The sequence below is a fragment of the Peromyscus eremicus genome, chromosome 4 (assembly GCF_949786415.1).
Source record: "Peromyscus eremicus chromosome 4, PerEre_H2_v1, whole genome shotgun sequence".
Lineage (NCBI taxonomy): Eukaryota > Metazoa > Chordata > Mammalia > Rodentia > Cricetidae > Peromyscus > Peromyscus eremicus.
Window position 1 is genome coordinate 98,390,260 of NC_081419.1, and position 72,089 is coordinate 98,462,348.

The window sequence follows — 72,089 nt, forward strand, 5'->3', positions numbered from 1 at the left end:
CAGAATCCAGACAAGTGAATGCGGAATAAACCCCTCTCCCATAACTGACCTTCAGATTCTGTCCCATATCGTGTTAGGTTCCAAGAAGTAGCAATTAACTTGCTTCTCTTTGCTTTCTTTCAGTTTTCCCAAACCCGTTGTTCCTTATCCGTCCTGCCATGCAAGGTTGTCAGGCAGTAGACCTATAATTTCTGTAACTCTGGGGGCCATCACACTTATCAACTGCACACTCCAGAGTGGGTGGCATTCTTTAGTTCCACATCCTTCTCCTCTCCTTTAATCCACAGCATTCTCGGTGAAGTCAATGCTCCTTGAAAGTGGAGCCCCAGATACCTGTCCTCTTGCAGTCTGCTACCTTCTGTGGCTGTTTAATAGTTTGATATAAATCTAAGTTAAATTGGAGTCCAAAAGGCTCCCATTGCCCAGAGTCTGCAGGGCTGTGGCAATTCAGGACTCTTGATTAGTCCCTTCGTTTACTCCTTTATCCACAGTTCCTTGGAACTTGCCTCCAGCATTGATAACCTAGCCAGACATCCCTCCAGGACAGGAGAAGCTTTTGGGGGGCTCTAAAATCTTGCAATTGAGGAAGCCAAGAACAGAAGTATCCAAGAACCTGTATCCAAGTTGGTCATGGTGGTGTGTATATGTAATCCCAACACTCAGCAAGCACAGGCAGGAGGGATGATGGAAGTTCCTAGCATAGGCTACATAGTGGGTTCGAGGCCAGCCTGGGATACATAGCAAGACTCTCTCTAAAAAAGAAAAAAAAAATGGAGGAGGAAAAGGTGAATGGGACTGAGAGGAAGGGAGAAGGTCCCAACAGAAGATAAGTAGGAGAATTCTCCTTGTCGATGCCAGTGGCTTATACCATAGTCCAGTGCCCAACACCATGCCAAGGTGGCAGAAACCCCAGTTAGGAGGGATAGAGACTTCTTAACATACAGCTGAAGAGGGGAGGACTCAGGATGAGAACAGTCCAGAGGGCCACGTTCAAAGCACTGAGGTTTTAATAGGAAGTTTTGGGAGGGCTGTGCAGTCGCATGCCAAGGTGTATATCTTGGAAAGGTAATTCTTGTTGCAGCTAGAAAATGAATGGAAGATCCAGGCATGGTGGCACATGCCTGTAATCCTAGGGCTGCAGAGGAGGAAGCAGGGGGACCCTCAAGTTTGAAGGCAACTTGGTGAGACTCTGTCTGAAGAGGAAAAAAATTAAAAAGGAGACAAACGAGAGGGTGGATAAATGTCAGAAGAATGGGACAGAAGACAGCGCACAGAGAGGTAGGGTTTTCATGTGCTTTGGGAGCCAAATGTGGGGGTGGGTTCAAGTCTGGAGTCACAGCATGAGGAGGCCACGCAAGAGGAATTGGAGAGTCCAAGGCCAGTCTGGACTTGAACTTCCAGAACAACCTGGGCTAGAGTGTTAGACCTTGTCTTGGTTGGAGTGGGGACTTCTGTAACAGACAGATATGACTAAAGGACCTTGGGCCGAGTGTGAGCCAGGGCTGTAAATGTCTGTTGTATTCAGTGTCTTCCCATAGAGGCCTCATTTAGAAAGAGTAGGAGCACAGGATGTGGACAGCTGAGGAGTGGCTGTGGAAATGATGACAGTGAGAATCAACAACGTGAAGCTCTGTGAAGGGAAGGGAAGAAGAGGAGGCCAGTGCAGGACCCGCAGTATGGGAGTTTCTGTTCTTTTAATGAAATGAGGGTTGAGACACCTATGAACACCCACACATTAACGAGAGACAGGGAGAGTGAGAGTGTGGGAGACTATGGTCTTCCTGTTTAGGAAAAGACTGTAAGTGAAGGGTCTGAGGAAAAAACTCAGTGAATGAACTGCTTACTGCACAGACTTGAGTTAGGATCCCGAGCACCTGTGTAAAAGCTGGGCGTGACAACATACATCTCTAGCCCCGTGGTGCTAAGGTGGCCGGGGGTGGGATGGGGATGGGGACTGTAGGCTTATCATCACCAGCAAATGAGCTCCAGGTTCAGTAAGAGACCCTGGGGAACAAGGAAAACACATAATACTAGCCTCTGGCCTCATGCAGATTGGCACACTCCACTCATACATACATGCCCAGATGAACACATACCATGTGTGCATGTGCACGCTCACATGCGCGCGCACACACACACATACACACACACCCACACCATGTGAAGAAAAGACTTCAGAAGCTGATTAAAGAACACAGGGAAGAGTCAGTGTATCTTGGTATAAGGCAAGGTACCCGAAGACGCGTCCTTGTCAGGCTTGGTTATTTTGCTGAAGGTAGAAAGGAGGGTCGTGTGGGCTGTCCGTTGTTACTAGAAAGCATGCCGCCTACTTGAGGCAGGTCAAAAAGTTTGAATTTGTTAGAGAATAGTCAAGTTTCAAAAACAAACCAGGATCTCCTTGGGGTCTCAAACTGCCATCTGTAGTTGGTGGTCAAGAACTCTGTTCACTGTGCCTGAATCAAAGCAAATGTTCTATGCTGTAGGGTAGATATGGATATTAATGGCTAGTTTGTCCAGGATAGGGCCCTTGCAAGAAGGTTCTTGCAGGCAGGGGAGTCTGGAGCATCTATAGACATATTCAAGAAATGCATGACCTTTAATTATGGTGTCTGAGAGGAATGCTGAGATTGGAGACGAAAGAGCAGTTAGTGTGCTAAAGGTTCCCATAAGAAGAGTGAGCAGTGAGAATGAAATCAGGGGAGCAAGCAGGCTGGGAAGGCAGAGGATTAGGATCCCACTGAACCAAGCTTGACTTTTGACTTAATAGTTTCTGAGGAGGAATCGCAGGGTGGACTCATGAGGGAAGGAACCACTAAAATCTTTGGAAAGCTCTAGAAACTAAGGTATTATCAGACAAAATGGAAGGGAAGGAGGAGGTGAACCTTGGTAAGCAAGCCAAGGCTCAAGGGCCAGAACAGTCATAAGGAAGCCAGAAGAAAGCAGTGTAGCTTCTAGATCCTGGGTGGGAAGACTCCCAGGTGCTGAAGTGCACCTCACTGAGCCATGGCGGCTATGGTACACAGGAAGGCAATGTACTGGAAACCAGTGGGGAAGGCCTGGGTGGTTGTTGCTTTCTTTCTGTCTTGGATGTCAAGGGGTTTTCAGAGGCCAGAGACTAGGTGCTAGCATCTTTAGAGTCCTAGATTTCAAATCTGACCATCATACTAGAAATGTAAAAAGGGATCACTTTGACTTCTGGGTAAACTCTTGCGCCTAAATCCTCCCTTTTAGTTTGGGTCTGCTAACAGCTAATTTCTTAAGATTTTGTTTGTATAAAACATTTTTTTGTGTTTTTTAAAAACAAACAAACAAAAAAACTACCTCACTGCTCACAGAATTCTATGCTGGGAATTTATTTTCTTTCAACAGTTTTAAAAATCTCATTCTATGGTCTACTGCCTTCCATCATTTCTATTGATAAGTCCTCTGTCACGACCATTCTTGTGCTTTTGAAGGTAATACATCTTTTTTAGCTTTTAATGGTTTTTTATAAGTTTTCTTTGTTTTCGGTATCTACAGTATAATATGTCTAAGTATGATTTTTCTTTCTATTTGGAAGTTCTTAGAGTTCTTATTAATGGGTAACTTATAATCTTTTGTCAATTTTGGAAAAAATACTGACATTACTTTGTTAGATATTCCTTCTGTTATTTTTCTCTCTAAATAAACATAATGTGGTTTGTGGGGTTTTTTGGTTTTGTCTTTACTTTTCTGATTTGTTTTTTTCCAGTGTTTTCGCTCTCCATGTTTCTGTCTGTTAGCTTTTTATACTTACTTTCCACTTCACTAATATTCTCTTCAGTGACAACCAATCCTTTACTGACCACAGTTATTAAGAAGTTTTAGGTGCATGTGGATTTTACTGTAAGATTTCCACTTAATTCTGCCTTATGGATTCTGGTTCTTTGGTGAAATTCTCTTTGTCATCTTTATCCTTTAGATAAAATCTGGGCAGGTTTGATTTGTTTGTTTGTTTTTGAGACAGGCTCTCACATGTTTCTCTGGCTAGCTTGTAACTCTCTAAGTAGACCAGGCTAGCCTCAGATCATAGAGATCCACCTATCTCTGTCTCTCAAGCGGTGGGATTAAAGAGGTGCACCCACATACACCATTGTTTTTTGAACATATGCTTGATAACTCTAATGTATAGTTTATCTGTAGACCTAGTTCTGTTATTTTGTCTCCACAAAGGATTGGAATGTCCAGTAATGGGTGTTTAATACTGAACACTGTGTAAGAAGTTATCTCTGGGTGGCTGGGTGATGTTACTTTTCTCAGGAGTGATATTATCTGCTGTGTGACAAAATTTTTCCTGGGGAGATGAAATATATTTATTTCTCTTCTCACCCCAGATGGGGAACCCCCAATAGACCAAAGTATGGTTACCACCAAAGTCCAAATTGGTGAACCAATGAATTGTATTGTGCTTACCTCCAGGAATGTGGGTGGGGGGTTGGTTACTTACAGGAACATAAATGACTCAGAAGGCTGCAGCAGCAGAGCCCACCCCAGCGTGGATAACAGCCTCCGAAAGCCAGGAACCTGGAGCACACTTCACAGCCTGCAGGCAGCTTAACTGGTTGGAGAGGGTCTTTCCCAGGTAGCTGGGTTGATCGAAATCTCTTCCAGGCAGCCATTCCTGTCAGAGCGCCTCCTGTGCCACTTCCCACCTCTCAGTCTTCCTTGCAGCTTGCACTCTGCGTCCTCTGGCCGGCCCGGAGCGGGCTAGCGAATCTGGCCAGTTTCAGGGACTTCTGGAAGCTATTTAGTTGTTATTGTTCACCCCTCTGCTGAAGGAGTTTCCGGAATGGTTTCGTCTTGGAGGAGACTAGCACAAGATCCCCTTCTCTTTTCTTGAAAACAGGTAGGATGGAAGAACTCTACAGCCGTCAGTCTGGAGGTTGGGTTGCTGAAGGCTGGGTGGGATGGACTGAAGTGTTGGTCTCCCGTTTCTCTCCTTTCTTATGATGCCGCTTTTCCGGGCTATACATGATGGCTTTTTGATAGTTACTGGTTGCGATCTTTGATATATATTACCCTTCAGACTGCCAAAAATACTGTTTTTCTTTCTAGTTGTGTTCTCATTTGTATAGACCTTAAAAATTAGCTATCCCGTAGGGTAAAATGAGGTGTGACTGTGGAGCTCAGTCCTGGAACCTATCTCCTCATGTGGATACTGCCGCGTGGGCACTGGCAGCTTGGAGCTCCCCTTAAGAGCTTGCTTTGTTTTTTGACAAAATATGACAAAATATGCTCATCCACTGCTCTTGGACTTGACAGAGTAGCCCCACTGAGGATGCTCTCTATATAAGCTTACTCTGGAGAAGTGGTCCCTCCTCCTCAGTGGAGGCATCTGCATTTGTGGACTGGACCTTGTCCTGCAGGAAAAACCCCATCCTTGTGGTGATGGCAAACAGGAAGTTTTGCAAGTGGTTCTACCTGATGGCAGTGGGGGGTGGCTGTGTGTGTGTGTGTGTGTGTGTGTGTGTGTGTGTGTGTGTGGAAGGAAGAGATGTTCCTTCACATCTCTGTTGCCTAATGAGATGAAACAGTAAATCATATTTACTAAAAAGCTACTAGAATTTTGATGTCAGTCAGGTAGATGTTTTCTATGGATCATTTCATCTAATCCCCAGAAGGGCCAATGAGATGGTAAAGACAATTGCTCTTGTGTTACATTTGATAAACTGAGTCAAATCCAGACACACGGAGTAAATGTCACAGGCAAATTTTAGCTTTTTCTAGCCTCCAGTCTACATCCTTTCCAGTGGTTTGTCTGACTCTGGACTTGCCCGCATCACCTAACCAGTGTCCTGATTTGAGCCCTAGAATCCCAGACATGGTGGAGCACATCTCTAATTCCAGCACTTAGGAGGCTGAGCTGTGAAGCTATCCAGCCTGGACAACCTAGTGAGCTCAAAGCTAGCCTGGGATACATAGTGACACCGTGTCTCAAAAACCTTAATAACTTGGAGGTTTTCTATGCAGCTCATTCCTCTATTTGGTACATTTCTCAAATGGACTTCCAGATTCTTTCTGCGCGCGCACGCGCACACACACACACACACACACACACAGCCACCCCCCACTGCCACCGCCCTTCTTTGCTACTTGTATAACAACAAATACTTCCATGTATAGCATCAACAGTAAAATTGTATTTTTTTTTTTTAAATAAAGCTTTCTTCGTGGGCAGAAAGTCATTGATGGTGGACTTGATTTTTGAAGGATTAGGTTGACTGCGGGCAGGGTTTGGGAAGAAGAGCTCTGTGTGTCAGATGAGGTGTTAAGGATGTGACAGCTCAGCCATAGCTAGGGGCTAGCTATGAGTCAGCATGACCTGGCTTAAGGTCTTGTGGATGGGGGCCTCTTCCGGTGCTGGGAAACACAGATGCTGCCTGGCTGACGTGAGGCATGGAAGAGAGCCTCACAGAACTTTCTGTTTCTATACACGTCTTTCCACATTTCTTTAGGAGCAGTGAGTGTTTGAGATCCTTTTTCAGGATTCTGGGCAGAAAGAGCCAAGTGACTTTCCATCCGGAAGATGCAGTTTGGGACTGGAGCCACAGCCAAACTTGGTGCTGAGAGCATCATTAGTCTTTTTAGGCTGCTGGAATTGTCTGGAGTCTTGACAAACAGAAAGCATTAGGAACAAGCCAGGCCAGGCTGCTTCAGGAGATGTGGCAAAGGGAGTCAGGTTATGTTGTTACAACTGAAATGTGAGACAGAAATACGAGGACAGTTACTACCATCATGGGTTTGGGTTGGTGAAATTCTCAAGGGAAGGTTTCGTCATAAGTAGATATCAGCTGCAAAATTTATTCTAAACATAGTCTTTTATGTTAAGTAGCCTTTTATTTGTAAGAGAAATTGGACGAATTATCATCAGTTTTTAGCATAGCTTTTCATCAGACCTTGTTCAGACTCTTGAGGTAAACCTGGCCATACACAGTGCGAACTCTGCTCAGACTCTACTGTCCAATAGGCATTTATTCCTTTTTATGATGAAGAGATGCTATTTCCATATTTTATAGATAAGGAGACCAATTCTCCTAGAGACTGAGGGTCCATTCTCCGGGGTCAGTTAGCCAGCAATGATAGAGTTCCATCCAGTCCCAGGCTTGAGTACAGAATGATGTTGTCATCATTTCCATTTGCCCTTATATTTTGTGAAGCATTTTTATTTATTAACTCACTGCTGGATGCATTGTCTATTAACAGATTTTATCGAAACACTCTCTCCATATAAAACTAGGCCTGTTTTTAAAATTACAGTTTTACTCATTTGTATTTGGCTTACACTTTTGTTCAAATTATAGTGTGTGCTGTACATATTCACATTTTTTAATTACTGAATTGTTGTATACTCTGGAATTTGAGATAGCTACTTATAATTTGTCCCATGGTTATTAGGTATACAGAGGGAGGCCATTTTTTGGTCATCGAAAGTGACAGCTTTGGTTGGGAAAAGATGGCATTACTGAAAAGCAACACCCTTGGAATCTCACAGAGGTCCCTCTCCCATTGGCCCAGAAAACCCAGTTCATTTCATCAATGAGTTGCTAACATTTACAGATCTTTTAATTCTGTTCTGTTTTCATGGTTTTATTGGGGTATTGATGAACAGTAACTGTACATATTTAATGTGTGATTTAATATCTGTGAAACATAACTTCAATAAAAATGATGAATATAGCCATTCCTCTCAAAAGTCTCTTTGTAATGCCATCTGTTTGAAGGAAAAAACACCCATTTATTTCCTCAGTCTAGTTTGGAGTGGAGAGTCTGGGCAGAGACTCAGGTGACTGCTCTGGACTCCAGCCTTGCCCTGGAGGCACCGTGAAAGTCAGAGTGAATTCGGTTTTTTGTCAGCCTTTAGTTTTCCCATCTAACAAAGGGAGGGTGTTAGGACTAAGGCCCCCTACAGCTCACATCCCAGTAAAGGGAAGAGGACAGTGTACTTAGGACAGTGGTTTGTGTCTGAATGGTTTTATGTTAGAACATCCTCCTTGTCCCTAGAGGCTGGGTACCAGCTGGCCTACTCTGTCACTTCCTGCTTTACCGATTAGTTTTCACGAAATCGTCTTTATTTCTTTTCAGTCCCTTTCACCCTAATGCAAGGTCACTGATCCCTTTTTGCAAGTTGGTCTTCAAAACACCTGTTTGAGAATGTAGGACCGTGGCTCCTGCGATGCTAGATGCTGGATGCTCCGCAGCACTTATGCAAAAAGCCCGTGGCTGAGGGCAAGGATATCAGCTCTGGCTTTTCAAGGCAGTTTGGGCCTTTCATGGGAGGAAGAGACATGTTGTATCTATGTGTTTCAGGACTGGGGGAAGGGATACAGATTGGAGTTTAATTAAAATTCTGATTCCTACTTTGATTCCACTTCCTTGCCAAGTCAGCAGCCAACACTTCTGTTTGTGGTTCTGGTGATTTTGCTGCAATGACACCGAGTTGCCTCCAAAATGCTGGCAAATGAACCCGAAGCATCAATATGCTCACCAGGTGCTTCAGCAGGGCCTGGCTTGGTGCTGCCTTCTGTCTGTTCTTGGAGATACCTGTCTGCCACTGCCAGGTGTCTTGGTTGATAGGGAGCTATGGAAAGAGGTGGGCAAAAAAAAATAGGATCGTCTACGAGTGAGAAGGTAATTTCACCACAGCGTAAAGGTCTTCCCATAATGCTTTTGTCTTCCAGGTAGCTAGGTGGGACTTCTGAGGAGGGGTCGCTCAGATTTCTTCTTGGCCAACCATGAGGTTCTTGCTGCTTTGCTTCCACGTGCTGTTCCTTCTGGTCTCCAGGTTACGGGCAGTCAGCTTCCCGGAAGACGACGAGCCCCTTAACACTGTTGATTATCACTGTAAGTCACCCAAAGCCCTGTCGTCCTTTCCAGAGGAAGCTTCGTGTTTGCCTCGTTCTCTGCAGATTCATTCTCAGCGCCAGAGACAGATTTTAATATGTCTGTACGGTGTTTTGCCCATTAAATCACCTGCGTTCTTTTCCCCGGCTGTGCAGAGACTGGGCCAGGTCTGTTGGACGCTGCCCTGCAGCAGCCCATACGTAGAAATTATGTATTTTCAGTAAAAAAGAAAAAGACCGTGTGCTGACATTCTCCATCTTTTACTAATTTATATTCAAGACCTTAAGAGAGGAATTTAGTTAAAACCCTTCCTACAAGTACTATATACAGCTAATCAATGCTGGCTATTGATTCTTCAGCTCTGTAATCCTGACTGATGGTGTAGCCCATTTTTACTTGCAGATTCAAGGCAATATCCGGTTTTTAGAGGACGCCCTTCAGGCAACGAGTCGCAGCATAGGCTGGACTTTCAGCTGATGCTGAAAATTCGAGACACACTTTATATTGCTGGCAGGTAATTTTCCTTTCGTTGGTTTATTAGATTAAAATTCTTTTCTCTTGTGGTGCTTGCATTAATGTGTCTAGTTCATGAAAAACTAATATGTGATTGTGATCAAGAATTGCAAGTAGCCAAAAATACTCTCCATGAAGAGCATGCTGGGTACCAGTTACAGAATACAGAACTACAGACCTCTGTGACACATCCAGGAATCACACATCATTCTTTTGTCTTAAAGGAACAGGAGAGGGAAAAAAAAAACATTCTTCATTTTTTTCTAACTTAGAATTATTCAAGCAGATATCAGAAACATGCCCATGCTAGTGCCCAGTCAGTGTGCCCCAAGCCTGGAGGGAAGTGCCTCCTTTGCTCCTTGACTTCAGTGATTCATGGAAGCATGTCACTAATGAAAAAGTACTCCTTGTTAACTCTGTGCAAGTCACGGAAAAGCCTGATGATCTTCAAAGAACAAGAGTGGCAGATCTGTAAAGATGAAATAAGAGACAGCTTGGCGTTCATGCATTCACGTGATATGACTTACTGCCTTGTTTCCAACAGAGATCAAGTCTATACAGTGAACTTAAATGAAATCCCCAAAACAGAGGTCATACCAAGCAAGGTGAGCCACCAGCTACAGAGAGTAAATGTGTTCACACTCCCTCTGAGCTTCAGTAATGCCCCCGCCAAAAGTGCATCCTTTTAAAACTGAACTTTGATTTTACTTGATTCATCCAGAAGCTGACATGGAGGTCCAGGCAACAGGATCGAGAAAACTGTGCTATGAAAGGCAAGCATAAAGTGAGTACAGTGGATGGGTGCCTGCTCCATTCCCTCTTTGTGGACTCGCCACCATAGTGTCAGCATAGGAGATGTCTGATCATCAGGTCATTATTTTTCCTTTAGGACGAGTGCCACAACTTCATCAAAGTATTTGTTCCAAGAAACGATGAGATGGTTTTTGTTTGTGGTACCAATGCTTTCAACCCGATGTGTAGATACTATAGGGTAAGTATGTTTTATATGATGAATATTTTTCCCCTTCAACTATATATTCCTTCACCGGTTTGCTATTAGAAATGAATCTTCTCTGCTATAACCCAGTGATTTGTTTTATCTCTAATGTTATAAGAGAATACAAAACAGAATCCCTCAAATAAAATTTCAATATAAATAAAGCAATATTGCCTTCAAACAAGTACATTGAACAGATGTGACACCAGCTATTTTTTTTTCTCTCTTGCAGTTGAATACCTTAGAGTATGATGGGGAAGAAATTAGCGGCCTGGCACGATGCCCATTTGATGCCAGACAAACCAATGTTGCCCTCTTCGCTGGTAAGAAGCTGTGGTGTATTGAATATCAATGATTAATGACATTGAAGGTACAAAAGAATTTAAAGGGAGAAAAAAGATCATACTTTGACATAAGCATTTCAAAGGCTAAAGCCAGTGAACAAATTGTTAGGAAGAATACGTGAAAAAAAAATGAGGATCTCAGTGACTGAGACAAGTATTCTCACACGTGGCTCTGCCATTAACTAAGCCACTGACCCTGAATACGTTGCTTAATTTTTGGTGCTGAGATCCCTCATCTGCAAAATTAGGTAATGTCATATGACAGCCAGTCAGAGGTTGAGGGTGAGCACAGGTGTAGTTTATTGCATAGATAATGGTGGCAGGTGGAACGTGCAGAAGGTAGCCGTGCTAACATACCGTAGGTAACTATGGTTATTTTACCAAATTATAACTTTGGTTTCAGATGGGAAACTGTATTCTGCCACAGTGGCCGACTTCCTGGCCAGTGATGCTGTCATTTATAGAAGCATGGGTGACGGATCTGCCCTTAGAACAATAAAATATGATTCCAAATGGATCAAAGGTACCTATGAGGAGCAACGCCATTGGGTTATTGGGGAGGGTGAGAAGGCTTAAGCGGGAGCAGCAGCCAAGTTCGGAGCATGACTTTGAATCGTTCGTCTAGAATAAGCACATGATGTTTTGCTTATGAACGGGGCATTGACAGGGAATAATCAGACAAGTAGCTGTGTCAGGGAGTAAGTTTATCCAGGCAGTTATGCCAAGTGGCCAAAGCAAAACCAACAACTAAAGAGAGACCTTGTCTTCACGGATCAATTTGTCTAACTCCACATGCACACAATACTACCCTTCCATGCCCGTCCACCCATCTTGGAACATTAATAATGAGAACTGATGAGTTAATATTTATAGAGACCTTTTGTTCTTTAGATTCTGAAAATCGGGGTTCTTTTTTTTTTTTAAATCTCAATATGAGGTTTTCTTCCCTAGTTAAATAGGTTAATGAATAAATCTGTTGAAACATAGACCTTTGCTGTAGACCAGTTCCCTGTAGGCCTCTTTTCACAGTCCATTAGCTGACTTTAAAGACATAAGCTCCCTGAAGCTTGAACACACCCATATTGGGACTCCTTGAAGTCATTGCTCCAAGGGTAGTTATGCAACATACCTGGCAGGTGGGGTCTTACACTAATTGAATTATCCTTTAAGAATGGTTTGTTTTCAATTTTCTTTCAGAACCACACTTTCTTCATGCCATAGAATATGGAAACTATGTCTATTTCTTCTTCAGAGAAATCGCTGTGGAACATAATAACTTAGGCAAGGCAAGTGTGTATGCTTGATGTGCGCTCTGGACATAACCAGCACCGAGTCCCACCCACTTGGGTAGAGTGACGGGTGCTCTCCTGTCTTGTTTCAGAGCACTCACTTCCGTGCCTGTGAGGCCAAGTCAGGGAACCGGGTTGCTGATGGTACAGCTGACGGTTGGGAAACACCTCACAATGCCCAGGGTGGGAACAGCTGCCTCCTTTGGGCTTTTAAAAGCTTTCATATTTTTATTGCTATCACCATAGAAAGTGGAGGCTTCTTTTCTACTCTCTAGAAAGCCGCCGATGATCTCATCGTTTCCAATGTCAAAGGCAGAATGGAGAACAGGAACCTCTCCTGTTCAATTTAGAGTGTTACTGTAAAAATTCCTGTGTTCCTTAAGTATTGCAACTTCTTCTGTGATGGCGTTTAAGGACTGCGCGTTCTATTAATAATACGAGAAGCAATAGAAAAAGTTAGAGGCAGAAGTACAGGCATGGTTTTCATTCAGCCAGGAAGATAGATGGCTCATGTCTCGGGGAGCCTGTTTGGCAACGTGGGAAAAACTCTGCATTGCGTTCTCACTGCGGAAGCACAGTGAGGGGCAGCTTGTTTTGAGCCAGACATCTATTTTGTTTGTTTTTCTTTTTGTCCCTCCCCTAAGCAGCAACATTTTGCTGTGTTCCTCTTCCGTGCTCATAACCTCATCCGTCCCTCGCCTTTTGTCTCCCGGCAGGCTGTGTATTCCCGCGTGGCTCGCATTTGTAAAAACGACATGGGTGGCTCACAGCGGGTCCTGGAGAAGCACTGGACTTCCTTCCTGAAGGCCCGGCTTAACTGCTCTGTCCCCGGAGATTCCTTTTTCTACTTTGATGTTCTGCAATCCATCACAGACATAATCCAAATCAACGGCGTCCCCACCGTGATTGGGGTCTTCACCACGCAGCTCAACAGGTGGGAACAAGCGGAACCCTGGTCCTCCCGGAGGTGCTTTGTGCTCCTCCTCGTCGGGACCTGGCACAGCCCCCAGCGTCAGTCTCTTCCTCACCATTTTCTCATCTTTCAGCATCCCTGGTTCTGCAGTCTGTGCCTTTAGCATGGACGACATTGAGAAAGTGTTCAAAGGGCGATTCAAAGAACAGAAAACTCCAGACTCTGTTTGGACGGCAGTTCCCGAAGACAAAGTACCAAAACCAAGGTAAGAAAACCATTGTGAACATTGGCACCATCTCTCCATCCGTTCTTCCTCCCCAGCAGAGTGTCTCTCTGTGGCAGCCCCCACAAAGCCAATAAATGGTGTCTGTTACCCCCCTGTGCATGTGGATGTGAAGGGCCCGTGGAATTCTGGGAAATGATACTACTCCTCTGGCTTCTCTGTCGCTTCTTCCTCTCTTGGCCTCTTTTGTACAGAATATGTGCTTACTCCTTAAATTCAGTTACGTGAGCAAGACTGACTGAAGATCGCTGTTTTCCTTTCAGGCCTGGCTGCTGTGCCAAGCATGGCCTTGCAGAAGCTTACAAAACCTCCATCGACTTCCCAGATGAGACCCTGTCTTTCATCAAATCCCATCCTCTGATGGACTCTGCTGTTCCCCCCATTGCTGATGAGCCCTGGTTCACCAAGACACGGGTCAGGTGAGACTCCAGGCAGCCTGCTTCCACCTCACGGTTCTCCCGCCACTGGCCTCCTGGGCTGACTTGCCTCTCTCCTCTGCCAGGTACAGGTTGACGGCCATCGAAGTGGACCGTTCGGCGGGGCCCTACCAAAACTACACAGTCATCTTTGTCGGCTCTGAAGCTGGCGTGGTGCTGAAAGTGTTGGCAAAGACCAGCCCTTTCTCTTTGAATGACAGTGTATTGCTTGAGGAGATTGAAGCTTACAACCAAGCCAAGTGAGTACGTTTGAGGAGAAACCTCTTCAACTCTGCTCAGAAGTGTCTGGTGTGTATCTCCTCTGGCCATCTCCTTTCAGACTTTTGAACTAGTGACACTTTGTAGCGGTTCTGTTTGGGTTTTATGTCTTCCTTTATTATTTATCTCCCCCCCCCCACCCAGATGCCTTTTAGGCTTGTTTGTTTTCGTAAGCCCGCTAGGGCAAGGAGGGTGAACAGCTGATGAGTTTAAAAATAACGTCAGCCCTTCTTTCTCACCTGTGAAAAAATGAGAACATCTTAGCACCATCTTACCTTGCAGATCTATTTTGGGATGCTGCATGTGGCACAGTTGGTAGTGAGCATGCGCAGAGAGAGTTTAGCATTTTGTTCTAACCAGGGAACTGAGATTGTTCGGACAATTAAAACACGTAAGAAATCAGTGACGGAAGTAGAGCACGGGAGACAGACACCCAGAGGCCTCCAGCATGGGAGGATTCCAACACTCCTTTAGAATATCATCCTCCTCATTTGCTAGCGTCCTACACAGTCTTCACAGCTGCAGTTCCCTTCAACCAGGACAGCAATTTTAAAGACCCTTTATCCAGCTTGATTTGTAACCAGTTAGACAAAAGTAGAGAGCTGTATCCTGTGATGATTATTTCTCAAATTAGGCACTTAGCTTGCTTGGCTGTCAGGTCATACCTCTGGTATGGGTGGTGCCGGTTTGACTTCAATGTGTGTCTTCATAATGTCCCCACAAAATAGGTGTAGCGCCGAGAGCGAGGAGGACAGAAAGGTCGTCTCGTTACAGTTGGACAAAGATCACCATGCTTTGTACGTGGCCTTCTCTAGCTGTGTTGTCCGCATCCCCCTCAGTCGCTGTGAGCGCTATGGATCCTGTAAAAAGTAAGCTTGGGTTTCTTTCCCCACTCCAGCTGTTGTGATGGCATACCCCGTGCTGATAAGAAAGTCTACATCACAGTTTGTTTGGTCTTCAACAGGTCTTGTATCGCGTCGCGTGACCCGTACTGCGGTTGGTTAAGCCAGGGAGTTTGTGAGAGAGTGACCCTAGGGATGCTGTAAGTACACTGGACCACCACCTAACTGTCTTCTCTCAGAGTATCAACAACACCTGAAAAAAAAAATTAAATTTCCAGATACACTGCCTTTCGTTTCCTTCATTTCTTTTTCCGGTATGGGGAAAGTTTTAAAAAAAGAAAATCTGAAACTTGAAAGGGAAACGAGATTTAGACACAGCAACCCTTAGGACAACAGATTCTGGAGAGAGACTGTTTCACTCTCTCAGACGTCCTAGATGAACTAACAAGTGGTCTCTTTGGCAAGTGTGTTGAGTCGTCAGTGTATTCTTTCTGCTTCCTGTCACTAACCAGTCTGTGTTCTCGGCTCTGTCCTGGTTGTCCCTTGTGTCCCTATGAAGGCTGTTAACCGAAGACTTGTTTGCTTCCCATAACCACAGCGCTGGAGGATTTGAGCAAGACACAGAGTACGGCAACACGGCCCACCTAGGGGACTGCCACGGTAAGACAGACACCTCCCTTCCCTCCGGCTGCTGCCTTTGACTATGTTTGCACGCCCACATGATTTTACAACCAGTCTTTATAACGACTTGGGACACATACCACCTAGCATTTAACTTAAACTTCGCAAAAGCTGAGCTGTTTGGTCATGGGGGTCCATTAGGAAAGATTCTGAAATTTTCTTTTCCTTCACCATTGGAACTTTTGTTAAAAAAAAAAAAAAAAAGAAAAAAAGAAAAAAAAAAAAGAAAACAGTCTAACGAGAGAGGGAGTCTAACCAGTAGACTTTTAATTTGTAGTCTTTTCTTTTGACTTTTTCCTATTACTTGGAATTCATAAACTTTTTGCTTTCTTTCAGTTACTTTCCACTGATTACTTGTTCCTTTAATCCCTTTAGAAAGTTTGCCTACTTCAACTACACCAGATTACAAAATATTTGGCGGTCCAACATCTGGTTAGTTTTTTTTAATTTTTTTGAATTAACAGTCTTTTCTTTCCTTCAGTTCGGCATTTTCAGCCCCTCTCCCCCTCCTTTTGCGCAGTTTGGCAGCCCCTTCATTTTTCTGCTTTGACTCATAACCCTCTGAAGGTCCTGAGAGTTGTTTTCTTACTCAACCCTCCACCCGTGTGTAGCATGTTAATGATTCATCATTGACAGGGGCACATCCGTAGAACAGTCCAGTGGGTTGACATGTACCGCATTTCAACTGCACGCCGGCCGCCCAGCTTCCTTCTCTCTCAGCCCTTTGCATTGTGAATGCTCCTTCTGGCCATCTGTACTCCATGGATGACAGAATCGCATAATTTCCCCCTTCTCTCCCCACCTTTCATAAGACCAAGGAATGAACAATACACATTTTTTTAAAAATGTGTATTTCTAAGTTTTAAAGATCTTTTTTGAATGTTTTGTGGTGATCCCAGGAATCTCTGAATGTTGTGTTCTCAGTGGTGTGAAAGTAGCTTCAGTTGAATGAAGCTGGAATTCGATGTACAAAGATGTACAGTGGGGTCTCCATGCACATCTCTCTGTGTTTGTTTAGAAGTCTCTACCTGTAACTGTTGGATCAGTCTAAACCGTGTCTAAAAGCATATGCTTATATATTCATGGGAATCTACTAGGTTAACGCTGGTAATAGATACAGAAAGGTTCAGTTGCTCTTCGGTCTATGCTGCTTCTAGGGTTCACATCAGTTTCATCCCTCATGGGGGAGAAAAGGATGGCTGATCTCATGTATCCCAGCATCCTTATTCAGTGTGTAAATGCCATTGCTTGTGCATGAGTTACTGCTAACTCTTTGGAAGAAACTCCCCAGGCATTTCAGAGAACACAGCAAGGTTTGTGCTGCACTGTGGATGGAGGTTCTCAGTGCAGTGAGAAATCTGCAAATGGACAGGAGGCCCTGGAGAAGCAGAATAGCCTCTTAGGCAGAACTGGTTTATCAGGTCCAAAATCAACTGTTTACTTGGACTTGACCAGGTATTTTCTAAATGTAATTCCATTATAGCTTCACCAGTGAAGAGAAGGGTATAAAGACCCCCCAACCATTCACAATAGTTTTCTGTACAATACATATTACAAATAAATTAAATGACCCCCAAGAGCTAGAGAGAAGCAGAGGCAGCCTGAGTTGGGACTTATGTTACATTTCCACGAGGAGGCTTCAGTAGGAATGTTTGAGGATCTTTACTGTTAAAAATCTGCATACTGTGTCTTCATTGTCAACTTCTAGTTTTCATGCTTCTCTTACAAGGAAAGGATTGGGTCTAGTGTGCTTTTACAAAATTCTAGGACAGGATCTCTCAGAACATTTACTTGACTTTAAAATGCAACAAAGCAATCAGAAAGCTCTTCTGACGCTAGCCATGTTAATGGACATCTGTTTGCCACCACAGACATGGAGGTCTCTTCATCTTCTGTTGCCACTGTGGCAAGTAGCCCAGAAATTACATCTAAAGTGGTTGATACCTGGAGACCTAAACTGACGAGCTCCCGGAAATTTGTAGTTCAAGATGACCCATACACTTCTGATTTTACTGATACTTTATCAGGTATCCCAAAGGGTAAGGCCTGGCCAGGCACCTCATCTCCAACTGCATGGAAACCTGACTCCTGGCATGGCTCTCAGAGGGGAAACTCAGTAGACCTAACTGCAGGTGCCCTTCCTCTAGCACCTGTGGCCACAGTGACTTTGCTGTCCTGTGGTTAAGTCTGAGTTCATTCCTGCCCAGGACATTGCTCCTGAAACATTGCCACTCAGACAATCTAATCTGCGTTGGTCTCTGCCTGGAGACACTGAGAGCCTGCTGTATATCAGAGAACTTTGAGGGTCACCCTCAAAATATCAAAACAAAAAAAAAAACAAAAAAACAAAAAAACAACCTCACAGATGACAAATATCCTGTTACCAAAATTCTATCGAGGAGACTCTCTCCGCCCCTTACTTAGCTTCAACTGCAAATGTAATGTGGAAAGGATATGTGGGGGTGACGAGTCACTCAGATGCCACAAGCAGTAAAGCATGACATAGTACTTGTCTGTAATTACTACTTTCAGCACATAGTAGATGAAGTTTAAAAGCTGCCTGATCAATTTGCTTATTAGATCTAATACTTCAGGAAAACCCAAAAAGTCTGTCTCTTTGTGTATACGCTGTGGTCTCAGGTTTCCAATCAGTTCTTACAGCATTGCCTTGTCATTTATGATTTACTTCTTTTGATTTTTATTTCCTGTATTTTCATTGAAAACAATTTTATAATCATTATTTCTGTTTTGATTTCTTCAGTAATACCATTTCTTTGTTCTTTTCTTTCCTGGTCTTTCACAGTGCCATTACATTCCATAACTTTGACAGCTGATTAAAAGCAACTAACAGTCAGCCTTACTACTCTCCTAATGCCGGAGAGCCCTCCCAGTCGCTCTGACTCAGTCACTCTGGGATAGCTGTATGAGTAACATATAATGGACTTGAATACCTCTCAATCTAACGTTTCCTTAATCGCTTCTTAGATGTCTGTGGTTGCATTAAAATTTCCAATAATTACAAACTAACTCACTCTTCACTCCCTAGGTCTAATTTAAGTATTCCTCAAATACCTCCAGATAATTTAATGGTATTCTTAAACTAATATATAGATTTTCTTACCCTGTCCCGTTTTCTTACATAGTAGATACTTCACGAATATTTCATCCCAAGATGAAATTTCGAAACAGAATGTGAAGACAAATGCATAAGTGTAGATTTGTACGTAACACTGACCAAGTAGCTGCTTTTTAGTTTGTGACCAGTTCCGCTTTTGTTCTAGTTAACACAGCTGTATTAGCATAGCTATTTTAGCGTGATGTGTGTGTTTGCTAATTCAGACACTTCCTTAACTCCAGCTGCAACTCTTTAATTCTTATTTAGGAATTAGGTGAGAATCCTAAGGTAAATGTTTCCTGAAATATTCTAACTCCGCTCTTTAGATAGAAATTTTTAAAATTCCTAACAACTGCTTAAAAGAGATTGGGGGAAAGGAAGGAGAAACATATGCTAACGGAAGATGAGAGTTATGTTGACTTTTGCAGCAAGCATGTATGTTTCTGGAGATTGTAGTGTGATTTCGGGGAGGGGAGGCAGGAATACATGTGAAATTTTGTGATCTACTTGATCCTATAAGCTAGGCATATGGAGCCTTTGAAGGCGGTATTGGTTCAGTGTAAGCTCTTTTGTATTTAATGTTTTGGTTTTTTTTTAAAGCACCTCCTTCAAAGTCTTCACATGTCTGTTGCAGGTGTACGGTGGGAAGTGCAATCTGGAGACTCCAACCAGATGGTCCATATGAATGTCCTCATCACCTGTGTGTTTGCGGCTTTCGTCTTGGGCGCATTCATTGCAGGCGTGGCTGTATACTGCTACCGCGACATGTTTGTTCGCAAGAACAGAAAGATCCATAAAGATGCGGAATCAGCCCAGTCATGCACAGACTCCAGTGGGAGCTTCGCCAAGCTGAATGGTCTCTTTGACAGTCCCGTCAAGGAATACCAACAGAACATTGATTCTCCTAAACTCTATAGCAACCTGCTGACCAGTCGGAAGGAGCTGCCACCCAACACGGATACAAAATCCATGGTTATGGACCATCGAGGCCAGCCTCCAGAGCTGGCTGCTCTCCCCACACCAGAGTCCACACCTGTACTCCACCAGAAGACCCTGCAGGCCATGAAGAGCCACTCTGACAAGGCCCACGGCCATGGTGCTTCAAGGAAAGAACATCCCCAGTTTTTTCCTTCTAGTCCTCCACCCCATTCCCCATTAAGTCACGGGCATATCCCCAGTGCCATTGTTCTTCCAAACGCCACCCACGACTACAATACGTCATTTTCAAACTCTAATGCTCATAAAGCTGAAAAGAAACTTCAGAACATCGACCACCCTCTTACAAAGTCGTCCAGTAAGAGAGAGCACCGGCGCTCTGTGGATTCCAGAAACACCCTTAACGATCTCCTGAAGCATCTAAATGACCCAAACAGTAACCCCAAAGCCATCATGGGAGAAATCCATATGGCCCATCAAACCCTCATGCTGGACCCAGTAGGACCTATGTCTGAGGTCCCACCCAAGGTCCCTAACCGGGAGGCATCTCTATACTCCCCTCCCTCAACACTCCCCAGAAATAGCCCAACCAAGAGAGTAGATGTCCCCACCACTCCTGGGGTCCCAATGACATCTCTGGAAAGACAAAGGGGTTATCATAAAAATTCCTCCCAGAGGCACTCTATATCAGCTGTGCCTAAAAACTTAAACTCACCAAATGGTGTTTTGTTATCCAGACAGCCAAGTATGAACCGTGGAGGATATATGCCCACTCCCACCGGGGCGAAGGTGGACTATATTCAGGGGACACCTGTGAGTGTCCATCTGCAGCCTTCCCTCTCCAGACAGAGCAGCTACACCAGTAATGGCACCCTCCCCAGGACGGGACTAAAGAGGACACCATCCTTAAAACCTGATGTGCCGCCAAAGCCTTCCTTTGTTCCTCAAACCACGTCTGTCAGGCCACTGAACAAATACACTTACTAGGCCTCCAACGTGCTATTCCTGTGTGGCTTTATCCTGTCCCTGTTGTTGAGAGGTCGCTGTGAGGGTACCTTAAGACAAGTTACCTGCTTGTATTTTAAGAGAAACAAGTAGCCAAAGAAACTCTGTAACTTTGGTAACACCAGAACTTGCCACATGTAGCTACTACAGCAAGGCTTCTGTGTACTTGCCTGAAACAAAGGGAGGTACTGGTCATTCCATTTCTCTTGTTTGGAGCTGCAGGGGCTTTGTAGCCTGCAAGGGCTCCCTTCACCAGTATAAAGAGCTGATACAGTACTCAGAAGACTGAACAAATACTTGAAAATGGGTTCAATTGAGACTGCCATTCTGTGTGGTCTTCCCATTAAATGTGAACATTTTAATATTGTATGCATTCACCTTGCCTCTTGCACAAATGTCAAAATGAAAAGATGGGAATGTCTCAAAAACAAAATGAGCTTGTAGCTTACCAAGCAGTTTGCTAAAAAAATTCAATCTTTGACCCAAACTGTAGCATTTTTTTTTTCATGTGTGGCACTGGTTTTTCATTTGATGCCACCAACAAAATTGTGTTAGAGAGGTGTGTGTGTGTGTGTGTGTGTGTGTGTGTGTGTGTGTGTGTGTGTGTGTGTAGTGAGACAGTTGTGTACCCATTAGGATTTATTTAGGTGCCCATTGCATCTTTTTGTACTATGGAGTTGTTTACACTGAGCATGATTGAAGACAACTAGCTTCCTCCCACACCAGTCCATTGTGTTCAGCTCTGAGAAAGGAAGTTGAAGCTCCTTTGACTGTCAGATGATTAACTTAACCTATGTGGTACCCAATGTCAGAACATTTAAGAGTTCTAAATAATTTTGTGCTGCTATTCATCAAAACTTCTATTCCAGCCTTGCCAGCTTAAGAAGTTAGCGATATTAAGAGGTATCCTTGATGTATCTACCAGTATTCAGTAGTAACATTTACCTGTCCACTGTGAATTAAAGCCTGAGGCACGCTACTTAACCCCGGACACACTCATAAGTGTTTATTTTGATTGTGTTGTTTTATTTTCCGTATAGCAAAACATTTTCTTCTGTTAACTCTTCCCTCCCCCGAGACAAAAAGAGAGAACCCAAACAGAGGACAAAAGAAAGAGACAGAAAAGGAGTGACAGACAGTTGGCTTGCCAGGGAGGGTCTGAAAAGCCACCGGTGGTGCCATCCTGTCCTCTGTGTTGCGTTCTGAGGATCTTCTCCTGAGTCATGCAGGCAATGACAGTCAACTGTAAATACCACATGTGAGTTTACCTGGATCTGTGCATTTTGTGCCTTATTCACGAGAGTGGTAGAAGTTCTGCACTGTATTGAGTGTTTCCACTATAGCGCATCCTTTCCCATGCGCCGGTTGTAGATGTTTGTCAGCCAGCACCTGAAGACTTCTTACAAAGTCATACAGCAGCCTAGAGCAATTTGTTGTTGACCCCCCTCCCACACGCACCAGAATCAGAAGCAGCACCCCCTCCCCTTGCCATGATAAACATTCCAGCCCTGCTCTTCTGATAATGTGAAGGCAGATGAGGGTTCCCAGGGAACGTGGCACCTGAGGAAACCATGTCTGAAGTCATTTCTATGTAGCTTGGCAGGGCCCACTGACGGCTGACCATGTGCAGCCTACTGACGACTTTGGTTAACTCACTGCACATGGCCCAGTCATTTACCCAACCTAATCTAGAAATTACCGCAGCTGAGCAAGGCTCCTGACCCAGCCAGGTAAAGTTAACCAATATCTTGGGACAGTGACGATGGTATGCATTACTTGTGCGGGAGGAATGGGTACAGAACACTAGATCATTTTTATACAGAATGTTGAATACTGATGGAGTTGGTCTTTTCCTTCAAGAACATTCTTTTCTAGAGAAAAATGATTCCCTGTGATTTCTTGGGAGTTCAAAAGCTGAAACACCTGTCCTCAAACTACTTCAGCTTTGCAACTAAAATATTACAGTTTAATCAATTAAACCAACCAACAATAAGCACTACGCAGTCTGCCACCAACAACGTGTTTGCATTTACCTTACCGATATTAATCCCAGCGTGGTAACTCTGTGTGACCCTGATAACATTTTGTAACATTGTGCTGCCTTAGAGTGTACTGTGAGTTCTATCAGTATTTATGTTGAAATTTCTAACATGGATTCTAGTCTCTATTCTGTTAATTTAATTTTAAATGCTTTATCCATTTGTGCAAAGGTAAACACAGATTGTATCTTTTTTAATGGTACGGCATAAAAAATAACCCTAAAGTGAAGTGGCTCTATACTGTTTTATAGAGTACTTTAACATGTATAGAAATCTTGTAAACTTGTATTGTGGATGTGTAAATAATATGTACTTTGGGTTTTTAACACCGCATGTAAAGTCAAAATAAAATATCCAAGTCATTACATCCTGCCTTTTGACATTTAAGAGGTTTATACTGCATCTTTTTTTTTTATGATAGTCATGCTGTATTTATTTCAAAAATCTAGTAACTTCTTCTTATCAGAAATATCTGTTACCTGGTCACATTGTGTTCCCATTTTCTTTCTCCTTGGAAGACTCGTTAAAGGCTAGAGTCTGAAATTAGACAAGTGGTTCAGAAAAATCACGTGACCGATGGTCCTGCATCCACAGCCCAGTGCTGATCTTGTGCCTTGATCTAGCTCCAAGAGCATTTTAGAATTTATACCCTGTGGGCTAGATGGGTAGAGTGCTTGGTTCGTAACCGTGAGGACCAGGGACTGAACCCCCAGCCCTTTGAGCTTGGCACAGCAGCACTTCATAAGACCAGTGCTCCTAACAGATGGGAGACAGAGACAGGAGAGCCCTCCAAACAGGCCGGCTAGTCTAGTGTAAGCTGGGGTGAACAAGAGACCCTGTCCCAGGCATGGTGGAAGGTAGACCACTTATACCCATGGTTGTCCTCTGATCTCCACACATGCACCATGGCATGCATGCATCTACACACAAATATGTACACATACATACATACATAAACACATGGAGAAATATTACACAAAGAATTCATGATTTATATTATCACATGAAAATGTAAACATACTTTTTGTTCAGAATCATAACTGGTGAACTGTTCTTACACTTGGGTGCATGGAAGTCCTCCACACATTGTACAATAGATGAATTGACCAGATACTAAAGTGGGAAGTAAAAGTAGGATTCTGTGGCATTTCCCTTAGCATGTGACTAGCTGGGAGTAGCTGACACTGGCCCTTATGGATGGGCACAAAGCCATCTCTGTTGCAGTGAGGTTGTGCCCATGCTCTGCCTATTTGGGTTTAGCATTTTCTCCCAGCCAAAGCCTACCTGCAGCTTTTCTGAGGTCTTTGTCAGAAGACCTCAGTAGCATCTTAGAACAGCAGACACTGTCATATCCCATCTAGGGTCTCACCCCTTTCATGGTATCCTTTAACCAGGGGTTAGAGGCATCTGGATCCAAGCATCAGTTCAGTGGTCTGAGCCCCCTTTCACTCCCTTTATAACAGGCAGCAGTCCAGAGAGATGAGGAATCGTGGAAATCGTGGCTAAGGCTGTAGCTCAGTCAGTCAAATGCTTTTAGTATGCAGGTGGTTTAGTTTCCATTCCCAGCAATGCATAAACCAAGTTTGGCTACATGCCGGCAACTTTGGTTCTTGGCAGGTTTAAGCAGGATGATCAGGGTTTAAGACAATCCTTAAGGTCAAGTCTAGCCTAGGCAACTGAGACAGTCTCCAAAAACAAAAACAAATAAACAAACAAAAAAACATTTTTTGGGGGGGTTGGTTTTGTTTATTCTTTTTCAGGAATTCTTTTAAAATAAGTTGGTGAAAAGCATATTTATTCATTTTTGTAGGTAGCTCTGCGGCTGCACATGGCATTCTGAAAGCCCCTGTCCAGCACTGAGAGTGAGTCAGAAAGGCATTGTGTTTCCAGGAAGGACCAGCATGAGTCAGTTTGTAGCTGCATTTGGGCAGACTGATGGAGTGACATAAGAGAAATGCGTCATTGGCCTAATCCTAGCATTACATTGCTTCCTCTGACTGCACGTTCCTACGATACTGCTACTTCTTACGTTATGGACAGCAGTTTTTCTAGGTCCATTGGGGTTTTCTTTCTTTCAGAAAGTGCATCTTTTTTCTCCTCTTTTCATAGATATGCCTAGCTGTTACTATCATGGGCATCGCTTGGTGGTTTAGCACAGGCTATGGACTGAAAAGTAAACTTCGCTTTTCTCTTCAGGGGATTTATAGTACCCTAAAAACCACATCTATGAACCCTTGAGGTGGATACTCAGCTCCTACTGGAGAGCAGGACAGGAGGGGAATTTGGGGATTTTCAGAGAATGCATGGCTAAGCTGCAGAGTAAAGGTGCAAATATGACAAAGCACCCAAGACAAACCGCCCATGCTCCTGTTCCAGCAGTGCGTTGACTTAGATTGCTCTAGGAAGTGGCAGCATTGGACCCTGACCGAACACTGTATGCTGACACAGCTCAGGAGAGAGAGAGAGAGCAGCTCTCAAGTCAGACAGTGACATGGTGGCCTAAATACTGCTCTGGCACCAGAGGGACTTACCTTCCATTCTCCCCTTCTGCATTCTCTTCCTAATTCTCCTCAGACTGTGTCAAAGAACACGATTTCCCGACAGCCCTCCCTCCATGGCTGAAGAGCTATGGGTCTGACTCTCTGACTCTTACCGCTTGAGTGACTAGGCTACTCCACCTCTCTCAACTTAAGCTATCTCATTTTTGAGCAGAGACGGTTTGGCATTTATTTCTCTGACAGTTCTATGGTCTCTGTCAACTCTAATTCTATTCCTTATTTTATGAATGCTGAGCTTAAATATTACTCATTCAGTAGCTTGGTTTGTAGGCCATTTATGGATGCGTGAGGCCTTTTCCCTGTTAGATGAGCAATATATGTGAGATTAGCAATAAAGTAAGACATGATAAACAATGCTCTTTATGCTATTTAACTTGGATCTATATTTGAAGTTTACTCCTTTTGCATATAGAATACGATAAACACTTAAATCTCTGTCAGTGTTTCAATCTTTATCAAATAGTTTTAATACCATAAAGAACAAGGAATGAACCTATAGTAATATAAATCTAACTCGTGGAGGATTCATGGAGGGGATGAAGGGAGGGGGTAGGTAATGTCCTAGACATTTAGGCCATGAGTCAACTAGAATTCACATACAAAGGAAAATGGCATATTTCTAGCCCCTGTCTTTTGATATAATTCTTTTCGAAATTAGGTATTGATTATGGAGTGATTAATCTCTGGAACACTTTCAGACTCTCTATTCTGGGTTTGGATAGTGAAGGGAAACATAAAATACAGTGCCATCATATGTATACACTATTTCCTGGGGCTTTCTGGCTCTATTCAGTTAATCCTCAACATTTTTTTAGGAGTAAGATTTAGCATTCTCATTTTTAAAGTATAGGAATTAAATTCAGTGGGGCTCTGACAGCTATGGAGGTATAAAGGATAGTCAATTCACAAATCAAGTCCCATCCACATATACTCATGCCCAGTCCACAAACTCACACCTTCTGTTTAAGGTTGAAAAGGGGCTGTGGGTCTGGAAGGATGATGGTCTTTCTCCAGTACTTCATTGCAGAGAGGAGAAGCCATAGAGGCAGAATGGTCATAGTGTTCAGGATTACATGCCAGCTTGCCACTGAGAAATGAGACAGTCACTGATTGCAGTTACATGCTTAGTCACCATAATAAACATTTCACATCAATTGCTAGAAAAGAAAATCCGTGGACTGAGTTCACTTTGGGTAGGTGGAACACAACCAAACAGAATGGAAACCATGATGCTGTAAGGAGCTGACTTAATATGTGAAATTGCACCCATCTAAGGTTCTGGGCATCCTGCCAGATTTACACCTTGAACTGACGGAGGGGCTCTAGGGTGGGAGGCATTGATTTCTTATTTGGGAAATGTTTATCTGTCTGTTTGTTTTCCATACTGAGCTGAGGTTGCATATTAGTAGTTGAACAAGGTTGTTTTCTGATCATGTGGACTGCTTAGCCTTTCTGGGAGGCAGGAACCAGATATGGTGACAGCCCAAGAGTCACACTCTCATTTAGGTGGCAAGGCCTGGCCAAAGAGTTGTACCTTCTGATGCTAATAAACATTGTAGAAGTATATGCCCCAGAGTGGGAGAGGAAAGACGAAAGCATACAGCATCTTAGCATTTGCAAAACAGTTTCCCAAATAAGAGGATTAGTGTATTCTTCAGCCTCTCTCAAAGGAGCTTTCCACAGATGTTGAGGATGGCTTGAGGAAGTTGGAAAGAGAATGTGGTGCTCCTGGAATATTCATGCAAATTTACAATTGTTGAGTATTACCTAGCATTTGGATATAGTGAGGTCCTGAAGTCCATGACATATCAGGTTGAAAGACTTGTCATTCACTGGATCCAGTAACCTGGATTTTGGTTGGTCAGTCCGTTACTGGGATGAGCCATAAAATTAAGACGCCAAATGAACTGATAGCAGCTTCTTCCAGCTGTACAGGTTAAGGCTACTCTTGAATTAGTCCAGCAGATTTCAAGATTTGGTAAGTGATTATTTCTGATTACCTTTGGAGCTCACCTCCAAAGAGGTCATAATGTTTGCTGACCTTAGATGAGTATGTATCACAAAGCAATGAAAATGGGCAAATACTAAAATCAAAGAATGCAATAGAATTCAAATTTATTTTATATGTCATATATATGTATGTGTGTCTATATCTGTCTAGAAAGAAACATGCAAAAATACTAAAACTAGTTATAATCATTAAAACGGAGATGCTTTTTAAAAAGGGCTTCCTTCAAATATATTTTTAATTTTCTGCGAGTTTTTATTCTAAGTTTGCTTTATAAAAGGAAAACAGACATTCTGGAGAAATCTGACTTTGCTTAGTTAATTGGCCTCAAGAAAGGATGAACTCTGTGTCCACTGAAAACAAACTCCCCAAAGATTGGATGTGGTAACAAAGGAGAGGACAGAGCGATGCTCAGGTTCAATGCCGTCTGATTGCTAAAGCGTCTAAACAGAGCATCTCTGTCCCCTGAAGATGCAGGGACTCTGAATACCTGAAGACGCCAAAAGGCAGACAAGGCCTTTGTGAGCTGGGCACTGGCTCCCATCTGTAACCTGTAATCCGGACCCTGGGGAGTCTGAGGCAGGAGGATGACTGCAATTCAACACCTGTCTACAAAGTAAGTCCCAGGATGGCCAGCCAGACTGTCTCTAAAAATAAAATGTTGTGGGACCCCAGGAGGGCTGAGAAGTCTTCACAAAGGGGGAAGAAGCTGTGCAGGCTTTATCCATCTTCCTGTCTGGAAGGGCACCAATTGCAGTCCCTGGCTTCCCCTTTGTCTCCTCCTCTCCTCTGATTCAAGGCAGCTGAGGAACAGACAGCAGGTAGCTTGGAAGACAATGAGGTGATTATGGTAATGAGAGCTTGAGAAAATACAAAGTAATTAGCAGCTAAATCCTCTCAGCATGCCAGTTGAGGATGTCAGAAGAGCCACGCCCCTTTGCCAAATTCCCTGAGGCTTCCCGCCCCCCTCCCCACTTTTAGAGAGGCAATTTCCTACACTTTGCAAGGCCTCCCTAGAAAGAAGAGATCTTCCTCCTCCTCCTCTTCCTCTTCTTCCTCCTCCTCCTTCTCCTCTTCCTCTCCCTCCTTTCCCTCCTTCAGAGACATTTCTGGGATTCTTAACTTACATAGCCAGCAAGGAATTAGAATTTTAGGGGCTAGCTCTGCCATACTCTCTCTCTCTCTCTCTCTCTCTCTCTCTCTCTCTCTCTCTCTCTCTCTCTCTCTCTCCTTATATATATATTAAACTAGCAGCAAAAAGGAAAAAATAGACAAGTTCTCTTTTAATGAATATTTTTGCAAGTAAGTTATCTTCCTAGCATACATACATACACATGTGCTCTCTCTCCATATATATATATATATATATATATATATATATATATATATATATATATATATCCCATGCAAAGCCCTCTAGCCCTTGTCAGCTTTATACAACCGCTAAACTAACTTGGAAGACCCTCACGTATCAAGTTTCTATGGATGAAAAGAATAATGTCTCTCTTATTCCATCGTTTATCAAAACCTTTCTTCCAGCTCAGAGCGCCCTAAGTAACAGAATGCTCACAGTGGATGAACTAATGGGAACAGACAGGGTGGAACTCTCCCGTCTCTGCTGTGTGGCTATCTATCTTCCTATATAGTCATTTGTATTATATTAGTGATTTTTCAAACCTGGTTAGATATTAAAATCACTTGGGGAGCTTTTAAAAATCTCAATGTCTGGGCTAGATCCCAGAACAATTAAATAAAATAAATTATTATAGCTACTATGGACCCAGACATTAGTAATTTCAAGTGCTCTTCACAAGATTCTGAGAAACAAATAGTTGTGAAGGAAAAAAAAATTCTAAATGCTTTGGCCAAAGGGTACATGAAGGTGTGAAAACCACTACCAGCCACTCACAAAGTGCATGCAAACCCACAATCTACTTCAAGCTGAACTTTTCAAGTCTTATTCGGCTATAAAATCATACAATTTTGATGTCACTTTGAAGACCGTTGAAGAGCATTCTATTTCCCAGAAGGATGTTAAAAGAGAGAAACCACAGTGTCTCCCTTTCATGGTTACCATTAAGGATCTGGATGTTTCTTGTGACTTTGTTCTTTATTGAAATGATAAATAATAGAGCATGCTGCTGTGTACCTGTCTCATGGGGATACGCTGTCTTCTGAAACTATACCCTGCATTAGCCTATGGAGGGTGGATAAAGTATATTTATCCCCATTAGTAAGCTGTAGAATTAAGATAGCAGCGCCTGGACTTGAGTTCCAAAACCTTTTATTCAGTAAAAGTTTCCATTGTCAATTTAAGAAACAACAAAAGCTCAGACATGCATCAAATATATCACCACAGCAATCTATCTTCTATACAACCATCGAAATGGTCTTCTTAAAAAAGCCTTGATCACGAAATCACCACACACACACACACACACACACACACACACACACACACACACACACACACACGCCCCCAGTTGCTTCAAAACTTTCAGTTCTTTCCACAGCAAAACCAGTTAAGTAATCATAAAAACTGGGTCTGCGACTAGGCCCTTCCCACCCTGGCCTCAGTAAAGAGACCTAATTTATCTCAGATATGTCTAAATCATGCTTACAAGACAGGCTCATTTATTTAATGAAAACCTTCATTTCATCAAGCAAGGGTGTATCAGAGGCCTTTTATGGGCCATATATAGTATACTAGCAACTGGGGATTTGAAGATGATTAACACAAGTCTCTCACAGTAAGAGCCCAAGTTGGAGCACCAGGAGTCCAAGTGGGAGCATCTAGACTCTGGGCTTAGAGCACAATGGCACAGATTATCTTAAGAAAATGGCAGGCAAGTTGAAAATGAAGAAAGTCTCCAGATGTGATAGGGCCCAGTTGAAGGAAATGGAGAAGCAGGAGTGTCCATCTGACCATAGAGACAGATGATCAGAGAAAGTGGCAGGAAGTGTCCTCAGCATCTAGAAGACACACATATCACACATTGTCATGTCTGTACCCCTAGCTGTGGCGTAGAGAAAGAGCTTCTCACCACATGGACATAATCCACAGCGGCACTGTAAACTGGGTACCCTGCACCAGCCTAGCATTCTCTCAGGGGCTCCAATCTGAGAACCAAGTTCTCCTCCTCTTTGTCCTAGTATATTAATGAAGGTTGTTTACATGATTAATGAAAATATAGCATGGCCCTGGGGAAAAATGATCCAAGTATTATTTCTCCTTGTAGTGAAGCTAGGCCTGTGGGAGAGAAGAAACACATACCTGGGAACTGGAGTCCATTTAATGCAGACGCTCTTGCCAACCAAATGGTTCATTCATCACATGGGCCTATGTTGAGCATCTACTGCTGAGCCTATGAGAACACCTACCAAAGCCAGTGAGAGCACACTGAGCTTAAGTTATCCACTTCAACTGAGATTCCATGGTGAGCAAAGAACCAAAATCAAACCCCCAGCTGGGTGCACAACTCGCTGGAAAGCACTTGCCTAAAGGGTGAGGCCAGGATCCCAGCCCACAAACTAGAAAAACCACGCAAACAATGAATACTTGCAGCAAAAGCCAGGTCAGATTTTGTAGCTTTTCTTCAGCTGGGTCATCCTATAATTGGAGCTTTTTGACAAAAGCATGGCCTCTGGAACCTCTAAGAATCTAGGCTCAGCCACTCTGCCCCAGTGCACCAATGAAGGAAACCAGCGATGGTGAAGAACATAGAAAGATGGCTTATTCAACATGGCCACGTTGGGAAGAGAAACAGATAAGGGGTCCGGTAAGACCAAGTTCACCTTCTAGGATATTAACATGACATTGACCTTGAGAGATGGCTCAGCAGTTAAAGCCTAGACTTAGGTTTAAATAGAGGAAAAACTAGGGGTGGGTATGGGCAAGAGGTTGTAATTCAGCTATCCCAGTCAAGGGGTGTTCTTTGCCTGCTCATTGTGTCATTTTGGCTCTGCGAGGTGGTTCAGGAAATCTTTATTGTTGTCACAGCTTAAGGGGGATCAGCCTGGTTCTCAGAAGACAATGATTCTACTCCAGGTGTGGTGTCTCCACACCTGTCTTGTTATCATGTATAATAAGTGCTTTTGTAGGAGCAGAGGAGGTCTGTCCTGTAAGGTCCTGCTTCTGCAGGGTCCCAAGGTGACTGAAGAAAAGACAAGGACAATGGCTTATCTTTGTGCCTTCAACTGAAAAAAAGAAGACAGACAGGAAATGAAGGTGGCGAAGGTTGGGTTTTCAGTTTGCTTTTAGGTACCTTGTGAGCCCAAGTCAGGAGGCCATGCTCTTTTGAAACATCAGGTTCTAAGTGCCTATTTCCGCCTCTTAGAGAGGAAGGGCCTCTGGGCTGGGTAACTAGACAGTACTGCATCCTATAGACAATGAGAAGACACCTGCTTCGGGTGCAAGCAATCTGTACACGCTAGTTGGGGGAGGAGCTGGTTCTTCACACACACTGTTAATGGTAGACTCATCTTCCGGTCTGTTAATAACAAAGAACAAAGCCGGGCGGTGGTGGTGCATGCCTTTAATCCCAGCACTCGGGAGGCAGAGGCAGACGGATCTCCGTGAGTTCGAGGCCAGCCTGGTCTACAAAGCGAGTTCCAGGAAAGGCACAAAGCTACTCAGAGAAACCCTGTCTCGAAAAACAAACAAACAAACAAACAAATTTGAAAAAAAGATAACAAAGAACAAATCTCTCTGCCTTCTGCTAGGTCATGCTTTCTGCTGTTGCTTCTTAAGAAAGGAGAACAAGAACTGAGTTATAAGATAAAGGGTTTTGCTACAAGATTATTTTCCCCCAATTATTTCCCAACCTGTCAAATGAACCCTGGCTAGGGCTGAGGGAGAGACTGGGAAATGTAGGTTGAGCATGGTGTTCTACAGTACTCCAACCTTGTCACGTGATCTTTCTCCCAAATTTTCTCTTAAAAGAGCACAAACAACGTGAGCAATAAAGAAAGGAAGAGAAAGTCATAGAAAAAGGGAGAGACAGGCATAGGATAGATGTAGGAGACTGGCCAATGGATGCATATTGGGTAAACTCTCAGAAAGAACAGTGTTTCGATCTCTTTCAGATATCAAGGCTTCAGGCTGAACTTGCTGTGGCATGCACATACAGCAGGGCCTTCCCATCACAAGAGGTCTGCTTGTCAGTCTGTCTCGTTTTTGTTCCCTCAAATGGCATATTCTCACCTAGTCATCACCCCGCCCCTTTCTTCTTAAGCCCGAGGCAAATGCCAGCAGCCTTCTATAGCAGTTGCTTCCATCCATCATGAAGGGAAGACTCCAGTGTTCTCTTCCTCTGTTCTGATGATTTTATTCCATAAAACAAGCTGGCTGTAGACTAACAGCAGAATGTGTTATCTGTACATACATGGGCAGACACATAAAAATCATAAGACTCAAAGAAAGAGACAGGAGACAGGTTCATATAACAACTTGGTTACCAAAAGCAATAGTTGCTTGGGACTTCCAGAGCCAAGGGAGGGTGACAAAATTCAAGGAAGGTTCAGGTGGGAATCAGCTTAGGATCAAAGGTAGTCTTAGGATGCAAAAGGCCTCCCTCACAAGATCACCTGGAAGAGCAGGAGCCATGTTTTGGCTGGACCAAATGGCAGACCCCCAACTTCCCTCCCTGTGAGTAGAGCTTCTCTAGGCAGGTGGTGACTCCAGGGAGAGTCTCTGCAGCCCCTGGTACTCATCTGCCTCATGCAGATAGTAGTAAACTTTTTTGCAAAAAGTATAGCTTTTCAGAGTTATACCCATGTCTGCCTAGAGAATAGCACTCTCTGTATAATGAATTTGAGACATGCTAAAGAAATACCTTTGGGTAGGATAGTTTACTCCCCACAACAGTTGACTGGAAGCAATCCGACAGTCCCTGCAGATTTCCTTAGTTTTTATCTGAGTGCTTCATAGCTTCCTAGAATTCTTACTGTTTGCTGTGTGCTCACCCAATCCTGGGTGCAGCTACTAGTTCCCATTCTAGATGGCAGGCCTGTTGGTGGCAGATCCCACATCTGGTCCAGCACTGTAGTCACCTCCAGTGCCAAGCTGGCCCTGAAGCCGGTAGACCCCCCACCATTCTGAGTCTGAGGCTGGAGGCATCAGCTCAGTGAGCTGTTCCCTCTGCCCGGCTTCCTCTACCACCATGTACCACGCTGAAGCCACGTCCTTCTCCTTTGGGGGTGTAAAGTAGCCGTTGCTCTCTGCTTTTGCCAGGCCGCAGTTGGGAGTGCCCCACTTTGTTTCTCTACACCTTGCACACGGTTTTATAAATTCTCTGTTATAATTGACTTACACTGCCACAATGACAATGTGCTCCCAGTTTCCTGTGCCTACCCCAACTGACACATTGTTTTGTCAGTGACTATAATATCTAAACAGATTGCATTAGTGTATATAAGCTGTACAAACTAATAGTTTCATTATAACATTTCCCTATGAACATATGCTTTGATCATATACACCCCCTCTATTACTCTTTCTTATATAGCATTTCCCTTTTCACCTTTCACATCTTTAATAGCCCCTTTGAACATTCATGTGCTTTTATTCTCCCCTAGATTCCATATATGATAGAAGACACACAATCCTGTCTTTTTGAGACTTGCTCATTTCACTTATCATGGTGATTTCGATTTTGCATGTTACATTCTCAGGGGTGGTATAAAAACTATATCTTCAGTATTTTGTGTTTTCCTATCTTTTATCCTTAAAATAACCTGAGATCTGGGTAATTTTAAAAGTAAAGTGATTCATTTAAAGTGTAAATTGCAAAGTACCACCTCACAGGAGGCTGTCCTCACTAAAGAAGATACTTCACACCCAAACCTTACAGTCCCATCTCAGTCACTTCCCTCTTTTTTTTTTTTTTTTTTTTTTTTTTTTTCAGTGCTGAGATTTGAACCTTGGACCTCTTGCATGCTAAGCAAGTGCTCTCCCATTGAGCTACACTCCGGTGCTCTCAGTCACTTCCTAACACTCATCTCCAACAGACATTCTCTTAACTGTTGTCTGCTGGTGTATTATACACCTGCCTTCTGTAACCACAGTGTGTGCTTTGTGGGAAGGCTCTGTCCCATTTACAGCCTTATCCTCTGGAGCACTCTTTATTATCAGGAAATATGTGATGAATAAACAAGAGGCCCTCTATCTTCCATCTCACGTGCCTTTCTTTACACTGTGCCATCTTTCACAATAGCCCACTTGCTACTTCTCCATCCAAGTCAAGACCTTAAACCTAGCCTGTGGATTCATTTCTATCTAGATCAGCTGTTTGCCAAGCATAGGCATTGTCAACATTGGCCATTCTTAGCACTTGGGGGGTTAAAGGAGAAGAGCAGTGAATTGGAGGACAGTCTCGGACCGTAGAGAGACCTCTGAGAAGAACAAGAAGGAGAAAATGAAGGGCCAGGACAGGTAATAAGAGATGGAGGGAGAGAGAGGAAGGGAAAGAAGAAGGGAAGGAGGGAGAGAATGGATGAGCGATTACAGTGAGATTCCTCAGGATTACAGCTGCAAGAAGAGCCACTTGCAATCCCTGCAAAGGAACTGAGCCTGCCCAAATAAGCAGGCAAAGCCTAATGAGTAAACTCTGGTTTGAGTTTAAGACTAGAGTCTCTTGGTAACTCACAAGGTAATGTGAACACTTCAGAGATCAATCACATACCGTGCTTTAGAGAAACAACAAAATAAAAATAGTCATAATTCAATGAATAAGTGCCTGGTAAACATTTAAAACCAAACAATCCACTGTTCCCTTTTAGAAAAAAATATTCCATATACTTGTCTAAACTTATTGCTTATGACTGCAGTATATACATACAAAATTATTTCAATTTAAAAATTTGTGTAATCATCTTATACAAGTAAGTACGTGTGTGTGTGTGTGTGTGTGTGTGTGTGTGTGTGTGTGTGTGTGCAGTATATATGCCAGAGAAGGACATCAGATGTCCTGCTCTACCACTGTCTCCTTTTTTGCCTGGAGATAGGGTCTCTTACTGAACCAGGATCTAGGCTGGTGGCTAGCGAAGTTCAGTGATCCTCTTGTCTCTGCCCCCCACCCCATGGCACTGCTTACAGTTGCACACGAGGATCATGCCTGTTTTTTTCCATTTTACTGTAGATGTGAACTCAGCCAGTTGTTGCGTAACAAGCACCTTTACATGCTGAATCATCTTAGTGGCACTCAGCAGCTCCCCCACCCCCGATGGACCCTTCCTTCCAAATCATCCTAGGAACCTTTAGGCTGAGCATTTCATATTTAGAAAGGACAGGGGGAAGTTAAACTCTGTTTCTCCACTGTATGCTCCTTATTTCCCCATTTGCACTTCCTGAGGTCATCATGGTGAGGTCATTCCGGAGAGTTCTCCACAAATGGCCCATCCTTAGCTATGAGTTCTTGAGGCAAAGAACCTAGCAAGGCACTTGGCACAGTCATGGATCCCAAACACTATTGGGAGAAGCAGGTTGGGTGAATTTGAGATTTCCTCACAAGAGTAAATGACTCTATTATGTGGTTTTGTTAAACAGAAAAGCAATTGTGGACTAGCTCTGCATTTTTTTTCTTTTTCTTTTCTTTTCTTTTTTTTTTTTTTTTTTTTTTTTTTGCACTCTGCTAATTGGGCAGAACAAGGTCTCACTGCTCCTGGAGAACTGGGTGGATAAGCAAGAATTTTCAGGCCCTTGAACTTACATAGGAAGATCATAGATATGACAGTGAAATGAGACGCAGCTAGCACAAAAGTCAAGAACAGGCCTGGGGACAACCCTTGGCTATTCAGAAGAGCAAAACAGTCAGTGTTGAGATGAAACAGTGGTCAGAAACAAAACCTGCCCAGCCCCAGGTAACTCTTCACAACCCATCAATTGTATCAAGTGGTTGTTTGTTTTTTTTTTTATTACACTTAGGTCATTTCTTTGTATCTAAAATCCTTATAAACTCTATACTCAGAAACCTTAAAATGACAGAAATTTCACCTGACCTTGAATCAGTTTCCTTTGTGTTGGGGCAATAAAGTTTTCTATTTCTTCTTTAAGAGCATTAATCCAGATGTGTGGCCCAGCCTAGCCCAGTGAAGATCGAGAGAGGCAGTCCCTTTCTCCCTACTCCCTATTCCTGCCCTAAATGAGAGACCATTCCAGCTGAGCTCTACATGCTGCCCAGCCTGCTCCTGACCATTGTTCCACAGGCAGTCCAGTCTGTCACCCTCCTCAAAGTACCAGCTGGATGGGCTGAAAACACACAGCAAAAGACACAGCCACGAACCTAACTCCAGGTGTCCAGATCCCATAGGAAGAACGCAAGAAACATGGAAAATAACGAAGCTACTCCATCCCCACTAAGAGGCACTAACCCAAGCAGAATGCCTTAGATGAGAGAGAAGACACAGATTTCAAAGGGCAATGACAAATGTATTCAGAGTTCACAAACACCTGAATGAGCTGAGAGAGAACAGGAATAAACTGATTGAAGCTTGAGAGAAAACAAACAGCTGAATGAAATAAGGAAGTCAATTCAGCACATGAAAAGTGAATTCAATAAAGAACGAGAAATACTGAAGAAAGCCTAAACTGACTGAAGCTGGAAAAAGAAAAATTCAATTAGCCAAATGTGACGTTCAATGGGTAGCTTCACTAGCAGAATGGACCATGTGGAAGGCAGAGGATCAGGACTACAAGATGAGACAGAGGAATTGGGTCGTATGCTCAAGGAACGTGATCATTTTTAAATGCATAAGTGGAACACGGAGGATCTTTTTGATTCCATGGGAAAATGGAATATGCAAATTGTAAACAAAGCAGGAGAAGAATTCCAGGACAAAGACATAGAAGTTGTTTTCAATAAAATCATAAGAGAGAACTCCCAAAATCTCAGGAAAGAGATTTGTTCATTAGAACATCAAATAGACAGGACCAGAAAAGAAATGCTTCATGGCATGGAGTTAAAAGACAAAAGTCACAAAACAGAGAAAGGATGCTGGAGTAGGCAAGAGAGATGAAGGCAGGCCCATTAGAATAATGACTGACTACTAGATAGAAATTTTCCAAGCTGAGGGCTTGGAAAGATGCATTCCAAACTCTGAAAGGTACAGCTGTCAACAAGAATATTATACTCACTAAGCTATCTTTTATAAGTGAAGAGGAAATAAACCATCCCATGATAAAAACAAAAACACCACCAACAACAACACAAAAATTATACATCATGGACCCTGTTGTGGTCCTCTGGTAGCCACCAGGTTGGAATCACCCCAACCTCCCCACTCACAAGTCCACACCAAGTGTCTGAAAGACTAAACTTCAAGCATTTCCTAGCAGATATAAAATCAACTGAGATAGGATAGCAGGAAATACAAACAAACAACAACAAAAATAGAACCAAACTTCCACTAAACCCAGATGGGACTAGAAACTCATGCAAAATACACAACCAGCAGCCTAAATCTAGATGTTCAGGTCCCAACACAAAAACAGAAGCAGTATGAAAAATCAAGATAGTCTGTTCCTCCACAAGATAATCAGTCCTATAATAATGTTCCTCAATAAGAACAGCCCAGATGAATCTCAAGACACAAAGTCTAAAAGAGCAGTTATAAACACATTCAAAGAGTTCAAGGAAGTGAATAAACTCCTGAATGAACTTAATGGAGACATTAATAAACTCCTGATGAAGGTCTAATAAAACAGAAAGAAAAGACTGAAAGAAACAAGGAACAGAATTCAGGATATGAAAAGTGACTTCAACAAAGAACTTGTAGTACTGAAGAAAATCCAAGCTGAACAGAAGACAGCAGTGAATATTTCAACGGCATCCCCCCAAATAAACAAAAACTCAGTCGAAATTTTAACAATAGAGTGGATTACATATAAGACAAAATATCGGGGCTTGAGCAATTGGATCACTGAATCAAAGAAATTGAAAAATTTTAAAAACTCATGAATGGAATTGGAGGGAACTTTGGGACACTATAAAAAGACCAAACCTATTAGTAATGAGAAGAAGGAAAAGAATTCCTAGTTAAAGGCATAGGCCAGATCTCCAGTGGAATATAAGAAGAAAGTTTTCCAAAACTATGGTAGGAGATGCCCATTCAGGTAAAACAACTGTAAAGACCACGAATGAGACAGGACCAAAAAAGAAATCCCCCACATTACGTTAGAGTTAAACCACTAAATATACAGAACAAGGAAAGCAAAGCCTGCTGCAAACTACAAGAGAGAAGTCAAATGTCACACATAGGCCATGGAAACTTCAAAAGCCAGAAGACCTTGGAGTAATGTGCCTTATGTCTTAAAGGACTAGAGATGCCAGGCCAGACTAATTATTTATCCAGCATAACAGTCTGCTATAGTTAAAGGAGAAAGAAATAGAAAGAAAAAAGTTCTATATTGTAAACAAAATAAAGGAATTCATAGCCACTAAACCAGTCACTCAGAGAATACTGAATATATATATATATATATATATGTTCATTTACATATATTCATATACAATATATATTCAGTCTGTGTGTGTGTGTGTGTGTGTGTGTGTGTGTGTGTGTGTGTGTGTGTGTTTAATTGTATTTACTCCATATGGGGGCTTAATGCTCATCTCAGGAACCATAGACCAGTCAACAAAAAGCCCAGTCCCAGGCACAGGCTATCTGCTTTTAAGTTATTGTCTGTGGGTAGGATTAGGTGGCCCCAAAGGCCCTAAAAAATAATAAAAACTATTGCCCTTTTACTCGGTTGCCCACAAGTACTTGATGGTAAGACTCTATTGACTGAAACACCACACAGTATGGTCACAGGACTTGGAGAAATCAGGCTGGTACTGAACTAGAAATCTCCTCCCTGGTGGTCATTGTTCACATTCCATGAGGTGTCAGGCATGCTGACAGGAGAAATAAGGCACAGATGAGTGTTTCTCAGCTGTGAACCACATTACCAACCTGCCTGGTAAGACAGGTCCATTTGTACAATAGTGGTATGAATGTCTTGGGACATAATCAACAGTGATCGGTTGGATTTAAGACTAGCTCAACAGTGTCATAAACCAGGCCAAGAATCTGTGGCTAGAGAGGCCATAGACCTTAGAAGAGATCCTAGAATTACCATTTTGCCAAATTGATATCATATCTGTCTTTCAAATGCTTGGACTCATAGATTAGTCCAGCTCACACCCCTCATTGAGAAGCTTCCTTTGGCAGTGAATGGAGACTAATACAGAAAACCTCAAAGGATGAGTTGCAGAGTGCTCATCCTGACAGAACATTTTTATCACTTCCTCTTCCGGCAGGGCTCAGGGAACACTGGAGGAGGAAGTGGAAAGATTGTTATGAGCCAGAGGTCAGGAAGAACAGTTGCACAATACTTTGTTCTGGACACCACAGGCAGCTGCCCTCCTGAACTCTCCACAGCTGTGGATGCTGCCTAAACGCTGCAGAGCATTCATCTCGTCCGTGTTCTGGCAGGGATGGTGGAGCTCACACAGCCCCACTCCTCCCTCAGAGGCTAAAGGCAGCTAGTGGCAACTAGGGGAGAGCAAGGCAGTTTTCTTCTAGGCTGGGGAACTTGGTGGGTTGTTCATGCTACAGTGAACAGCCTTTTACCCATGTGTATGTGGGTAACTGTAACTGGACTCAGTATGTCATACATGTTTTCATATGTGTATATTTGTGTATATGTATGGCCAGAGAGAGAACATGAGGATGGGAGAAAGACATGACATGGGAAACCCAAGAGAAATTGGAGGAGGAGTAAGGGCTGGATTTGATGTGAATAAAATGTATTTATGTATGAAAGGAAATTTCTTTTTTTAAACCATTTAAACAAATTAAAGGCATGTCTGACCTTTAATCCAGTTCTACAAAAGACAGAAGAGCCTCAGAGAAATACTTCAGACTGAAGATAAACATACCAAAGAGGTTAACAGGGAAAAAAAGCAATACCAGTATAGCTCATCAAAAGAAGTCTAAGAGAACACCACACAGTCATCAAAGTAGCCAGAATTAATACACAACTTTCAATATTGACTCTGAATATGAATGATTTCAGTTCTCCAATTAGAAAACACAGACTAACAGATTGGAGTAGAAAACAGATTCCAGTTGCTGTCCCCAAGAAACACACCTCATCATCAGTGACAGACACAGCCATAGAGTGCAAGGACAGAAGAAGATATTCTAAGCAAATGGAACCAGGAAACCAGCAGGCATTGTTATTCTAATATTTGATGAAATAGATTCCAAACCATAACTAGTCAGAAGAGATAAAGAACACCACTTCACATACATTAAGGAAATAACCCATCAAGAAAATATCATAATATTAAATAAATATACACCAAACACATGTGTATCCAATTTTTTAAAACAAATACTACTAGCTATAACACAACAAATTAACCCAAACACAGTAATTGGGGGGACTTCCATACTCCACTTTCACCAATAGCCAGACCATCAAAACAAAAATTGAACAGACAAACATTATATGTCTTCATAAATCAATTAAATTTAGTTGCATAGATTCTCAGTAAAATACTTGAAAACTGAATCCTAAAAGATACCAAAAGGGATTATTTAACATAGCATAGAGAAGCTAGATGTAAGTATGCACAATGATAGCTATCTGTTTTTGTTTTTGTTTCTGTTTGTTTACACAGAAGCAAAAATAATATATACACTGGAGAAAAAAAGCATCTTTAACAAATGATATTCAAAAACCTGTATATCAACATGTAGAAATAATAAAACAGGATTCTTATATCTCATCCTGCAGAGATATCTACAAAACATTCACCCAAACATAGAAAAATGGAATCTTCTATTTTAGGCCATATTTTAGGATGCAAATAAACCCTTAACAAATGCAGGCAAACTGAAGTAACATCCTGAATTCTATCTAACCAAGATGGAGTAAAGTTGGATATCTGCCCCAATAGAAACTACAGAGGTACACAGGCTAACAAAACACTACTGAATAGGAAACCAGGTCACTGAAGACAGCAGGAAGGAAATAAAAAAAAAAAAATTCCTAGAATTGAATGAAAATAAAAATACTCAGATCTATCAACCACAATGAAGGCAGTTATAAGAGGAAGTTTGTAATGCTAAACACCTACATCAAAAACAAAACAAAACAAACCCAGAAATGAGAAACCCCCAACAGACAACGTAAGGGTGTACCTTAACTCCTTGGAAAAACAAGAACAAGCCAGACTCAAAAGTAATAGACAGGGAGAGATCATCAAGATCAGGGCAGAACTGAAAGAAACAACAGCAGCAAAAATGTACAGAACCAGTGCAAACCAAGAGTGGTTCTTTGAAAAGGTAAGTAAGATGGGCAAACTGTTGGATAACTTAACCAAAAGGAAGTAAGCCAGCACCCACACTGATGCAATTAGGTGAAAAGGAAGGCATTGCAACAGATGCTGATGGAGGAAATGTAAAAATCTACATTCTATTAGGTTGGAAAATGTAAGGAAATAGCTGGATTTATAGGTGCATATGGCCTATTAAAATTGAACCAAGACGACATAAATAATTTAAACGGACCTGTAACCATCAATGAGATTGAAGCAGTAATAAAACTCTCCTAACCCAAAACAAAACAAAGTCCCCAAAGAAAACAACAAACAAACCAACCAACAACAACCCGGGACAAGGTAGATAGATGCACCGCAGAATTCTACTAGGTCTTCAAAGAAGAAAGCACATCAATAGTATTTAAATTATTCCACAAAATAGAACAGGAATTAATACTGTGAAACTCATTTTACAAAGACGTCATTACCTCATACGAAGCCCACAAAGGTAGGCAATGCTTGCACCAGGTGTAATGGGTCACTGAACAAAAGCTACAGTGCCAGTGAAGAGATACCTCCACAGGAAATATGGATCAAAGCTACAGTGCCAGTGAAGAGATGCCTCCACAGGAAATATGGATCAAGGGCCTCCAAAATAATTCAGCCTCCTGCCATTGCCCTTAGTTACCCACCAGGACTGGATGATAAAACCCTGTTATCAAGGACATCACCCGTCTTGGATGCATGTTACAGTGGAATCTAGCTAGAACTGTGATGGAAGCTCCTCACTGCTGGCTACCATTCAAAGCATCAGGGGTGCTATGCAGGTTGCCGTGGGGGTGGGGCTGCAGCATCCGTGGTCTTACCCAGCTGTGAACTCTAGCACTGCAACGCTAACCTGCCGGGTATGATGAGCCCATTGGTGCAACAACAGCATAACCTCTGTGGGAGTCAACAACTTCTTATTGATTAGATTTGAGGCCTTCTCTGTAAGAAGTAATCCATGCTTAATACGGATAACCCCACCCAAACCCCACAACTGAAAGGTCTTGGGCCCTAGAGGGGAACCTAATACTGCTGTTTAACTGAATTGACATAGCAACAAACCACTTCCTAAATGTGTTTGTCTTTTAATGTATGTGTAAGAGTGTCTGGCCTACATGTGTGTCAGTATAGCATGTGAATGCCTGGTGCGCACAGAAGAAAGCATTGGAGCTCCTGGAACTGGAGTTATGGATAGTTATGAGCTACCCTGTGGGTACTGGGAATCAAACCTGGGTCCCCTCGGAGAGCAGTAAATGCTCCTGAACTTCTGAAATGTCTCTCCAGCTCCTAAGTACCTATGTTTATACCCAGAGACAACCACACCTTCAGCTTTAATCAGAGAAGCATCCCTGAACAGAGGTGAATGCGGAGACCCATGGCTGCACAAGCTGCTGAGAATAAGGGAAAGCTGAGGCTTCGTCCTGACAAAGACGATGACTCCAACCCCTTAAAGTTCAAGGAACATTTGGAAGAGGAGGCAGAAGGAACATAAGAATTGAAAGATAGGGAGAAGGCCGCTAAATGCCAGTTTTTAAGTACAGGTCATGGCGGTGGGTAATGCATAACAGCTGTGTCTCCAGGCAGTGGGCCCATGTAAGCCAGGCTCACTAACTGTCAGCTATGGATGAGGAAGGGCTTCCCTGGGCCCTATATTTCACTGCTGATATTTTGACAAATAACAGATTCTGGGAGAAGGAAAGGCATAGTATTTAGTTGTATGTCCACACGTTTGGTTGTGATACCACTAGGCTTTGACGGTTAGTTCCAAACCCAGGATCACACAGTACGTCCTTTTAAAGTGTGTGGGACACTAACCAAACAAAACTAATGATATGGGAAAGAGGTTTGTGAGGGAGAAGCTGGGCTGGCAGAGGGGAGAAGGAAATAAAAGGTACCAGGGAAAGTAACCAGAATGCATTACACACATGCAAGAAATTATAAGATCAAACTTATTAATAAAAGGAGGGAGGGAATAGGCACAGTGAGATGTTTGAAGCCACCTTCTTATGTACTAAATGATCTCTAGACTTGGCAGTGAAGGAGCTTGATGATGCAGTTGTAGATCCAGACAAAGTTACAAAAGGGAAGGAGATTGTACAACAGCTACAAATTCGTGAGTACTGTAGAGCACGTTTAGCTCAAGCAGTTTTGTTTCGTAACTGTCATTTTTAAGCAGTGTAGCCCCACTTGGATCAGCACCCACAGGTACACTTGATTTCCCTAATCCCAACCTCATGTAGACCAGGTTGGCCTCAGTCTCTTGGTGAGACTGATGTAGGAGGATCAAGGGTCTGAGGCTAACCTGGTCTACATGAGTTTTCAGGCTAGCAAGGCTCTCTCACGACAAAACAAAACACAACAACGCACTGCAGGCCTGGGCCTCAGAGACTTGCATCAGGCCCCGCTTTGTTGTGTAGGTTTGAGCCTCGACTTCCTGAGGAACCAGAAATGTCATCGGATAGACACTAGTGTTCATGTCAAATATTTGCCTGTTGTTGTTTTTTTGCTCTTTTGGGTGGCCCACTACCCAGCTCCCAAATAAATCACTCACGGAGGCTTATTCTTGCTTATGAATGCCCACCCTTAGCTTGGCTTAGTTTCTAGCCAGCTTTGCTTCTCTTAAATTATCCATCTACCTTTTGCCTCTGGGCTTTTCCCGTTCTCTTTTCCGTAAATCATACTCTTACTCTGTGGCTTGCTGGTTGTGTAGCTGGGTGGCTTGCCCCTGATGTCCTTCCCTTCTCTGGCTCCTTCTCCTTTTCAATTCCCCTTCCCAGATTTCTCCTTCTATTTATTCTCTCTGCCTGCCAGCCCCACCTATTTCTCTCTCCTGCTTTGCTATTGGCTCTTCAGTTCTTTATTAGACCAGTTAGGTATTTTAGACAGGCACAGTAACACAGTTTCACAGAGTTAAACAAATGCAATATAAACAAAAGTAATACACCTTAAAATAAAATTCTACTACATTTGCCTTTGTGGACGATCTTATATCCTGTGGTAGATTCAGAGAGGGAGAGAAACACCACCCTATGGTTGAATCATGATCCCTGCCATTTATTAACGTATAAGCTATTTGAATTTTCTATCCTGCAAAAAAATATATATATACTTAGTTTCTAAATCTTTTCAGTTGGAAAATAATGTATAAACATTTCAGAGGCATTGTAGAGATTGAATGGGAAAATGTATGTGGGGTGGTGGTGTTCTTGATCATGCAGCCTGGAGTAGCAAGGTCAAGTCAGGACTTAAGTTCCATGACATACAAATCACAGAAACACAGATGCCCTTAAAATTCTTCGTCAGCTTTCAGCGTGTGACTGTCTGCCCCAGGAAGCCACTTCTTTCCGAGTAACAAACCAGGCTCAATCCAGGAGAGTGACTCCAAGTGAAGCCTCTTCTTTTGGTGTGATAGGAGTCTGAAATAAGCATTTTAATTAGATTCATTAAGACAGTTATTACTTGATAATTGAATAGCAACAGATTGCAAACGAACACTTACCGAGGTCTAATAAGTATGTAGGAGAGAGATCTTCTCCTCCCGTAATTCCATCAGCTGTAAACCAGTGTAATTGGAGTCTTACTAACACATTCAAATTGAAGGGAATGTTGAGGCATATAATTGACACTTAGAAGAAACCTGCTTTTCGTTAAGGTGCTTCCATTTTCATACTTATTAAGTGTCTCTTTAAGCTCTTAAATAATTGAGATGAGTGGACAGCAATAGGTCAAGTAGGTAAGCAAAAATTAAATTCTTAAACAAGTTAATAAATTAGGGAAAGATACACTTAAAATATGAAGTATTACTTCATTGTATCCACAACTTTACATTGATACAAGGAATAATTCAAAACTGCCCATTAAAGAGCTTGAGTCACTGAATTGACTCTGTCAAAGACAATGGATTCATTGATTCATTTGTTTGTAAATATCACTTGAGCAACTACTAGTCACACAGATGGAACATGCTGCTTACCATCAGTTTGATGATGATGATGATGATGATGATGATGAGCTAGTGATACCAGAAAACCCTACAGTTGGTTTCAGAATCAAAACATGCCTGTAGAGCAAAAACAGAAAGATAAGATTCCTTACTCAGTCTTGGGCAGGACAGAGTCCTCTTTTGAATTTTAATTTAGACCAGTAGTACAACTATACACCTGCACCTCTGAAATCAGAGTACAGTGGGATATTTTAATATCTTCAGTTCAATGACTGCCAGATTCTACATGTTCAGGAAGAGAAATTTTAAGTGCTTAAAAATCTTAGGTAACCTTGTGTAATGAAAATATTTTTATATTTTTAAAAAAATTTCCTTTAATTGCATTATATTAATAAACAATGAGAATTTGGACAATCTGTCTTTTATAGAAACTGACAGTAAGAAAAGAAGAAATTCTATCTATCTATCTATCTATCTATCTATCTATCTATCTATCTATCTCATCTATCATCTGTCTGTCTGTTCATCCATCCGTCCATCCATCCGTCCGTCCGTCCATCCGTCTGTCTGCCTGTCTCTTTATGTAACTGCTTATCTAATGGGTGAAGGCTGAGAAAGTCTAACACAGACAGAAGTGAAATTTTATGCAGGTTTTCTGTTTCTATCAGAGAAAGAATACATAAAGGAAGCAGAGTAAATAATCAGGAGGAAGTTTTTTACAGGGCAAAGGCATAGACGTGAGGGGTGAGTGCCCTTCTTAAAGCACAAGGGAGTATTGGATGTTGGGCTTCATAGACAAACTTTGACAGAGAAGAGTATAATCCATGAGATAGATAGATAGAATGGGTGAGGGATTCCAGGAATGGGTCAGACTTCCACACAGTAAGGTTCATTCCTTTTTACCTACCCTTTGAGTGTGCCATAGAGGCAGATGCATGATGGGAAAAGATAGTTTTCCCCAGGTAATGATAAGGACAGGCCCTTGTAAAAAAGCATAGGACAGAGTCTATCAGTCTGTCATGTTTTTGATGGGTTTTGTGAAACGAAGCCTAGCAATTGAAGTTTGCTTATTTTTCCTACGCCGTGTGTGTGTGTGTGTGTGTGTGTGTGTGTGTGTGTGTGTGTGTGTATGTGTGTGTGTGTGTGGTGTTTTGACTATAAGAACCTATCCACATCTAACCCTAAAAATCCCCAGAGAAACACAGGACAGTAAAAGCTACATTGTGCACGTGCATGGTTGTTGCTAATGGTTCAATCTCTATTTATAACACAAATTCATAAGGTATCTTGCCTTCTATTAAAATAGTGCTTTTGTTACAAAAGCCCCTAGGAAGCAAAGATGAAAACCACTACTTTGCCTTCCTTCATGCTCACATCCAAAAGCAGGACTAAACAGCATCTAACTTTGATAGAACGCTAGTGGTAAACTTAGGCAGCATACGTCCAAGTTTGTAAATGTTTTTATTGATGTGACATTTTTCTCTCTGCTTGCTTTTTAGCTCCCTGCTTGTGCTGAGGAGGACAGAGGGGAAGAGAAAACGCCTTCCCCACTACTCTGGTATCACTTTGACTTTATTCTCAAAGCCCTGGTCATGCCAGTCTTGTTCTTACAAATCCAACCCCGTGTCTAGGAGGCCAGCCTCCTCCTTCTTCTCTTTGTCAGGGGTACCATTGTCTCCCTAGTCTCATCCTCGCTGTCACAGGCCTGCATCTGACACTCCCTTTCCCCTGTCTGGGAGAAATGGATGTCACTAAGCTTCATCGCCTTTCTGCTGTGGCATCTCTAAAACGCCATCTCAGCTCCTGCCTCTAAATCCTTCCCCCATGCTTTTATCCATGTGAAGACATACAATGGGCCGATGTGACAAACTGGGGATTTATCAAGAATCTGAGAGAAACTCTTGACCATAAAACACTGAGAAACTCCTTTAAGCTACCCTGTGGTGAGTTTAAGAATGCCAAATGGCCCAGCACTGGGGGAAGCAGAGCCAGGCAGAACTCTGTGAGTTCAAGGCCAGCCTGGTCTACAGATCGAGATCCGGGACAGGCACCAAAACTACACAGAGAAACCCTGTCTTGAAAACCAACCAAACAAACAAACAAAAAACCAAAATGCCCAATGGTCAGCCCTGAAAACATACATACATGTAATATTATAGGGACTGAATGGGTTCTATTTAGGAATATGTACGTATATACATGTACATGTATGCATGCAGTAACAATTAGTGAAAAATGGGGCCATGAATTTGAAGGGGAGTAGGCAGGGGTGTATGGGAGGGTTTGGAAGGAGGAAAGGGAAGGGAGAAATGATGTAATTATACAACCTTTAGCAGCAAACATCCGAACTCCCAGGACCCCTGACTTTGCCTGCGGGTTGGTCTCATCCTTTGAATTGCTCTTCGGGTCTCACCAGGATCCCCGTTCAGCTTACCTCTGCTGTTCTTATTTCCCCTCAACCAAGTAAATGAATTTCTGTACTGCTGATAGCATCTCTGTCTGGAAAAAAAAAAAAAAAAAAAAAAAAAAAAAAAAAAAAAAAAAAAAAAAACCACGACCTTTTTCTTTTACTCACACACCGCAATCAACACAAAAGTCATCTGTGGCCTCAAAAGGTGTGAGGATCCCTCCCTTCCAGAAAGCAAGCAACTCTGTAGCAGCAGAACTGGGGTGTCCCTCTGCTGCATTCTGTCTGGACTGAGGGGTTGGGGACCCTAAATGCCCACACCGCAGGCCTAGGCATAAGTCTGGGTCTCTGGAACTGCTGGCCAATCAGCTACAGATTAAGGACCCGTAGCCCCAAGTTTGATGAATTTGCAGGAGTGGCCCACAGGACTCAAGGAAACACTGTGCTTCCGGTTCTTAACTTTCCGTGAAGAATATCAATGAAACTGGCAGATGATGAGGCAGCCGGGGTGAAGTATAGGGTTCGGAGCACAGGCACTACAGCCATGTCCTCAGGGAACTCCAGCTCCCTGTGGTGGAGGAGTCTCATCTGACTTTCTGTAAAAGCCACACACTCAGTAGTTGTCTCGGAGCTGGAAAAGCCTGTCCTTCTGCATTTTATGGAGGTTTTATCGCATACCAGCTGCTGAGGAAGAGACTTGGGGAAGTGGGCAAAGCCTGTTTGCCCCCAGCTCTCTTCTTATCTTCTCTGAGCGGCATTCCTTCCCTCAGGGTATGGACAGAAAGTTTCTGGAATACTAGGGTCACAAGATCTGCCCAGTGTCACAAGATCTATCTGTCGAGGGGTAGGTTACAGAATTTCTTTATGGCCAGTTCAGAGGCAGACTGGAGGCAAGATTAGAATTTGGTTGACCTCCCTTGCGAAAGAGAAGCTCTGTCCTATTGCGTGCCTCAGGGAATAGGGGTTACACCAGGAACCCTACCCCTCCACTGCATATGATGTCACATACCTTTGAAACAGTCGTCTAGTGACCGTTTCAATGACGCTGCCATTCATTAAGCACTCCTTACTCAGCAGACACTGTTATAATCCCACTGTATGGTAGTATTTTGTTTAATCCCATTCCAGCTGTACAAGGCCGTTACCGTGATTTCCCTGTTTCTGAATTGGACAAATGAGGTCTGGTTTAAAGACCTTGCCAAAGGTCACGTGAGAATGAAATCTGGTTTTACTCTGGGAACTGACACCAGAGGTTTCAGTTTACAGTCAAAGCATTAAGGAGCCACTTGACTGAATATAAGTTTGTTTCGATAGAGTGGACATTTTGCTGCTCACCCATTCTATATTCAGCCCTTCCCCTTCTTAAAATTACATCATTTACCATTCATTTGTGTGTGTGTGTGTGTGTGTGTGTGTGTGTGTGTGTGTGCGTGTGCACATGAACACACACACACACACACACAAGTACAGGGGCATATATGCCAAGGCACGCACTCGTACTCACCTTGGCATATACTCTTGTACTCCCCAGTTAGGCTAGGCTGGCTGTCCAGCAACCCTCTGGCATCCTCCTACCTCTGCCTCCAAAGCACCAGGAATGGAAGCAGGCACCATTGCAACTACATTTCCTGGGGCTCTGGGGTTCAAGCTCAGGTCATCACACATGCACGGGGAAGCACATTGCTGACAGCTGTCTCCCCAGTTCCTTGACCTGGGAGATTTTGAACACCCCTGTTCCTAGGACTCTCCAGGTTAACATCTGTCATCTTGATATAATTATTGGAAGTGCCTCATTTCCCACTCATTATCCCATTTATGAGAATCAATTATACAGTCATCCTAATTTTCCTATAACTTGAAACACATCCCGACTAACCCATTCAATTCTTCCTCAGTCTAACTTGATTTCTTCTTGGACTTTTAGCAAATATCCTGCAACTTGAAATGAAGGAACCAGAAAAGATAAGACCTCCTAATAGATGCGATGAGGTAACTTTGACACATCACGTTTGTAAATGCATCTTGCTTTTGCCAAGCTAAGTAAAGTTCTTTGGGGGCCTGGATCAAATAAAAACGTCATTTGGGGATGTCAGCTTCTCTAGCAAGCACCTGTGTAACCCGCACCGAAACTTAGCTGATTACTGCTCACAAACATCAATACCAAGCATCTAGGAGCATCTTACCCACATTCATTTTGTCAGCAGGTGAAGATTACGCTGTTTCTTGCTGCTTAATAAACAGCCAAATGCATCCCTTAGAATAGAAACAACCACGCATGGCTGAGCACCATATTGATGCCCTCAGCACAGAACATCCATGCACACCCTGGGATCCAGGCTGAAAAGGTGTTCTTGGCATCCCACTCAGAGTTGGAGCTGTGGGCTGGGTTAACTACAGGTCCCACCTAGCGATGCTAATTTTAGCTGGGCGAAAGAAAGAGAAAACGAGGAGAAAACGGCCCGAAGGGAGATTAATAATTGGGAACTGTGAATCTGTATCCTGAAAGGCATCATGGTGTTAAGGACATGAGCCCTAGGGAAGAGAAGCAGGATGACTGAGAGAAAAAGCAGGGAAGGATTAAAGTGGGTAAAGTGTGGCGTCGTTACTTGAATTCTTACTGCCCTTGGGCTCCTCTTCCTTTCTAAGTCTGGGAAGAACAATTTCATAAAGATTTACTTGTTTTCTCCAGCAGAATCCTCATCTCCCTACCCAGTTTTAACTTTAAAATCGCAGTCATGACAACCAGAAAAGTTTGTGTAACAGTGTACCCTGGATGGGCAGAGGACAGGTCTATTATTTTGAGTTGACAGCTGCATATGAAATAGTTCTGACTGCTGGAGCGAAGCTTGAAACTCCTCTGCCAGCCCAGTGGCTCCCACGGGAAGCACAGGTCCAGGGTCCTGGAAGTCTGAATCTGAGGGACAGATGCCGACTGAAGTGTCCTGATAAAGAACAGGACTGACAAGTAAAAAAACAAATCACTCCCCCAAATTAACCAGACACAAAGTCTATACATTGTAGTGAACTTCTATACATTAGAATTGGCATTCAGAACAGACACTGTGAAAGTTCACATTAAATTTTTACGCTTTCAGCATCAAATATATTTTATGGACTTATTCACCACCCAAAACAAGAAGGTCCATGACAGAACTAAAACTAGAAAAACAATTAGCTTTATTTATCTTTAATGTATTACTGATTGTTGTTATTATGGCTTTAGTTTTTATTTATTTGCAAGTTTTTTAAATAATAAAGTTTATAGAAAAAATAAAAAAGAATAGGCTGAGGTTTTGAAAAGCAGTGTAAGATACAGAGGCTCCTATAGGAATTGTCCTTCTTCAGGGTTCCAGGGGTGACTCCTCTATAAGAAACATCCTAAAACTTGGCAAACAGAAACAACCACATAGGTCAAGAATTGGGTTTCCTTTCTATGGGTCAATAGCTGGCTGTGGATTGAATGGGGTCTCTTGGTGGTAACTCAGCTGGTGACTGGGCTGGATGAAAGGTAACAGAAAATTGGGGCCCTGGCAGATTCATTCATTTCCCCATGACAAAGTATCCAGTAGCAGCAGCTTAATGAAGGAGGGACATATCTGGGCTCTCAGGGTCATGATGGGAAAGCATGGTGCTGCTCAGGGCAGCGGGAGAGACATGTCCACGATGATGGGAGTGGGATGTGGCTTGCTCACATGTTAGTGCAGTGGTTCTCAACCCTGTGGGTTGCAACCCCTTTGGGGGTCGAATGACCCTTTCACAGAGGTCATCTAAGACCATTGGAAAACACAGATATATATACTATGGTTCATGACAGTAGCAAAGTTACAGTTATGAAGTGGCAATGAAAATAATGTCATAGTTGGGGGTTACCATACCAGGAACTGTATTAAAGGGTTACAGCATTAGGAAGGTTGAGACTCACTACCTCAGTGAATCAGGAAACAGCTTGACCCAGAGGGGAAGTGCCCCCAACACCAAAGTTCTACCAGGTAGGCGCTATGTCTGCCAGGTAAGTCCCATGCTCAAAAGGCTCCACGATCTTCTAAATTAGCATCACTACCTGGAGATTAGTGTTAAAACATATGACACTTTACTTTTAAACCGCAGTAGCAGAGAAGGCCAGAAGGCTGGTCTCAGCAATGCCCACTTCCCTTCCCTGCACTCTTAGCTGGGGCGTATTGGACTTCTTACGTGACACAGCCAGTTCTGCTGAAGGCCAGACCCAAATATGGCAGAGACCACTTCCACACCGAGTGGTTCACTCACCAGCCAGCCCATATTCACAGCAAGTCTGCCAACAAGTTTACCACCATCTCCAGTCTGCCCACATCCAGGTACCCTAATAATAGAGAAGGGAGTAAGTGCGCGTGCATCAGATTAAGACCTCTCAAATCTTAAAGACTGTCCCTGCACCAGGACTTGGGAATCCCCCTTTTGAAGTTGGAAATGAAATCATTTCCTCCTTGCCTCTCCAATGTTACCACAAGCAGGACAGAAGCAGCGCTTTGGCTCTTGCTCAGGTGAAGGCAACGCCTGCCTGGTGTTGTAATGAGGTAAGTGGATAGCCAGCGGGTTATAGACCCAGGCTCACACTTAGCATGTGAGGAGGAAAAGCTGGATCACTAACTGCAGAGGCCCAAGCTGAGTTTCCACAGGAAATCCTGCCTTTCATCTCAACCACCCCGGCTCCACCCTCCTCTTCCGACTTGCAAGAGTGGTCACAGGCTAGATCTTCTAGCAGACAGGCCCAGACAGCTTTCGTGATTTATTGGCCCTGAGAACAGCTGGTTTTCAGTTCATTCAGAATTCAGGCACCAGTCACACAGAGAAGGTTCACATCCTAAAATCAGAGTCCTCTCTCCTTAGAAACGTCAGATGGCTTTGCAAGGTCTCCATAAAACACAGAGCACAAGACTGAAAGGCAAAAGAGATATGAGGCCAATTACCTTGTGAGGTGTGGAGTGGGGTGCTCAACTAAATATAAGCCGTGGAGATTGGGCATTAAAAGTCTCTCTGTGAGCCAATGAGATGGCTGGGCAGGTAGAAGCTCTTGCCACCAAGCCTGACAACTTCAGTTGGGTCCCTGGAAACCACACGGTAAAGAGAGAGAGAGAACTGATTGCCTCAAGCTGTCTTCTGACTTTTGCATGTATGCTGTGCCGTGCACACTTACACACACACATGCACACACACACAGTGGTGATAATAATAATAATAAGTACAATACATCCATTTAAAATTCTCGCTCACTGGCTGGAGTCTGCAATGAGTCTGTTCAGCAGCTACGATTTTATTTACTGAGGTGTAGAAAAGTTAAAATATCGCCTTTTGTGGGTGAATGGTTTAGCAAGGGAAAGGCGAACACAAGAGGGGAGCACTGTAAGCCTTCTCCTTTCTTCAGCTCCTCCCTGGGCTCCTTCCAGCCCCGCAGGGGAGTGGGAACACACAGTTCTCCAGTTAGGAGGCATTTGTAGCCGTCCCAGGGGCATCTCCAAAACAGTCCCGCTTCTTACTGTAAACGGCTGAGAAACCTTAGAGTTCCCTTCTCCCCTGGGTTGTAAGTTTTTAAATTGTAAGCATGAAACTTGAAAGGAATGAAAATTTGTAGCCGTCTCTTGCTAGTGCCCTCTTTTGGCTTATTTCTGAGAAATATGAATGCGGTATTTCACTGTGATTGGTGCTGCCTGAAGGGAGACCCAGGGAAGGAGAAGGCTGTTTGGAAGGGAAGCTTGTTTTCAACTTCAGCTTGGATTGTGATGTAACTCACTGTTCCTTAGGACGGGGAAATGGCTATTAATGTTTGTGGTGAATTCCAGTGTACACGGTGATGCTGTGGGTGTTTCTTTATATTCTTTCCATTTTCCTTTCTTGAAATAGGACAAGGTCCCTGCCAGGTTCATCAGTTATAGGGCATGGATGCAGTACTAAGGAGGGAGGGAGTGGCCAAGTTTGTAGGAGGCGTTAGTTTCTTTGGGTAAAAAGAAATGTGGGAAGATGTCAGAGACCCGAGTAGGGTCTTAAAGAATGGTACTGGGACAAGATATTGAAGGGGAGGGCAGAGAGCAGGAGACTGAACTGTTCAGGTTAACTGTAACAATTCCCTAAATGTAATGGCTGAAGGTAATACAGCTGGCCTTACTGTGTTTGGCAAAGACATAGGCACGGTGGAGCTTGTTCACAGTGGTAGTCATATACATAGGCACACACATTCTGTACTTGACCTATCCAAAAGGTCCCAAAGCAAAGCTACACACTTTAGAAGCAATTCTGTTTTCTCTTCTTTTCTTTCTTTCTTCCTTCCTTTCTTTCTTTCTTTCTTTCTTTCTTTCTTTCTTTCTTTCTTTCTTTCTTTCTTTCTTTCAGATAGAAATTCCACATCTTGGCATTTATGGATAAGAAGAAGTGAAGCAACTTCTTAGCAGTTTTGTTCATAACAGCCATAAACTATAAAAAACTTCAGTGATTGACCGCATAAATAACTGTAGTATAACTATTCAATAGAATGTTCTTCGGCAATAAAATGAAATGAGCCACTGAATCCGCAACTCAATGTGCCTTGCCAGAGTGATGCTAAGCGAAAGAAACCAGGCATCGGAGAACAGATACCGAATGGCTCCCTTTAGGTGAACTCCAGCACATGACAAATCTCGTACAGTCGAAGCAGATCAGTTCTGGGAATATGAAGGATGAGAAGGACAGCACAGGGGACCCTCTGCCGAGAAGTACGTCCCTTGATTGTGGCGACAGCTTTTCAGCTGTATGTATCTGTCACATGTAACACATTTTACTCTTCAAATATGTGAAACTTATCATATGCTTGTTTTGCCTCAATAAAGCTATTAGTTTTAATATCTGAGTGGCCCATGGGCAGAAATGTCTGAAGCTCAGGAAAGAGATTTTTGTCTAAGACAGGGAGATCAGTATTTTAAATGTCCTCAGAATCATAGATAGTAATGAGGATAAGCGAGGGGGAAAGAATGCTGTGGCAAGACAGATAGAGAGAGGCAAAGACGGCATTTGGGAAGATGAGAGGAAAACACTGCGCAGAGCGGCCAAGTCTGTGCATTCTGAAGCAGCCCGTCTTTCTGTTTTGTCATGCTTCGGTGTTCAGACAACCCATGCTATAGTCTTGGATTAAGTTCTCCAGGTTAGGAGTGTAGACTTCCTGTGTGTTGTCTGCCTCTATGCTGAACAGACCAATCTGCCAGATCAGGACATTAGTCTAGTCATGGCTGAAACACACTTCACTGAAAGGTGAAACCAAGAAGAAAATGCTTCCCTCTTTGGGGGGTCAGAGATTTATTGATTCAACCCCATCCCCTCTTTTTCACAAGACTCTGTGGCCTTGTGCTTAGTAGGAGGTGAGTGCACCCGACTACTGTGCAGGGCTATGTTGTCTTTTTAAAAAACTGTTGCTGCCTTTTAAGCCATGGCTGTCCTAATCAGCAACTGTAACTCCCAGGCTACCAGCAGCCATTCGGCTGCAATGCCCGCAGCCTGAGGAGATTCTGTTCCCTCAGGTACTGACCCTTTCAAAACTATGAAGGGAACTTATCTAAATCTCTGTCCCTCTAAAGAACTCAAGATTCAAAGGTTGAGGTGGAATTCTGCTCCTCAGAGAGGCTGAACAACAAGTAGCTTACCTCCTCTCCTTGCTCATGCCCTCCAAAAAGCCCCCATCCTTCTCCCAGCCCCCACTTAAAAGCCCTTCTCCACCTGGTTCCTCCCTACAACTTTCTGTCAGGTAGTTGCTGACGCAGCCTCCTGACCGCAGGTTAATTTTATTTAATCAATCAAATGTACCACATTTTTGCATCATTAAACAAATGTCCCAGAGCATAAAAAAAAGTAACACACCTTAAAACAATATTCTACCACAGTGCTAGGCACAGTCTTCCTCACAGCAACTTGTGTCAGGCATACAGAGCGAGTTATGTTTGCTCCAAGCATGGTTCAAGTACGGGTCCATTGATTTGGCGTTCCCAACCTACACAGCTAGTTGTGACATTCTCTTTATCACAAAGAGTGATTAACTTGGAGATATATGAACACAGAAATAAGGCTAGTTTGTCAGGTCTCATGTCACAGTTTAAGAAAAGAATGAATCAATAGTTTAAAGTAATTACTCTCTAGAGTTTATAGTCCAATGGTGATGCACCCAGAAACAAAACAAAACAAAACAAAAACAAAGCCACAGTAAGTGTTTGGTTTAAATGAGAACGGTCTCCATAGGCTCATATGTTTAAATACTTGATCCCCCCTGGTGGAACTGCTTGGAAGGTTCAGAGGTGTGGATTTATTGGAGGAAATGTGTTACTTGGGGTAGGCTTTGAGGTTTCAAAAGCTGGTGCCATTCCCAGTTAGCTCTGTCTACCTCATGGTTGCATCTCAGATGTAAGCTCTCGGCTACTGCTCCAGCACCATGCCTGCCTGCCTGCTGTCATGCTGCTATGCTGATGGTCATGAACTATAACTCTCTGAAATCGTGATCCCCAAAGAAGCTCTTGTATAAGTTGCCTTGGTCATGGCATCTTATCATAGCAGTAGGAAAGGCACTAAGACAGCAAGATGCTTTCTAGAGTGACAAGCCTGGACAGAAGTACAAAAGCATTGGGCTAGCATGAGAACTGGCCTCAGACAGTGTGTCAGGGGTTGACCTCACTGTGAACAGAACCTTGAGTTCAGGCTTGAGTAAAGAAAGGTCATCATGCTGCTCCTGTGGGAGCACAGAGCTCCAGATAGTCATCCAGAAGAGGCAGCAGGGATGTATACAGAGGAAGTGAGTCCATGTCCTAGAAGGGTGGAGAGAGGATGAGAGGCTGAGATGGAGGCAAAGGTCAATGGCCACAATATCCTGCTTCGATGTTCTCTAAAGGCCAATTGGTGGTCTGAATGGGGAGGTTTATAGTTATACTCCAGAAAATGATTTTGAACATCTGACCTCTGTGTGGGCTAAAGCTGGTAGCAGGGAAACCTGTCTGGGAAATGGCAGCCCAGAATAATGGAGCAGGTGAGTGGAGTAGACAGGACAAGAGAGTGATTCCCGGAGGAGCCTTCTCACTGATGGATTGCCTGTGAGTCCGAGGAACAGGGAGAGAGACCCCAGTAACTCCAATCTGGAATTTCAGGTTGTACAATCACAGGGTGGAGAAACTTTACTTCTAGCTGGGGGAATTTCACAGGAGAGGAATAGATGGGGACATGGGGTGACTAAGAGTTTGGCTGTTGATGAGCTCAATCGCTCTTTGAACATAAGACTTGCAGTCCCTCTAGCTGCTTTTCCGTTTTGTACCTAGGGTCAAGAGAACAATCAGAAAGCAGGTTTTCTTCTGCCCGCATTGATATCTAGGCAACGGGGGCTCAGCTGTCCACAACGGAAACGTCAAGGGTGGGAACAGGAGGCAAAGCAGAGTGGCTGGCATAGGAAAAGCTGACATGACCAGTGCTGGGGGCAGGCAGATCACTGGGAAATGGGTAGGGTGGAGAGGCAGAGGGAGAGGGAGAGGCAGTGAGTCTGTCCGTACCAAAAAGAAAGAGATACTTTGTTATCAAAATAGAGAAGCCATTTAAAAACAAGCAGACATCCCCAAACAACAAGGTTCTCGCTCTCCTTCTCCCTCTCCTCCGTCTCTCTGTATATGTGTCTGTTGAGGAGACATCGCACCAAAGTACATCTATAGACCATCAGTCATGGTATTAATAGGAATGTCTTAGCAACTACAGATGTATGGAAGAGCCCCGGGGGCTAGTTAAGGCTGGCTTCTGATTGGATGAGCTGAGTCCAGAGCCTGTGTTTCTCCCTGGCGACACTGCCCTTGTCCTTTGAGGTGAGCCCGGCTGTAGGACACTTGGTCATGTCAGAGCAAGGTACGCTATTTGTTTCTAAGACAAAGTCTCACAACTCAAACAATATGATTAGGTAGTCTCAGGAAATTCATGTCATTCTAGGGACAAGGAACTTTGGCGCCAAAGACAGAAGAAGAATAGGTATGTGTGTGTGGGGGGGCGTGATTAGCAGTGTGGGGGGAGGTAGGGTTGTGGTTAGCAGTCATTTAAAAGCTTTCCCAGGGATGGAGAGTTAGCTCAGCAGGTAAAAGCACTGGTTGCTCTTGCAGAGAGGGACCTAGGTTCAATTCCCAGGACCCACATGGCAGCTCACAACCACCTGTAACTCCAGTCCCAGGGGAATCCGATGCTCTCTTCTGACCTCTGAGCACACCAGGCAGGTACATGGTGCACAGAAATACATTTTTGGACCCAGCTGGGGAGGCGTCTCCGATAGAGAAACCCACTTTAAATGGGAAGCCTAGTGAGAAATATCTCCATGCTGCAGGGTTCTGTTTTGTGGGCTATTTCAAAGAAAACCAGGGGACCGTTTAGTCTCTCCAGCTGCTGTAAGCATCTTCTTTAACTACTTTTTGCTTTCCAAGCTACATCCCATAATTTAGATGAAACAATACAAATCAAGCCTAACTGCCGTCTGCAACTCATAAACTAAAAGTAAGCAAACTTGGTTATGCCAATGTCATGCGCTGCAGGTGGCGACGCCCAAACTTTGTGGTACATTTAAATCAGAACTGTGCAGTGTGATTTTTACACCTTGCCCCTAAGCTTCCGTTGCTACACTTCCCTGCTCTTCCACATGCATGTTAGACACTATGGCTTCTTCATTTTTAATAAGTGACATACTAATTTGTTTTGCAAAAGGCGCTAGCAGATACATTTTAATTGACTGTTCTTAAAGATCTAGATCTCAGAAAAATGTCCCACACAATTACACTAGGAATTGAAGGAGACACCTCCCCTCCACATACACACACAGCAGGGCTACCTCCTAGACCCCGAATTAGGCACAAACCACACCCAAACACCCGTTTTCACAGAGCTATCCTTTATTAAGTGGGGAAGAAAAGGTAAAGTGACTGCTTTCTGACTCAGGCAGAAAAGCAGCAGTGGCAAGTGACCTTGCAGGTGTGATTTTTAAGCAGAGAAGAAGGGGAGGTCTGTGTTAGAAGGGGCTTGGCTGCGGTGGTAAAGGAGACTGGGGACAAGGGAGAAGGGGAAGGGGACAGGAAAGGGGACAGGGGTGTTTGCCCCAGAAAGACAAAGGACTGCCTCTGGATAGAGAGGAGACAGACGTGGCACATGGGAAAATGTCTGTTTATAAAGATAAAGGGGAAACCCTGTGTTAGGATGAGGTGTTTAATTTTAATTGGGCATGTTAATTAGGTGAGCCGAAGGGGACTTTTGAGTGCTGGACCTTGGTAATCAGCCTCAGGAGGAGGAAGTGGCCAAATAAGGGAATGGACCTTGGTGGCTCATGTTAGAAATGTCATCTAATGGCTTTTAGCAAGGCAGAGGGAACTGGGGAGAAGGGCAAGGCCTGCCAGAGCCACGCTCGAGTGGGCCAGTGTCCCTTCAGGAACTTTTCTTCTAACTTTAGGAGCCATTGAAAAGCCTTCCTGGGCTGGGGAGTCAGCTCAGTGGTTAGAGCGCTGATTGCCCTTGTGTTTAGGACTAGAGTCCATTCCTATGACTGCTTGTGTTTAGGACTAGAGTCCATTCCTATGACTGCCCTTGTGTTTAGGACTAGAGTCCATTCCTATGACTGCCCTTGTGTTTAGGACTAGAGTCCATTCCTATGACTGCCCTTGTGTTTAGGACTAGAGTCCATTCCAAGCACCCGCATGGCAGCTCACAACCATCTGTAACTTCAGGCCCAGAGAATCTGACACCCTCTTGTGACCTCTGAGGGTACCAGGCAGGCACATGGTGCACAGAAATGCATGCAGGCATAACCAGCATACACATAAAGTAATAAAATAAATGAATCTAAAACAATGTTTTTAAAGGCATTCTCGGGTCTATGGCATCCTTCAACCTCCTTCCAAAAAAGCAGTTTTGCTCACTCCCAGAGGCACTGTCTAATGAAACACTGACCTCCACAGGTTTGGGGGGCCCAGCTCCGGCCAGGAGCACAGGTTGGGTAGTCTAAGCAGCCACCGTTTTTGTGGGGGTGGCACAGAGGCATCAGTTGGTTCGTACCGATGAAGAGAAGGTGAGGTACTGAAAGTGAAGGGTTGACTGGGGCCTGTGGCCAGCTGGTTTCAGCAGGGCTCTCTGTATCAGTGGGGCTCAACCTTCCTAGTGCTGCCACCATTTAATACAGTTCCTCATGGTGTAGTGACCCCCACCCAAAAAACCATTTTCCTTGCTACTTCATAACTGTAATGTTGCTACTGTTATGAATCATAATGTAAACGTCTGTGTTTTCCGATGGTTTTTGGAGACCCCTGTGAAAGGCTCAACTGACTCCCCAGCAGGTCGTGTCCCACAAGTTGAGAACCATTGCTCTATGTGGGTATCTCCACACTCACACTTCACTCTGAGATGTCTTGTTCATTGATGGCAAAGGAGGGCCACTGAGCAGAAAGTATCAGGACATTGACTTTTGAAACTCAAATTAAAAAAAAAAAATCAGTTATGGATCTAAGGTACATGCCATCCCACCAAGCAGAGAAGCAGGTTTATAGCTACATTCTTGGTCCTAGGTCTCTACCTTCAGGGTTTGAAGCACGGACTAAATTTTCATGTTTCAGACTGTGGTTGAAAATTAAGACTGAATGCCACTAATACGTCCTAAGCAGCTCATAAATAAGTATATTTGGGAGGGCCCATGCTCACACCCAAGTATCATTCTAAGTGGCCCTCAAGCTGTTCCCAACCAAATGTTATGCAAGCATCCTGAACAGATTAGTGGCAACATTTGGTGGTGGGCACAGGTAATTGTCTACTTACTGTTTTCCTAATTTGATTATTGTTTTCCCTTAGTTTAGCCTACCTGCTGTAATTGTGGTTAGCCTGTCAACAGGAATTATTTCATACTGTGTAAAAAAATTCAGTCGGGGCAGCATATGGTGCTATGCAATTCACAGACTGAGGTAGATCAACTCAGATGGAGTCTAGCAGGCTGCTACTGGCTGATGCCACTGAGTCAGGAACCCCAATTAAGCAAATTGCCCAACAATGATCATTTGCTGGTAAACTAATATTTTTTTTCTGTTTTCTATAAATACCCATATACATATTCACTTCTCTATTTTGTTAAAAGTAATAGCTACCCATGGAAAACTTGCAAGTGATATGGAATACAAAGAAGAAAGTCAAAAAAAGGATGTGAAGGCCCCTTATCTAGAAATACCCCATATGTGTGTGTGTACACACACACACACACACACACACACACACACACACACATACACACACACGGGTCTGAGGCAGTCCTCTGAACCATGATCACATTCTTAAAAGAAAATGATGTCCTCTCCCCTCAGAAGACATCAGCTGCCAGCAGCTGGGGCTCACCAGAGCCTCCCCACCCCATACCTCCATACCAGCATATGGACTGACTTAATTATGCACAAGTCTTGTGCAAGCAACCACAGCTGCTGTGAGGTATGAGTACTGTCAGGTATGGCTCTGTTGAGTGCAGAAGACACTGTCTTGTTCTGGTCCTCCCCAAGGTCTAGCACTTACATCTCTCCTCGCTTTGGTGATGACAGTCTCTGGGCCTTCAGTTTTATCAGCTGTAAAGAGAAATGAAATTATAAAATTTGCAGGTAAATGGAATGAAAATCATCAACATTATACTGAGTGATGAACCCAGACCCGGCAAAGACAAGGGCCCCATGTTCTCACTTATATGTGGAGCCTTGTATTGAATCTTTGGATTTGAATGTTTAACCCGAAGCATCTGTCAGATGCAGGAAGTTGGGAAGGGACCACTGATGGGAAGGGGAAGGTAGATCTTACAGAGAGGGGGTAGTAGAGCACAGTAATATGAAGGGGAAAGGGAGGGAATGGGGAAAGAGCTTTAAATGAGGAGAGGGGTGAGAGGGTAGTGCCGGGAGGGGGTGGGGAAGAAAGATAAGTAACACTAAGGGTGTTTTAAAAGTCATATGGAAACCTGCTTTGTAAACTTCATATGTATAGTATACATTATATAAAACAGTTTAGCTGGGGCCTGGAGAGATGGCTCCACAGTTTCAGCACTGGCTGCTCTTCCAGAGGACCTGGATTCAATTCCAAGTACTCATGTGGCAGCTTGCAACTGTAACTCCAGCTTCAGGGCATGTGAAATCCTCTTTTGGCCTCTGTAGGCACCAGACATGCATGTGGTACAAAGACTTACATGTAGGCAAAACGGCCATACCCATTAAAAAAATTAATTTTTTAAAAACAGAGTTCAGTTGGAGTTATTCTACACAAGGGAATAATGCTCCTCCCAGAAGTCAGACACAACAATCCAGTGTCAGGTACGGGATATCTTCTCTTCAGTTTTGTGTGGAGATTTCCCAGAGATCCCAAACGATACAGGATTTTTCCATTGCGTCTGTTTTCCTGCTGGAACCTGATGGTAAGACCCTATTCCTTAAGACATAGTTTTCTCATATGATATATGAATATGTTTAAATCAAAAATCTAAATTAAAGTAGATAAAATGATAACACATCAAAATTATTTTTCATATGGATTATTGCATGACTGGTCAATGGTAGTTTGCCACCAAATGCCACTAAGAAGTCAGAAGTTACTCTTGTTTTTTTCTTATCCTTACTATTTGTTCAGAACTCATAAGGCTCTCTCTTCTTTTTTATCCTGAATTGCTTTGGTCATGAAGATAATTTCGTACTTATTTTTTTCTGGCTATAGTAATATGCAATATATACATATACATACACACACATCAGATTTATTGTTACTACTAACATGGCCTTATTAAGCTTTTCCTGTGTTGTGTTGTTGAACATTCTAAGACTCCCTTTGTTTTACATCGCATATGAGAAATTGCAAAGCATATCAGTTTAGAGCATCAACACTAGAACATGTTTAAAACCCCATCTCTGTCATTTTAAAGCGGTCTTGGATAATTACTAAACTCCTTTATTTCCCTTTTTTCTCACTTATGAAATGAACTTATTTTCCCAGGCTCTTAAAAAGAGTAAAGCCATTACTGAAGCTGTACTGCTTCCTTTTCTTGTCGTCACAGAATACCTGATGGGAACAACTTAGAAGAAGAAGTTTTATTCTAGTTCATACTTCCTGTTACTTAGTCCATCATGGTGCAAGTAGCTCATGGCTGTGTCAGATGGCTGAGTCTACCACAGTGGCCACCAAGAAACAGAGAGATCAGCAGAGGAGGCCCTCCTCCAGTGACCAAGCTCCACCATCCAGGCCACCTACCCTAAAGATTCCACAACCTTCCAAAACAGCTCAAGCTAGGGACCATGAGCTCAAACACACAAGCCTGTCAGGGACATTTCACATTCAAACCATGACAGCTGCCTCACAAGATGCTTGCCTACCTGAAGCATTATACAAGTATTGTTTGTGAACATGGTTGTAGCTGTAATCAACACACACCCCCCCCACACACACACACACACTACATATCATATATTTACGCCTTTGCTTTCGCATTTATCCTTTTATAAATTAGAATTCTAGTTGGGATTCTAGCTTCAGCTGTTGGCCATCTCTCTAAAATGTCAGCTCACATTTTTTTCCTTCTTTCTGTGTGTCTTTCATCTTTGGAAGATTTCTTTCTCTCTCATTTCTTCTCTACACTCTGCTAGCTCAGTTTCCATCTTTTTAGTTATCTTTTCTTTGCTGTTCCGATTTGTTTGATCTCTTGAGAATTTTCTGCTAAAATGTCCATGTCACGTTTCATTTTTCTGATGCTTGGGGACTACTGTATGAACATTCTGTCTTGTCTGTGATAATGAATCAACAAGTACTGAAATGTTTGCAAATGATGGACACTTAGCATGAAGGTGATTTATTCACTCATGTGACTGACGAGCACACCAACAATATAATTTAGAAACCTGTAGAATCTCACCTGCTACTTCAGACTCTGAATGAAGTGGCCATGACTTTAGCTATTAACCTGGGGCTCATAGCTAGCTGAACAGTACCAGTTAAGGCAAGAGCACCCATCCTCAGAGCACTGATGGGCAGTTCCAGGGAGGTGCAGTTGCTCCAAATTTAATGGCATCACATCCATCAGTCCGCCTAGATAAACAGTTATTCTGATTGGCCAAATCAGGGTCATATACTTCTGTCATGAAAAGTGGGAGAAAGTGTTTGACAATGACACCAGAGCCCAACGTAGGGACAGTTGGTTACTCCCTGGAAAGAAAAGAGACCACTGCTACTACTAGGTGATGTAAGATGTTGGCCATATGTCTTTGCTTATGTTCCTTCCCTGAGTTGCTTCCCTGAGAACCAGTGCATGATGTCTACAATGGTTATTTACAATTTAGAGCAATCTCGGAATAAAGCCACCTAAACAAGGCCTGGCCAGATCACTGCTCTGAGTGTCAAGAGCAGTGATCTGGCCAAGTCCATGTTTTCGTTAAGATTTTCTGTCTACTCTCTCACTAAATCCTCCGTACTTCTTAAGGTGTAAATCGCCCCCTGTTTTCAACAGTGCCACCTTCTGAGAAATCAAGAAGTCAATGTGAGTCACAAGGAAACAACTGAAGTCTCCAGACTCTCTGTGCACCGGGACTATCTCTAACCGTTTTCTTAACATATCTGAATGACTTTCCCTTTGCATGTACCTATTATCTTAAGAGCAATCCTTCTGTATATGTGCATTCTCCCCCAATTCTCAGGTCCCATCTAGTCTGAGATTGTGACACATTCAGAGAGAGAGAGAGGGAGAGAGAGAGAGAGAGAGAGAGAGAGAGAGAGATATGGAGAGATGCCTTCTCATGGTCTACAGCACACATTGCTTTCAGGGCTTCCTTATGCCCTATTCTGAATGTCTACATCAGACCATGCATTGGCTGGCTGCTGCTGCATGACACATGACCCTCAAGCACAGAGGCTTGACTCAAGAATTTGGGAGTGGCCTAAAGTTCTGTCACAAAGGTACATAAAAAAATTATGTTGATTCCACAAAGATTTGAAGACAATGTGTTAAGTCTCTCCCAAAGGGCAGGAGGCCTTTGACCTCACCACAATGGCTTTTTCATAGGCTATCACCTGATACCTGGCTTTCCCTAACTAGTGAGCTAAGAACACTAGCTGGAAACAACCCTCTGTTCAGAAATCATAATCCATGATTTCTGCAGTTCAGTGTTCTTGACCCTTGCCAGTTCTGTTCCCAGTAGGCTGGGATGCTAACAAGGACACAGTCATTCATTCAGCCATCCTAGAAACTAGCTAGAGAACATCGACACAGAATGCTCAGTGGTTAAGAGTGCTTGTTACACTTGCACAGGACCTGAGTTTAGTTCTGAGCACCGACATGACAGTCAAAGCTGTCTATAACAATAATTTCCAGGGCTCTGAAGACCACTTTCGGCCTCCTTGGGCACCAGGAATGCACGTGGTACACAGACATAGGCATACCTGCAGGCAAAACACTCATACACATAAAAAAGTAAATTAATTAAATTTAAAGAATACTGGCTACTAGTGGCAGATAATACTCATGATTTAATATCAGAAAAGGTGATCTGGTGACTCATTGCCACCTTTAACTCCAGCTCCAGGGGATTCAGCTCTTTTGGCCTCTTTGGGTACCTGCATCCTTGTGGCATATGTTCACACAAACACATTTTTAAAAATTTAAAGAAGAAAAGGCAGGCAGTATCAACCAAATATGTTGGTAAACATAGCGCATATCTTCAAGATGATTAAAACTGATTTAATGTAAAATCTGCACCAGTGGATGGGAACTGCTGTCTGTAAAAGCAGGCTCCTATCCCAGTTTGGAGTCAACATCCATTGTTCCCCCACAGCAGAAGAAGGAAGTCTCCTGCAAGCCAGTTTCCTCATCCTCCCCCTTCTAATCAGATAAGGTAGGAGTAGAACCTGGACCCTCTACTCTCCAAGGCTCCAGGTGAAGTGATACTTCCCAGCGGAGATACTGTGTGTTCCCTTTCAGGACTGAGGGTCTAGACACCAAGAGGGATTGGAATATGTTATCTCAAACAAATTTATTTGATATGTTTCCAGTTGGCTATTGTAACTTCAGATCTCAGCAGATGCAAGAACTCTGAAGAGCTGTCCTTTTGTAAGAGGAAATGTAAACATCTGTAGAGTAGTGACAGGGTTTTTGCTGATCACATCCTCTCTCTCAGTTTAGCAAAGATTTTGTTTCCACAGGAAGAAGAGACTGAGTTGAGGTCTGACACCTGGCCCTATTAGAGATGACCACAGATGGCTGTCGCCTGGGGAACTTGACTCCATCACAAGACAACCCTTGCACTGTCCACCTCCTTCCCCCCTCCTCTCATAGCCTATGTCCTACCCCCAGCAGCCCTGACCTCTGTCCCTTCATTTATCTGTCTCTAATGACCAGCTTCCCTGTTCCCTGCGGGTCTCACACTTCCTCTGTGACTCCCATACTTAGGCATGTTGACCACCGTAAGTTCTTCCTGTTTGTCTAGGTGCTGTCAGTTCAGTTCAAAGACTACATTTATTGAAATTTCAGAAGGGAAAGAGTAAATATAAGACTTCCCTGCACCACCGCCCACCAGACAATTCCCTTTGCCCTCATATCTGGCCCCTGCACATCCAACCTCAGGCTCAAATCGTGAGACTTCCTCTCTCAGCATCCTCCGTTGTCTCCTGGCACCCAGCTTTATGGCCCTAGGAGCCTCCTCTGTGTTCCTTCCTGGCATTTTCTTATTTTCAGCCAGCTGCCATTAAGTTCTCAACACATTTCCTGGGCGTATTATAACCCAGCAGATCACACTGATCTCAGTAGGGCCATTGTATTTTAATAGTGCCTACTTCAGACACATCTTCAGCACCCCAAAAGAATACATTTTAAAAGTGAATTTTATACATGTCACCCCATCTGGTAGGACCCGCCACATCACTGCTCCTAAGTCCAACTGGCTTTGGGAGCTCTACCTTCATCCCTTCTCTGTGACCTCCTCACTCTTGGCCTGGTTTCCAAATCAAAGCTCACTCCCATTTCCCTTCCAGACTCTACCTCAGTGTGCTGCACTTCCGCCGGACATACCATGCCCCTGAACACACCTCTTGTGCTCAGCTCTGGTTCCTTCAAGCTGTGCTTTCCTGTCTCATTCTCTCTGACTTCCCTAAATTTCAAAATCTGACCCATTCTCTAAGTTTGGGGAAGACAGTCTCCAAATTCTCTCAGGCCAGTCTCATGTGCCTTTCACTGTGCATCTCCTTCCCTATTCCCTGTGTGACTTCAAATGGATCACATATGCACTGTGCCTCCTCCAGGGGCAGTCACTGGCTTTGATGCAACTGGGAATATTTGTTTCTCAGCCAAAGCTTTGATATTTTGACATCCAGTTGTTTACTTCCTTAAAAGAGACACACATTGGGCTAAGGAGATGGGTCAATTGGTAAAGTACTTGCTGCAAAAACATTAGAACTTGAGTTTGGACACTCAACACCTATGCAAATATCCAAGCACAGAGCCACACACCTATAAACAAGAGGCTGGGGAGGTAGAGGCAGGAGTATCCCTAAAGCTTGCTGGCCAGTCAATCTAGAAAAACCAGTGAGCTTCAGATTCACTGAACATCTGCCTCAAGAAATGAAGTAGACAGAGACAGAAGAAAACACCAGATGTTGGCCTCTGGCCTCTAGGCACATGTGCATACCTACACACATGTATGTGTATACACACAATAGTGACACTTAGCAGGGGCTATTGGCTCAAGACTGTAGACCCAGTTAAATGGGAGGCTGCGGCCAGAAGATCACAAGTTTCAAGGCCTACCTATGCTACAATGAGTTCAGGGACAGCCTGGAGAACTTTAGTCAAACTTTGTGTTAAAACTTTGCATGAAAAAGTCTAGGGATGTGGCTATATGGTAAAATACCTGCTTGGTATGCATAAGGCTCAATCCCCAGTATGATGAGGTGGGGGAGGGGGCTTGGTCAAGACACACAAACTTCTCCGAACCTCTATTTCCTTCAATGGGAGTGCGCTAAGTTCATTCCCAAAAACAGACTGTTATGTGAGCTATGCTGCAGATTGTTAAGACCTAACCTCTCCCAAGAAAAGAGCTAACATTTTCTTCATGGTGTGATAAGAAGAGTGGGTTGTTTTTGCAAGCACTGTTGACATATGTTTGTACAAAATAAATGAACATTCCCTTCTCTGACTCATATGGCCAAGAACAGGAGTTTGCATACCAACCTGAGAAAGGGATGAAAGAAATGCTTCCCAGCGCTTCAAGGTGGGAACACTATGCCCCACTTTTACTCTGGGAGTACCCATTCCAGCCGGCCACTCCCTCTGTAGACTGAGACAGCTACAGATGGATTTTCTGGACAACCTGGGGCTCAGGGTTGATTACCAAGGCCCTAGGGACATCATCACACACGCCTCGTTCCATTATTTGTTAATTATTGCAGCTGAAACCTAGGAGGGACCCTAAAGGAAATGTGAAGTAAAAAAGGGCAAAGACTCACAGGAAGTGTTTCACTAGGCCTCCTGTCCTATCCAGCCCTGGGGCATCCTGGGAAATACCTATTTCCAAGTCCGTGACCTTAGGCATTGCCTCTTCTTTCTCCCTAACAGTGCTCTGCTGCTGAGCTACACCCTGTGGCTGCCAGGCTCAGACCCCTGACCTAGCTCTGATCCTAACCACACCAGATGCTGCAAGAGAGTCTGACAGCATCTCACAGCTGCCCCTTTCTCCAGACAACTGCCTGTGAGGACAAGAACCATCTTGATGGGAAAAAAATAATTCTCTCTGGGAATGTGTAGCCAGTGACTGGTAGACACGAGATATAAGAGTCAAGTTCCTTGCCTAGAAGGCAGAGCTACTGTGTATGGCACATGCTCTAGAACATTCCTTCCATAAATCAAAACACAGCTCAGCCACATCCTCCACTGCCTACCCCGAGTCAGACTCTACCTAAGAAACACAGCCTACTTCCTCTCATCTCTTCTCTGTCGTTCTCTGTATTACCTTTGTAGAAAAGCCATTTTAGCCACAGTGCAGGCTGAGAGTCAGCACAGCCTCCCTGGGGAATTAGATCACTTATTTTCTGGTTGCTGGTCCCAGATACCTGACAAGAATCCTTGTAAGGGAGGAGGATTTCTTGTGGCTTACCATCTGAGGAGAAGGCAGGGCAACAGGGGTGTAAGACAGCTGGTCACACTGGTCACCTACAGTCAGGAAGCAGAGAGCAGATCGGAAGTAGGACCAGGCTGTGAAACCTCAAACTCACCCCCCCCAATGAGGTGACCCACTTTCTGCAGCCATGTGCCACCTCCTAAAAGTTCTAGAGCCTTCCAAAATTCCACTGCCAGGCAGAGGACCAAGCACTCAGACGTATGGGGGACGTTTCATATTCTAACCGTGGAGGGGTTTTGTGCACTCCTGGCACGCTCTTCTGTGGTGGAGTGATAGCTGAGGGCTGGTTGTCCTGCCACAGCTTCCAGATCAAAAGGCGGAAGTGAGGTAGTGGCTAAAACCGGGACACGGGCTTTGACTAACAGGAGACTGAGTTAGCTCTTCTCCCAAAAGTCACTTTATCAGGAGTAAGACAGTTTAGACCTAGAGTCGGTTTATACCTCTGCCAAATAGGGAAAGGGGACAGAAAAACCTGAAAGCCCCTTTTCTATTCTATCATTCCAGGATTTTATGACCTATTCTTCTGCTCTTTCCCTTTTGATTCAGGAGGAGCACACAGGAGAGATGTGAGCACTTAAACTCAGTGACTCCCACCCTGTCTCCAGAGCAAAGAAGCCACACACGCGTTTGGGGTATTTATTCAGCACATAGTGAATCCAAAGAACCGCTTTTGAATAAAATGGTCCAAGCACCTACTTTTTGGTGGGAAGCTGGCAGCAGGGCTCGCTCATTTCACTCTGGCAACCACTCAACATCCGCTCTTCTTGGCTCTCTGCATTCATAAAATGATGTGAGAGTCTGCTGAGAAAGACAAAACCTGCTCAGATCAGTGCAGGACTCATTTGTAAAAAGGAGAGCGCTTGTTGAATCCATCGTGAGCCACATTGTTCATTTGAGAAGTGGGGAGTTCTCTCGCCTTGCCTTTTAACTTCAAAATGTCTTTGCATCCAGTCCTTGATCTGCTTTTCCTGACGGTCTTGTAAGATAGTATTTTTTTTTTCCTATTTGGAAAAATGAAGAAACTAAGTCAGAGTGTGGGTGTGTGACTTGATTTTAAAGTGACAGAGAACTGATGTCACAAGCAGGCCTGGAGCACAATGCTCACTTAGTTCTAAGCTGCCAGAATACAAGCCTGTTACATGTCACTTCAAGACAGTCTAGAGGTGGCATATTTTCTATGCTACCAGTTTCTCAGATGGTGGATTATTGTTACACAAAAAGGAATGGTGTATGATGAAAACCTTTCAGGAGACACTGGATTGTGTAGAGTTCTTTAAAACAAGGCATCTTGGGAGCTGGAGAGAAGATGGCCCAGCAGTGAAGAGGACCTAGTGGTCTTGCAAAAGCCCCAAGTTGAGTACCCTCGTCAGGCAACTCCAATCACCTGTAACTCCAGTTCGAGGGAGTCTGATACCTCTGGTCTCTGTGCGCACCTGCACACATATGCACATACCTATACATATACACACAAATGCACCAGTAAAAATAAAATTAAAATTCTTTTAAAATAATGTACCTTGGAGCCTTGTCCCTGAAGTGTTCTAGTCAAGGCAGTGTGTGTAACATCCTTGTCCCCACAGCAATGACTTCCAGACCACATTGCATCCTGAGAAGTATTGCCATAGTCAGGCTCATTGGTATTTATGATAATCATGGTTTGGCTAATTGAATGATTTCTAGTACCAGATAGACAGAGCCTACTAGTCCAACTATTTCAGCAAATCGGTGCTCTAATAGTCGTGTTTACAGATTGGACTGTGGACACGCATGAGGACTGGTTAGCCCTGCTTGGCTGCAATGCCATGTGCATGTAATCTCTAGGCATTTTGGCTTTGAAAAACGTATTCACAAAGGACTTGCAGTCACTCCAATCTTATCTTGGCAAAGTTTCCAGTAAGCTGAATGGGATTTGTCATGTCCAGCAGTCTGGGTAGTCAAGGTACCAGCTTTTGACACAGACTGTACTCAGTCTTAAACATTACTCTGCTTTCTCCTAAGTAGCTCCACAACCCTCCAGCCATCTATAATATGCATGTAGTTCTCTACATATAGCAAAATTCCAACTCCAACCATCATCTCCACATAGATGTTATAATTCTTACCATTAAATACTGAGTGCTTATATTGGAATCAGTCTATGCACCTTGCCTGATCCCTGCCCTAGAACTAGAACTTGATTTTGCTCAAATTTGGACATCAAATTGCCTGTTTTTACTGGTAGCAGCTCAAGTGCCCTCTTCAGATCTTTGTGAATCCACAAAGGCCATGGTCCTCCTTATTTGAAGGAGTAGATGAAACATCCATAAAGACTGAGCTACAATGACTGGCAATGAGGGTATGTGAGAATTAGCACCAGTGAGATACACCTAGTGAGCAGAGAAGGAAACAGAGAGACATCAACAGATAAACTGGCCCCTCTTCTCTCTGACAGGTTGCTCTACAGGGCAGACGAGGCCCTTGGCACCCACAGAACCCTGCAAGCAGCCAGCCAGCTTTTGTTTTTTTCCCGAACCTGTGGCTGGCTCAGAAGCCACTGCCTTTCACTTGATTTGCCAGATCTCTTGACACACTCTTTATATGCCCTGGTCTACCTCAGTGAAACACCAGCATTTAAACCCTGCCTTGGGTCTGTTCCCCGGATCTGGCTGATAATTCTATGTATATTCAAGGGTTTCACCCATTATTGAGGAAATCATGACTCATAAACAACCAGCCTAGTCTGTCAATTTCTCATATAACACTTCTCATTGCCCAGTTGAATATTTGGGTTTATCTCTTGTTTTTCTTCTTTTAAACAGTCTTGCTATGTAGTCTGGGTTGGCCTGGAATTTGAGATCCTCCTATTTTAGCTAGCTGTTGGACCCACTGGATGATGGGAAAATGGTAATATTGTGCTGTTTATAACCTTTTGTTCCTAGGGTTCCTGAAACAGATCTGTTTCTAAGTCTTTTGTATAGATGACAGGTGTAAGAGGAGTTCATTACAAAAATAATTATACTTTAGACAAAATATTGCTAGATTTCATCACATATAGGGCATGAGTAGTTCATGATCATCTTCTGAAATCTTGCTTAAAGGATGATCTATATTCTGGCAAAGGGAGAAAATGACAAACACGTACATTTTGTGGAAGACAGACATTACACATAAGCATGGGTAGAA

The 72,089-nt window shown here is 43.4% G+C and overlaps 1 protein-coding gene across 1 annotated transcript; it reads left to right on the plus strand.

The window, feature by feature from the left end:
* Positions 1 to 8,678: 8,678 nt before the first annotated feature.
* Sema6d (semaphorin 6D) lies at positions 8,679 to 22,876 on the plus strand. The gene is made up of 18 exons (XM_059261289.1): positions 8,679 to 8,859; positions 9,262 to 9,373; positions 9,917 to 9,977; positions 10,094 to 10,156; positions 10,262 to 10,363; positions 10,602 to 10,692; positions 11,117 to 11,236; positions 11,911 to 11,999; positions 12,719 to 12,936; positions 13,049 to 13,180; positions 13,462 to 13,617; positions 13,701 to 13,874; positions 14,622 to 14,762; positions 14,858 to 14,935; positions 15,334 to 15,395; positions 15,792 to 15,848; positions 17,288 to 17,443; positions 19,166 to 22,876. Exons 1-18 carry the CDS (start codon positions 8,751 to 8,753, stop codon positions 20,452 to 20,454), a joined length of 3,210 nt encoding a protein of 1,069 aa, XP_059117272.1. The 5' UTR covers positions 8,679 to 8,750; the 3' UTR covers positions 20,455 to 22,876.
* Positions 22,877 to 72,089: the final 49,213 nt, after the last annotated feature.

Coding starts and splice junctions, on each gene's coding strand:
- Sema6d (XM_059261289.1), top strand. CDS start 8,751: ATGAGGTTCTTGCTGCTTTGCTTCCACGTGCTGTTCCTTCTGGTCTCC. Junction 12,937..13,048: donor TTCACCACGCAGCTCAACAG/GTGGGAACAAGC, acceptor CTCATCTTTCAG/CATCCCTGGTTCTGCAGTCT. Junction 13,875..14,621: donor GAAGCTTACAACCAAGCCAA/GTGAGTACGTTT, acceptor CCCACAAAATAG/GTGTAGCGCCGAGAGCGAGG.